The sequence below is a fragment of the Antechinus flavipes genome, chromosome X (genome assembly GCF_016432865.1).
Source record: "Antechinus flavipes isolate AdamAnt ecotype Samford, QLD, Australia chromosome X, AdamAnt_v2, whole genome shotgun sequence".
NCBI classification, from domain to species: Eukaryota; Metazoa; Chordata; class Mammalia; order Dasyuromorphia; family Dasyuridae; genus Antechinus; species Antechinus flavipes.
The window spans coordinates 7,181,729-7,242,676 of record NC_067404.1 but is presented as its reverse complement, the minus strand read 5'-3'; the positions used below and the strand labels follow the sequence as shown (position 1 = coordinate 7,242,676).

The 60,948-nt window shown below is 40.7% G+C and overlaps 2 protein-coding genes and 1 pseudogene across 2 annotated transcripts; 2 read left to right on the top strand and 1 right to left on the bottom strand.

Moving 5' to 3' along the window:
- Positions 1–2,846: 2,846 nt before the first annotated feature.
- Positions 2,847–3,800, bottom strand: LOC127542786 (olfactory receptor 13H1-like). Its single transcript, XM_051968601.1, has one exon. It carries the CDS (start codon positions 3,798–3,800, stop codon positions 2,847–2,849), a length of 954 nt encoding a protein of 317 aa, XP_051824561.1.
- A 2,712-nt stretch (positions 3,801–6,512) lies between these two features.
- On the top strand, positions 6,513–17,617 carry LOC127542785 (eukaryotic peptide chain release factor subunit 1-like; annotated as a pseudogene).
- A 32,656-nt stretch (positions 17,618–50,273) lies between these two features.
- On the top strand, positions 50,274–51,212 carry LOC127542296 (olfactory receptor 13H1-like). The gene has a single exon (XM_051967752.1). It carries the CDS (start codon positions 50,274–50,276, stop codon positions 51,210–51,212), a length of 939 nt encoding a protein of 312 aa, XP_051823712.1.
- Positions 51,213–60,948: the final 9,736 nt, after the last annotated feature.

The window sequence follows — 60,948 nt, the reverse complement described above, 5'->3', positions numbered from 1 at the left end:
AAGACAACTCTGAACTCCAAATCTTTGCAGAAGTCCGAAGCAGGATTATGCTTGCCAAGAAAGCTCTCTTCTTGGCAAATCTGCCTGCTGGGACTCTTGCCCACTGTGAAGATATTCTCTTCTGTGTTAACCCTTATTATTTCCCTGACAAGATCTTACCCACTAAGAAGTCTGTCTTCCTGACAGGCTGGCTTCTTAGTGAACAATAAAATTCCCTTTTGCCATACAGACTTTGAAGGTTTGCGATTTCTTTCGCATTGGACCAACCAGAGGGGATTTCCTACCCCAATTCTCAACCACTAGCCTCATCACTCCCACTCCAAATCCCTCCTTTCACACACAAAGCAGGTAAGACAGCCTATGTGAAGAAGTAGGGAATCCTAAGGGTCAGACGGGAGACTGCATGTGCCAGGCAAAGTCAAATCAATACCCTTGAGCCCTGATAGAAACATCCCAGAGCCCTGAACCCAAGAGCCTTGGAAGTAGCCTTGTTTCCAGACCAGTTCCCTCAGTTATCCTTCTGTGGAAGGAACAGCCCCTGTGGAGAGGCAGAGGCAGCTTGACCACTACCCCTGTGAGTAGTACAGCCACAGCTACTGAAGACCTAGAAAGGAAAATCCTTGTCACCAAAGTCCTTAGCTCTGGCCAGTGGTTCCACATCAGCACATAGCAAGTGCTTAATAAATGCTTCATATATTTATTCATTCCTTCTAAGCCGTTTCAGATACCACCTCATTTAATTAATGAATTAACACTTATTATAAAACTATTCTGTGCCAGGCACTGTGCTGATCATGAAGGATACAAAACCAGATAAAAACAAAGATAGTCCCTGCCCATAAACAGCTTACATCTAAAGGGGGAAGTCATTCAGTCATTTTTCAGTCTTCTCTGACTCTGCGTGACCCCATTTGGGATATTCTTGGCAAAGATACAGAAGTGGTGTGCTGTTGCTTTTTCTGGATCATTTGACAGATGAGGAAACTGAGGCAAATAGTTGTCCTTCGAAAGAGAGGATAACACATAAAAAGACGCTGAAGAAGGGGGTGTGGCAGAGGTGTCTGGCACAAAAGGGGCAGGATGGAAAGGTCCAGGGAAGCCCAAGAGAAGGGTGGCTGCTAGTAAGTGGGAAAAAAAAGCCATCGATGTCCCTCTCTTTAAATAAAGGTCTTGGAGCTTCTGACCACTCCACCACCCAAAGGGTCTATTCAGAAGACTAGGCTGATGAGATGTGAGGGACAGGCAGTTTCAAGCTTCCAGCACAATGAGATTTTCCAATGATGGAAAAGGAAGGCATGATGGAAGGGACAAGAAAAATCCAAAATCAGGGTGCACAGTGGGAAATGGGGCATGAACTTTCTCTCACCTGCTCCACACATAACTCACCCAGCTGAATGTGATTCCTCTCTCCTCCAATTCCCCCTAGTCCTTGTCCTGAGCCACCTTCTCCCACTCACTCAAACATTTTCATGTATCATAGTTATTTATGTACTTTTCTGAGAAGGCCTAGGGAATAGCACAAGAGGGAGAGCCCTTCCCCTGGTCAGAAGCCCTGAGTTCATTCCTGCTTCTGATACTTTCATGGTATTAAACAGATCACTTTGATTCCTGAACCTCAGTTTCCTTCTCTCTTTAAGGAAGGGTTGGACCAGATAATCTAGGAAGTCCCTTCCAATTATCTGTCTAGGTTCCTATAACTATTCCTTCTCTGTACTCAATTAAATTCAAAGTTCTTTGAGAACAATATCAAAGACATATCCTTGCCTCCTTTACAGCCTACAAAGTATTTAATGTTTCTTGATTTTAAAAAAAATCTCACTTATCATTCTAAGAAAGACTCCATTTATGCCAATGCTTTCTACTAAAAACATTAGAGAGCATGGGGATAAATGGGACATTCCTTAAAATAGGAAGAAGTATCTATCAAAAGCCATCAGCAAGCATTATCTGTAATGGAAATAAGCTAGAAGTCTTCTCAATAAAATCAAGGATGAAGCAAGAATGCTATTATCAGTGCCATTGTTCAATACTGTACTAGAAATGATAGTGATCGTAATAAGGCAACAAAAAAATGAAGGAATAAAAATAGGCAACAAGGAAAAAATTTGCAAATGATATGCAGATATATTTAGAAAACCCTAGAGAATCAACTAAAAATTAGTTGAAACAATGTAGTGAAGTTACAGGATATAAAAATGACATACATAAATCATCAGCATTTCTATATATTACCAACAAAATAAGCAGTAAAAGATAGAGACCTCTGATTTAAAATAATTATAGACAATATAATTGCACTTTCAAGTGCAAGTGTATCTGCTAACACACACACAGGGACTATTTGAAAACAATTACAAAATCAATTTTAAAAAGATCTTAAAAATGGGAGAAATAGAAATTGCTCATGGGTAAGCTGAAACAATAGAAAAAATGATCATTCTACCTAAGTTTATTCAGTTCTCCTTCACTTCCCTTAATACATCAGTCTATGCTTCTCTGTGTCCAAGTACATAGAGTCAGAGATTTAGCAATGGGAGGGACCTTAAAGACCACCTAGCTAAAATGTGTCCAAGACATGAATCACACATGGATCTTCCTGATTTCTAGGTTCTGTCCACTCTCCCACCTAGCCCTGATATTGGATTGGAACCACCTGGAAGATATGGGTTATCTTGTGCATCTGTATCTCCTCCTAGTTCTTATTTCACTACTAATGTACTGAAAAGATTTTTTTACAAGATTAGATGAATATCCCATGACCCAGTAACTCACTGAGTTCAATGCTACAATCAAGCCCAACACAGTCAGCTCCAAATTCCTATTAGCCCGTCCAATGGAGAACATCATTATGAGATCTTCCACCAAGATTTTGTCCTTAAGGTGACTTTCCTGAGAGCAGATTTCATGTCTTTGTTTCTTAAAGTATAAATAAGGGGATTTAACATAGGAGTCACTGCTGCATAAAATATAGAGAAGATTTTGTCTTGATCTTGAGCTTCTTTATTCTGAGGCTTCAAATAAATATAGATGAGTGTCCCAAAGTAGATGATGACCGTGGTCAAGTGGGAGCCACAGGTGGAAAAAGCTTTGAGCCTAGCCTTTGTGGGGCGAATTCTGAAGACTGCTACAAGAATGCGCAGGTAGGAAGTCAAGATGAAAGCCAAAGGCACCGGCATGGAGATGGTAGCAGAAGCCATCATCAGACTCTCCAGCAAGGTAGTGTCCGAGCAGAGCAGTTTGAAAATGGCTTGGACTTCACAGGAGAAGTGGTTAATGGCATTTCTCCCGCAGAAACTCACAGGTACTGTCAGAACTGGAATAACAGTTACCAGGAGTGCCACTGTCCAGGAAGCTGAGGCCAGTCCCCGGCACACTCGAACATTCATGATCACAGAATAGCGCAGCGGGGTTGAGATCGCCACAAAGCGGTCATATGCCATGATGGCAAGGAGGAAGCACTCAGTCAGTGCCAAGAATGCTCTGAAAGCAAGCTGGGTAAAGCAGTCATTATAGGAGATAGTAGGGAAATCCCATAAGGCATTCATCATGATGAGGGGAACTGTGCTTGTGGAGAAGAGAAGATCCAGAAAGGATAAATTACTAAGGAAGAAATACATGGGCGTATGGAGCTGAGGCTCACCCCACACAGCAACTATGATGGCGCTGTTCCCAAGCAGTGTCACCAAGTAGACAATTAAGAGTGTCCAGAAGAGGGCAATCTGAGACGCAGGCTGTTGGGACAGACCCACAAGAATGAACTCAGTCACCTTGCTGTGGTTGACAGTCTCTTGATAATTCATTTCATAGCGTCGGTGGGAAGGTGAGTGCACGGGGGAGGCCACAACAGGACATCACAGTGCTTTAGAAATAGCCAAGAAGCTCAGATCCCCAAATGGCAGTTTGCCAAATGGTCTCTTTAGGATATAGATTTCCGTCAGTGTTTCTCAGGGATCTGCAGGGCTGTGAATTGGATCTAATGGAGAGTGATTGATTCATTTTTTTCCTAAATATCAGTTGATGTCAGACTGTTATTTGGACACCTAGGTTTCTAAAACATGCTTTCCTCTTCACTTTGTAGTGGTGTATTGTTCCCAAGGGTGATCCCCGATGTTCTTGAGAACCTGCGATCTGTAGCCACGCACAGGAGAGGAATGTTTTTTCCATTTCTTTTCCCCAAGACCTGGAAAAGGAGCAGCCTAAAAAGAAAGAAGAGGCATTTGTGAAAATCTCCATTGCCAACCTTAATGTTCTCATGATGACTTAATCTTATTTAACACCTGCTTACAGAGACATGAATTGTTTGGATAAAATGAGCTTTGTTACCATTTGCTAGGTAGGCATATACAACATTGAATTTCTCTGCTTGCTTAAAACAATGCAATTGTGCTTCTCATCTTTCATGAACATTTTGTGGGGTCAAAAAGTGTCAAAAACCTCCCGGTTACTCAGATTTGACATCTCACCATCACCTTTGACACTCACTCCCACCATCCAATTCATTTTGGCATCTTGTCCCTTCTCCCGCCACAACCTCTCTGGCATCCAGCCCCTTCTTTCTGCTCACTTTTCTCCCTTGGATTATCGGAATCCCTTCTCCATTAATCTTCTGCCTTCCGGCTCTCCTCTTCTCTAATCCAGCCTTCCCACTGGGAGGGCTGAAATCATCTTCTTCAAGCCCACATCTGATCACGTCACTCACAATTTGATCACGCCACTCACAACTTTCCCATGGCTTCTTGGCACCTGCAGGCTACACTCACTGTCTCCACCAGCTTCCACAGTCTTCCTTCTTGGCAGTCCCATCCATGTGCTAGCTCTGTTTCAAGCAAGTCTGTGACTACTCGATGGCCAAACTCCAAGTGTTTGGTATTGCCTCCTTCTCCTTGTTTCTTAGATTGGTTATATTTTCCCCAAGCTGCAGCCTGGCATTCATCTCCTTCCTCTAGCCTTCCCTCATGCCGTGGCCATTTGTGTCCTCTCCTCTTTCAATGTGCTTGGGGCCCACTGTCTAGTCTCTCCTTTTCCCCTTCCGCTCTCTTTGCCTGAATTCATGTTGTCTCTCCTAATTCGGGGATCCTTGCCCTTTGGTGTGTCCTGACCCCTTGGGAAGTCTGGTGAAAGTCACCTTACCCTTTTGGCCTCAATTTTCCCTTCTGTAAAATGAATTGGAGGAAGAAAAGACAAACCTCTCCAAGTGTCTTTACCAAGAAAACTCCAAATGGGGACGGGAAGAGTTGGACACAAGTGAACAACAGCCCCTCCTGTAATGAGTACAATTGCTGATGTGCAGTTTGTTGATCTTAATGAGATTTTTTTCAACCCTCCTCCAAACAATGTTCTTAAAGGCACAAAGTACAAGATATAGAACTGCAAGGAAATCAATTATATTGAAATACTCTTTATTAGAAAAGAGTAAAAACCAGACCCACTGATTTCTAGGGCACTGGGACAGAAAGAGAAAGGAAGCTTCTCCAGGACCAAGATTGTTCCCTTTTTAGCTTTGCGTCCCCAGGGCAGAGCACAAAAACCCCAAGCTCTTAAATGTTTGCTGAATGAAGGGGGTCTAGATATAATGGACAGGTGGGAGTCTTTTTACCTCTCAGTTTTCTCATCTGTAACATAGGGAGGTTGTACCCAGGTCCATTTAAATCCCTTCCACCCCTTTTGGAGGAGATACCATATCTGAGAATAGACCGTATTTCACTGGACCACGAGTCCTGAGTGGGCTTTGGAATTGGGGGGTTCCTATCCCCACAGAGCTGTCATAGCCTCAACCACAGAAGGGTTTAACCTTGTAGTGTCCTGAGAAGGAACAGGATAGAAGAAAATTCTGTTTTCCATTTCACACTTGGGTGCAAACCTTATTCTTCCCAGATTTTGTCTCTATTGCTGATGGACACATCACATTCTAAAGGGACCTGGAATTGGGCTGAAGCCAAGCCTGTCTGGGGCAAAGGTCATTTTACTTGCCAAAAAAGAATGACTCCAAGTTTGAACATGACCTGTGGTTACTACCAAGGCTCAGAACTCACCGGGGTTCAATGTCCTAAATGTTGCACTGGGCCTCAGGGTGTAAGGGTGTGCTTACTAACGAGCCAGGCTCACCTCCCTGAAGCCTGAATGGCTGCCTCGAGCTCTCTGTGGAAACGCCTTCCTCTTGGATTGCTGTGGGCTCGTGTTCTAGGGTTTCTCACAGCTGAGGGGGCACGATCCCAGAACATTATACGGGTCCCAGGATTGGAACCGAATGGAGGCAGTTTTCCTGCCCCGTTGCCCTGTCATTGGTTCCCGGGATGTGTCACAGGCCAACAATTGATGGGACCCATTCAGACTGCCCCAGGGGCTACACTGTGCTGCCGAAGGCCTGTCTCAGGGGACCCGAGTCAGAATCCTGGCTCTGCCACAGGCTACCAGATGGTCTTGGTCAAGTCGGGTCCCTACCCAGATTGTTCATCTCCAAAATGAAGGAGTGAGGCCTGAAGACCTCTACACTCCCCTCCAGCTCTGACCCCATGACTCTGGATGCTGAGCAGTCAACAGAGTGGAAAGAGTGAGGATTTGGAGTCAGAACTCTCACTCCCTCCTGTCACTCACCACCTAGAGGATGATGAAGGCCTCCTTCAGATAAAAAGGGAGCAGCCTTCCTTCCGAAGGCCGTGGCGGTGGCGGGTCCCAAGTCGCCCCCTGAACTGCCGGGATTGGGCCATCTCCAGTGAGATACGCTCTGTGGCCACCGAATGACTGGGGCTTTCCATCCTGGCAGGCTGTGGGCACTGTCCGGGGCACTGGCAAAGGATGCTGAGTTTAAGAAGATGGTGGAAGCCTTGGCAAGTAAAGCCCAGAGGAAATGATTAGACACTTGGGCTCCACCATAACAGAGGGAGCAGCGTTCAGGGAGCCAGTTTTCCAAACCTCGGGAGGACCAGGCAGCCTGGCTCCCATGGTCTGCTCACATTTTCAAGAAGGAAAGGACAGTGCCAAGCTCCTTGAGCTCTCAAGCCGAATTCTGTCCCCCTCCCCACCAAGGAAACACTGCTAGGCAATCCTCCCCCAAGGCTCAAAGCGTGTCTGTCCGTTCAGCAGCCCCCGGGGACCTTGTGTTCAGTCCTGAAAGTAGAGGATAGGTCAGAACTCACGGGGGAAGGAGCAGGGCCTTCAGGGAGAGCCCCACGAGGGCTGTCTGCTCCCTGACACAACATGGAGCCAAAGAGAATCCCGCAGCTCCCTAAGCACTTACTTGTAGGCAAAGGTCTGGTCCTTAGACTGTCTGGCCTGAGCCCTCTACAGGCCAGCGAAGGAAGCACAAGTTTCTAACCACCATTTAGTTCCATAGAAGCTTTGGAAGCTGAGGGGTCAAGTGACTTGCCCAGAATCCCTTGCCAGCAAGGGTCTGCGGCAGGATTGGAAGCGTGCTCCTGCCTCCCAGTCTAGCACTCCCTATCCCCTGCAGGGGGCTGCCTCTCAAGAAGCTCATCACCTGCTTAGGGAGATGAAGGGAGAGAGGTCAGGGAGAGACAAAGGGAGAGAAACAGAAAAAGGTACAGAGAGGAGAAGGACAGAGAGACAGAGATAGAGACAGAGACACAGAGACAGATTAGGGCTTTGTGAATTTGGGAGTGTGAGCCTTGGGGAGAGTTAGGATTCAAAGATGAAATTGAAGCTTTCCGCCTAAAGAATGCTGGTACCACTGATTCAAACGGAGAAGTCAATGGGAGGAGCAGCTTTTGGAGGACGGGTAATGAGCGCACCTTGGGGTCTGAGTCCCCCAGCAGGCCCCTCCCTTCAAAGCCTGCTCTCCTGCCTTGTGGGAAGGGGATTGATACCATGCCTTCAGCACCAAGTATTGCTTGCCACTCTGGAGCTGTCAAAAGCCTTGAGAGGACTCCACCCAGAGGCCAAACTCCTGTGATCAAGGACCATTTAGCTAAACTCTTCCCTAAATGATTAAGAGACTCCTTGGTCTCACCATCCCCATTTCAGGGATTCTAAACCACTTTCCATCATCATACATACCCCACTGCCTGGCCCCTCTTGCCATATCTCTTATCAGCACATCCTTCAACCCACCTCCACCCTCCACATCCTGCTCTGACATTATCCACTATGCTCTGTCTCTCTGTCTCTCTCTGTCTCTCTCTGTCTCTGTCTCTCTCTCTCTCTCTCTCTCTCTCTCTCTCTCTCTTGCTCGCTAGCTCCTCTTTCTGTAACAAAATTGCTTTCATCTTCAATCTTTTCTTTTCCTCCTGTTTGCATCTGATGGGTCTCCCTGACACCTGGCTTCTTCCTCATAACACTGTTTCCAGCACTGGATCCACTGGACCAGGCAAGGGAAGTGGCTTCTCCTTGCTCCTCACTGACACCTCTCCCCTACGTCCAAGCCTCAATGACCTCTCCTGCTTTGAGCTTCCCTCAATCCACACCCAACACCCAGTCAAAGCTCTGATCGCTGCTGTCCGTGGGCCTCCGGGACCCTCCCCCATCCTTTGGCAGACAGTTCAGGGACCGGCTTCCAGTTCCAAAGGACATGGATCACTTGAGACTTGGTCTTTCAAAGGAGGAAACAGAGACTTGTGATCTCTGGCTTTTTTCTCCTTCCCATCTTTGAGTTTGTTTTCTTTGTTTTTTCCTCCTTTTCTCCTTAGTGTTACTTATTCAAGGAAGACTGCCCCCCAAGATTTTGAGCTCTTCTCCTTCCAAATGGGGCTAGCTTCCGCTCTCCTTTTGGTTTGGTTTGCTTTGTTTGGGTTCGGTTTTTGTTTGTTCCTTTTTTGTCTTTCTCCCTTTTAGTATTGCCTATGCCAAAGTCCTAGAAGCCTTTCAATGATATACATTCCTCCTGTAGCTCCCTAGGACCTTGCCACCAATGGGTGATAGTGTGAAGCCTAGTGTTTGCCTGATACAACTTCTTCAAAGACAAAGTTGTCCCCAGGCCCTGAGTGTCCCTGGTTTCTCTGAAGCAGTTTCTTGAATATCTAGGGCAGTGGTTCTCCAAGTGTGATGCAGTGAATCCTGGAGGGTCTCTGAAATCCTTTCAGAGGGTCTACAAGTTCAAAATTAGGTTTTTTTCTATTTATGATAAATATCCATTATGTACCCCAAACTCTTTGGACATATTCTCAATAGTTGTTACTATGGTAAAGATACTGAGAAAAAGAGTTTGAGAACCACTGATCTAGGGGCATACAAAATCCCAAGCACATGATCTCTCAGATTCGTTGGGTGCCTAAGACCACAGAAGTCACCTTATTCTGATGGCCTGCTGATCTATGAACCAGATGTGCTCTCATATGGAGATATGGCACCAGAGAAGATACACACCCACTGTATCTTCATTATATATCCTAGCCATGTCAGGGTAAATCCAGCCACCTTTTGTAAATTCAGCGGCTTAATTTGGCACTCATTTAGTGCCAAAATTGAGCCTGAACTAAGGGAGTTCTGACCCTACAGCCTGCATGCAATAGGAGACAGATGTCAGAGCTAATGAGGGGAGCGATGGGCAGTTTCCTGGCCATTTTCACTAGGTAAGTGGCTAGGAATTGTGCAAAGACAAAGGTTTGCTTTTTCTCTGTCACTGGACAGGCTCAAAAAGAACAGTTCAAAGATAGTGGTTTGGTTTAGCCTTTCCATTAATCTACCAGAGGCCAACAGAATTTGTGAACCAAGACCAGAGTTTCTTTATACACTCAACCAATGTTTCTGCTTATAATTGTTCCCATTTCTGTCCATCTTGAAGGTTTCCAGAGCACTTTTCCCAACCTCCATACTGCAATCCACTTCTCCAGCCATGTTATTTCCTGAACAATTGAGTCCTAGCATCCATACTCCACCACCCCCATGCAGAGCCTGCTTGCAAATTTGGCTGCTCAAGCAGAACTGGGGCTAGACTGGAGACATTGAGTAGAGTGTTCACCTTAGGTGCCATTCTTATTAGAATGACCCCTTTGTTATTCAGCTCAACTTGGACCATTGACTCAGGTAAGCCTTTAGACAAAGGAGTCTGATTTCCTGAAGGGGGTAGTGTGTGTGTGTGTGTGTGTGTGTGTGTGTGTGTGTGTGTAGATGCAAGTAGAACACTGTTGAAATCTTGAGTGAATAGGAATGGGTGAAAAACTGTCAGAGGGATGAAGGAAGCTGGGACAAAGAGGGAAAAAAAGACATCGGGTGAAGCAATAGGATTTCAGGATTTAGAAATGGGGAGGAAACCAAAAGGGCAAGTTAGGGGACCAATCTTTAGGCCTCTCTGCTGCTTAGAGCTGGACTGAGGAAAACAGCTCCTAATGAATTAGGGCAATACTTCGTTTGAATGCTGCTTAAAGTTTTCCTCACAAGAGCCCTGTGTGAAAAGCATTACCTGCATTTTACCGATGCGGGAAACTGAGGCTCCCAGAGGTAAAAGGTTTTGCCCACAATCTCCGAGCTCATTAGTGTCAGAGGCAGGATTTAAGTCCAGATGGCTCAGCTTCCTGTCCAGCACCTAAGAGTGTGTCATGCTCTTTTCTCTTACTGAAGAGAAGCAAAGCTCTGGACAGTGGCTAGAGCTGACAATGTAGAAACCCATTCCTTAGCCCTATCCAAGAAGCCCCATCTTACCTGTGGGCTCTTACCAGATCGCCAAGGGTCCTTGGACCACTGAGCAAACTCTGTTCTTACGATTCAGAAGGGCTGCTTGTGGCTGCTACCTTCTCACTGTCAACTTTTCCCTTCAGACTCAGGGCCGACTTCTTGGCAGGCTTAAGGCACATGAGAAACAAAAACTGTTGCCTTCTGCTCTGGGTGGGGCTGGAGGAGACACAAAGAGTCTGCTGGGACCAATGCCCTGTGCTCTTCCCAGGGCTTGGAGAGTCCTGGGAACAGATCCCCACACCTGCTCATTAGAGTAGGCTCAATCACCTGGGAGGACTTGCAACTCAGAAGTAAAAAAGTGACCTCTAGTGATGCACTTCAATCTTGTTAAGGGCTAGGAAGGTGGGAGGAAAAAAATTAGATTTTATTAAGGACCTACTGTGTGTTAGGCACAAATTAGGAATGTCACTCTGTAGAAATACTCCCATCTCACTTTCTACAAGCACCTAAAGTGAAATAAAACATCAACAACAGGGTTTTCTTTGAGTCTTTTGCTGGTTTACATCATTACTTCATTTGTTTCTTTTATTTTCAATTTCAAATTTCTTCACTCTATTGTCAGGATAAATGTAGTGCAGTCTCAGTAGGAGAATGAAGTGCTTAAGTAGAAACGTTTTTGTGCTGGCCCCTGAAAACGTGGTATTTAACTGGGGTTTAAGACAAGGAAATCATGTGCACTCACCACTCTTGAGAGTAAGCACTGGAGTCTGGGCACGTCAGCCTGTGGATGGGGTCCTAACATTGGGCTGCATAGTGGTCTGGGGTCTGCTTCAGAGGACAGAGTTTCTTCCCTAGAGTGACAGAACACGAGGCTGGGGTGGTCAGCAAACTGGGGGAGACCTGTCCAAAGCAAGATGATGTAAATGAAGGCTGCTCTGGGAACTCAAGTCACCCAAAGGAAATCCTGAAACCACTTTAGCACTCGCCATTCATCCCGAGCTAAGTGTCTCAAACATGGGTGAAAAGGATAGGATTCTCTTGGAGTCAGTGATATTACAAACAAGCCAGACAAAGGACAGCCAAGACATGGGAGATCTTAGATGCCGCATGGAGGGGCTTTAGTTGAATAACATATAAGACACAAGCACAAGAAAGAAGCAGGAAGGAGGAAGCACCTCTGAATAGAGGCAAACCAAGTCAGGAGTTAGACCTACGAGGTACAAAACCTAGTCTAGCTTTACAGGGGAGGCAGAGGAATTATATGGTGAGATCCATGGTGTAGAAAAATCATTTTAGGGGCATATCGGCAAAGAGAGACACTTATGACAAGGAACCCGATGAGGATCCTCTTGCAATAGTTCTGGTGAGAAAGAAGGTTCTGAACTGGATTGGAAGTTGTACAAATAGAGAAAGGGGGTGGATGCAAGAGATATTGAGGAGGTGGAATCCCAAAGCATCTACAATGGGTTAGAATGAAGGAAGAAGAGGAAGGGAGAAGAACTCTGACATTGGAAACCTGGATGACAAAAAGGATATTGATGATAGCCTGGACAGAAATAAGGGATTGGGAAGAGGGGAAGGGAATAGGATGACTGATTTTTGCTTTGTACATACTTAATTTGAGGTCATCCAGGACATCCAATTAGAGATGTCCCATAGACTGTTGTCAATATTGGACTGGAGCTTAGAAGAGACACTAGGACTGGATAGATAGGTTGGGAACCATCTGCTTGGAGATACTAATTGAATTCATGGGAGTTGATAGCACCAAATGAGATTGTATAAAGCAGTAGGAGAGCAGAGTGCTCAGTGTGGACCTGAATGAAGATCTAGCAAAGGGAATTAAGAAGGAGTGAGCAGACAGGAAGGAAGGGAATAAAGAAATAGCAGTGTCCCCAAAACCCAGAAAGAAGAGAACATGGAGGAGGTATAGCTAACATATATATATATATGTATATATATATATATATATATATAGCTAACATATATATATGTATATATACATATATAGCTAACATATATATATGTATATATACATATATATATATATGCTATATTTGAGACCATTATTAATTCTTTCTTTATGTGAGGGGAGACAAGTTATTCTTTGGGGAATGCTAGAGTGAGTACTCAGTTCCTTTTTTTTTTATTAAGTTTTTATTGATAGAACACATGCCAGGGTAATTTTTTACAGCATTATCCCTTGCATTCACTTCTGTTCTGATGTGAGTACTCAGTTCCTAATGGGAATCATCTCTTGTCTTTCTATAGGGTTTTTTGATTACAAGAGGCTCATCTTATTTTATCATCTCACTAACTCTTCAGAGCAGTCAGAATTCACATTTTTACTCTATTTGATAGACAGGAAAACTGAAGCAAAAAGGGACTTTTTGCTCAAAAATCTCCTCCAATCCTATGCCTGGAATGGACTCAGCTGGATCGAGCAATTGAGAACATGATCTCCAACTCCACGTACTTGACTTTCCTCCTTGGTAAGGAGGATGCTTTGCTGGACAGTTATCCACCTTAATGGTTCCAACCCTGACTCTTTAAAAAACCTCTATCCTGCTCAGACTCTCCCATATTAGGAAATTATGTGTCAAGACCCCTCTGGACTTAAGTTTTCTCATCTGTAAAATGAGTATTGGACTAGATGGTCTCTAAATACCCTTCCAGATTTGCCATGCCACTTCATTTCTCTGGGCTTCCTTTTCCTCCCTTGTAAAATGAGAGGGTTTGATGAGAAGGTCTCAAAGTTCCCTTTCTGTTTGGACAAAAACCGTTCATTTTTGTTGTCTCGCTTTTCGCTCTTGTAAAATGAGAGGACCAGCTGACATGATCTCTCCAGCTTCTTGCAACTCTTGCCATTCAAAGTGAGTTAATAGCCTCTTGTCCTGCAAAACTCATTGGGCTGTGGTTGAGTCTGGAGACAAATGTGATTTCCTGCTCTACAAGAGAGGGGCCTCTGGACCCACAGCTGCTGTTGTCCTCCCTAGAGGGGACTGAATTCTTGGAATGCAGACCTCTTACTTGAGCTCTCGAACACCACAAATGCACAAGGCTGTTTCCATAACATATGTCTCCAGCATTAGTGAAGCTGCCCTGCCCTGGGCCCCTCACATGCCTGCTTCACCTAGACTGTAGCAGTGACTGCATCACTGGCTGTCTCCCCGAGTCCTGGAGCACAAGAGTCCTGCCAGCAATCAGAGAGCCAGAGGCCCCCATCAGGCATTCTGCCAGGACAGTCGGGAACTGCGATGACCTCGGGCAATCCAGCTCTTCGCACCCTCTATCAGCAGCTTTACCATTTTCATTGATGTGGTCCCAAATTGGGACACGAGGAGCAGGGGTTAAAATGCAAGGTCTTACGTTGCTTTTAAAAGTAGCATAATTGGAGACTATCCCAAAACATTATACAAAGGAAAGAAGTACTTAGCTAACTACCTCTTATCAATTAATATATCTCTATATCTATGGAGACATACATTTTGATTGTTATTTTAAGATAAATTTTAATTATGTTTTTTGTTATTTTCACATAACAAAAATGACACTTAATATCCTTCCCCCATCTCTGAGCCATCCCATATAACAAATAATATGTTTAAAGACCAAAAGAAAGAAAAGAAAAGAAAAAGAAAGAAGATTCAAAGAAAAGGGGAAAATCAGCAAAACTGATCAATACTTTAGAAAAGGCCTGAAATTATGTGTGATACACCAAATTCTTGGACCACTCACCTCTGCAGAGGGATGAGGTGGGGGCATTTTCTCCTTGTTGTTCTTTGCAGTCAGGATTTATCATTTTGCAACATTGACTTCCGATTGGTGTGTGGTTGTTCTTTCCATTGGCCATTGGGCAGTTCTTTCTGTTGTAGTCATTGTGTCAGTCGTTTTCTTGGCTCTGCTTACTTTCTTCTGCACCAGTTCACATAAATTTTCCGTGCTTCTCGGAATTCATGACTTTCATCATTTCTTACAGCACAATAATCTTCCATTACATATATATACCACAGTATATTTAGCCATTCCCCAATCGATGAGATGCCCCACTTTTGTTTTTATTCTAAAATTAACAAACACCAAATAAGATGAGTATGTCCATGTATATTTTAGAACAGGACAGGATTGTACAGGGAAAATGTGAATCAATTTTATGTAAAGATCACTTTTCTTTTTAAGTTTAGGATAAATTAAACATGAAAATTCCAAATGTGTCCTCCTTCCTGCTTATGATTTGTTCTGGTCTTCTTTCTGTTCTCTTTTTGTTCGTTTGTTTAGAACCCCATATTTAACTTTCCTCTTCCTCCCATGACCCCTCCCCAGTCCATTAAAAAGAAAAAAGAAAAGCAAAATCACTGGAGCAATTCAAAACAAATTCCTGAATTGACCATGTAAAAAATGTATACCTCATTGGGAGATTGTGTAGCATGTTTCATTATTGGTTCTCTAGAATAGCAGCATCAAATTGAAATAGAAATAAGGGCCACTAAATTATATCTAAAGATTCCAGTGGCCACATATTGACTTAGAAAACATGTTTTATTGTATTTCTATTTATTTGCCAAATACTTATGAATTACATTTTAATTTTATTTGGGAAGCATTTGAGTTTCTGCATACATGTAGCTGAGGACTATATTTTTGATACCTCTGCTATAGAATGATGCTTGGTCATTGCATTTATCAGAGTCCTTAAATCTTTTGAACTTGTTTTTTATTGTTGTTGTCATTTCATATACTGTTCTGATTTTGTTCACTTTCTTTTAAAGCATTAGTTCATAGAAGGTTTCTCTGAAACCAGCCCCTGTATCATTTCTCACAGCACAACAGTATTCCATTACAACCAAATACCATAATTTGTTCAGCCATTCCCCAATTGATGGGCATTCCCTCAGTTTCCAATTCTTTGCCACCATAAAAATGCTCCTATAAATATATTTTTTGTACATAGGAGTTCTTGCTCTCTTCTTTAGTCTCTTTTGGATATAGACCTAGTAATGGTACTACTGGGCTTAAGGATGATGCTTTATTTGGCAACAGGGCTCAGGTTAGAGCAAAGATCTAGGTTTGAGAATTTACAAATTCTACTCTGAAAGCTAGTATGAGCTAGAGCTTTTTTTTTTACCATGTTGTGCAGCAAACAGGTTAAAACAAAAGCACATGCAAACACACATACATATACATACACACATTATATAGCAAAAAAAAATTTTTTTGGATCAGCCACATGAGGTGTATACAATGGCAAAGTCTCAGCACATGATCAAAATGGGATCAGAACAGGAAAGTTTTATACCTTAAAAATGGGTTTGGTTGAGAACAGGAATATCAATGCCAGCTACGGGAAGGGGCATTCCTAATCAGACCCATATAGTAAGATAGATATATGTTGCTTATCATACCAGACTCTAGTGGGGGAAATGTCCTAATTCAGACCAAAAATTGGATGGGAGTCCAAACTTGGAATCAGCAATTCCAGAAATGGGTGTTGGCCTGCACCTGCCATAGTCATTTAGAAGCCTTGTCCAATCAGGAGCCAGTTTGCTTGTTTAACAGAATCAGAATGAGTTAGGACAGTAGAAAAGTATAGGCTATCTATAATACCTTTTTCAATTCAAGTCAATAATACCAACTATGTACCAGATGCTATGCTGAATTCTTGGGTATACAAATCAGTCCTGATCCTCAGGGAGCTTATGATCTAATGGGGAAAGGCAACATACAAAAGGAAGCTGGGCAGAGTGAGGAGGAAGAATTACCAGGGGAAACCATTTTCTATGACAACCAGGAAGTTCAACCAAACAGAGCTGAAGACACAAAGTGGAGTTATCTAAAAAGTTGAGATCCTAGCCCTCTATAAAGGAAAGCTTTGATAAAAGTTTATTTTACTCTACTCTCTAGCCCTCTAATCAGGAGATAGAGGAAGCTAAATTTGAGAAGGTGTTGAGTATGCAAAGCTGAATTAACGCAATGATGAGATTTTAGGTGACATATAATTTTCTATTTCTTGTCATTAGGACCATTTAGTTTAAGTGACTCTGTATTGAAATCCTATCATTTATACTACACCAAACAGTTTTCAAAAATCACAATAATCCGATGTCCTATGGCTCTGCTGCCAAGGAGGAACCACTGTCACCTGAGACTGGACCTTTAGAGGGGAGAAGATGGCACTGTGGATGGAGAGATAGAAGCCTGGAAGATAAAGAAGTTCATCAAGAACCTGGAAGTGGGCCTGCAGCAATGGCACATTGATCATTCTTCCTAAAGATCAGATTTCTCAAGTAGTAAAAATGTTGGCAGATGGGTTTGGAACTTTATCTATATATGTATCTATCTATCTATACATATATATGTATATATGTATCTATATAAATTTTCATATAAACCATTTTCTATCTATACAGCAAAGACTCAAATTTTATAACAAAGTATCTTCAAATGGTCTGGTTGTTTATCATGGAACAATTGAGACAGAAAAAAAGAAAAAGAAAGTTAATGTTGACTTTGAATCTTTTAAGCCAATCAGTGCATCTGTGTGACAACAAATTCTATATAGAGGCTCTTACAGCAGCATTGTGTTGCAGTCTAACGAGAACAAGTTTGCCCTTATCGTAATAGATGGTGGCGGTACAGTCTTTGGCCTTCTGGAACAAAACACAAGAGAAGTCCCGCACAAATTCACTGTGAATCTCCCAAATAAATCCAGTTGGGGAGGTCAGTTCACCGTGCGTTTTGCCAATAAATAGGTAATTTATGAATGGGACAACGACATAACTACGTAAGGAAGGTAGCAGAGACTGTGCAACTGTTTACTACTGGAGACAAAGTAAATGTGGCTGGTCTCGTTTTAACTGTATGAGCTAACTTCAAAACTGAATTTCCAATCTGATATCTTTGATCAGGGATTGCAATTGAAAGTTTTAAAATTAGTTGATATTTTCTATGGTGGTAAAATGGATTCAGTAAAGCGATGGAATGGTGTACTGGTGTCCTCTCCAACATGAAACTTATTCAAGAGAAGAAACTAACAGGACGATGCTCCCATTAATGTTGTTTTCTATTTTGGGGGTCTACTTTGGCAATCTGACGATTTGAGGCGATACCTAGAGTTGCTTTGATGTGCATTTTTCTAATTATTAATGATGTGGAGCATTTTTTCTATGGCTATTGGTAGCTTGGATTTTTTTTTCCTTTTCAAACTATATATTTATATTCTTTGATCATCTATTGGGAAATGACTCAGTCTTACAAATTTGAATCAATTACTTAGATATCTTGATAATGAGATCTTTATTATAGAAAATTGTTTTCCTTTTAATTATAATTGTATTGGTTTTGTTTGTGCAAAGCTGTAAAATTTTATGTAATCAAAATTGTCCATTTTATTTTCTATGAGCTTTTTAATCCCTTGTTTGATCATGAACTATTCTTCTATCCACAAATCAGAAGAAAACTATAAACATAAATCATATTCTCTTCCATCTTATGACTAAATTCCTCTCATTCATAATGAATGTATTTCCCTCCAGCCTATTCTTTTATACTCTAACTCTCCTTTCTCATTGCCCCCACTTTACAAGTGGTATGAGAGAAGGAATATGCTTAGTATTAGTGCTCTATGTTTGATGTGATCTGATTCTGTTCCCCTGCTCCTCTTGTATTTTCCCCAGACTCCAGTCATAAGTTCTCACCCTTTCTTTCATTCCTTTTCAACTCCTTTTTGCAATATAGTGTCCGGGATTAGAATGGATTTTGCTACTGGTTCATAACTGCTCTTATTCTATCCTTCCTCTTATATTCTCCTTCATCCTCCCCCTCTTCCCTCCAGTTTCCCTCCTAAGTCAAATTTATGGCTACACCCAACTTTCCTGTGCATGTGCCATCACACTAGCTCGGAGGAAAGACTGGTTCTAATGTCATCAGCATTTCCCACATCTTCCTCTTGGTTTGTCTAATTTTCCGTTTGCACCAGTTATGTTAGCCAATTGCCCCTCTTCATCCCCCTTCCTTCCTTAGAGTACTTCTTTTCTCCTCCTTTTCCTTTCTTTAAGATCATCAGAACAGGGGGAAGCTAGGTGGTGCAGTGGATAGAGCATTACCCCTGAAGCCAGGAGGACCTGAGTTCAAATCTTATCTCAGACACTTAACACTTCCTAGCTGTGTGACCTGGGCAAGTCACTTAACCTCAATTGCCTCAAGGGGCAAAAGAGATCATCAGAACATAGCAAAATGACTTCTAGACCCTTGCTTTTAGTAATTTTTCAAATTCCAAGTTGTAGCATACTTATATAGGTACATGTCACCTACCCTTCCCCCATTAGATTTTACAATGTTGAGAACAATACTTAGGTTGTTTGTCATCTTTGCATTAGCACATAGCCTTAATCAAACATGCTGAATCAAATCAATATCTCTAAATGAGATACAATCATAATTTCAAACATTTAAGAACCAGATTAAAAACACAATTTAAATGTGTTAGCTTCTAGGTAAAAGAAAAGCCATTAGTTAATCAACAGCCTGTTCATCTGAAGATGTCACCTGAAGCAGAATCTTCTAATCTGTTGAGTACTGATGGAACTTTTTTTTTTGGGGGGGGGGGGTTATGTGTTCTTTTTTAATTAAAGCTTATTATTTACAAAACATATGCATAGGTAGTTTTTCAACATTGACCCTTGCAAAACCTTCTGTTCCAACTTTTCTCCTCCTTCCCCCACCCCCTCACCTAGATGTCAGGCAGTCTCATACATGTTAAACATGTTAAAGTATATGTTAAACCCAATATATGTATACATAGTTATACAGTTAACTTGCTGCACCAAAAAAAAAAAATCAGGTCAAGAAGGGAAAAAAACCGAGAAAGAAAACAAAATGCAAGCAAACAACAACAGAAAGAGTGAAAATGCTATGTTGTGGTTCACAGTCCTCTCTCTGGGTGTAAATGCCTCTCTTCATCACTGAACAATTAGAACTGATTTGGTTCATCTCATTGTTGAAGAGAGCCACGGCCATCAGAATCGATGGTCTTATAGTCTTCTTGTTGCCATGTACAATGATTTCCTGGTTCTGTTCGTTTCACTCAGCATCAGTTCATGTAAGTCTCTCCAGGCCTCTCTGAAATCGCCCTGCTGATCGTTTCTTACAGAACAGCAGTATGGAACTTAGTTGTGACTGATACCTAATGCTACTTGTAATGAATCATAGTGAGGTTGAGAATGTTTTTTGAGTCTGGATAGATCTCCAGGGGTTATGATAAAGTAGTGTGTGTAGAAAAATGGTGGCTTCAAGCAGCTTTCCATACAGCTTTCATATGGGGCCTGCAGTCACAAGACCTGGGTTTGAGTACAAACTCAATTACTTGCCAGAAAGTGACATTGAACAAGCCCTTAACTGCTTGTAGACTTAGGAGATAATAATGCTTGATTAAAAAACAAGATTACAAACAAAAATTCTTTGTAACTCTCAAGGACTACATAGCTATGGGTTATTTTTTTTCTAGTGCCTTGTATGTAGTAGGTATTTAATGCCATTCAAAAGAATGAATCTCTTCCTAATGAATTTCCTAAGATCTTCATTGTACTTCTCTTATAAAGTTTTAAAATTATTTGTTATGATGGTCATTAACAGACATGAACATCTCAATATACAAAGAACCAAAAAGGAGATTGTATATGTTCTGTATCATATAGACATATTAAATTTAATAGTTGCTAACAAAATGACTATGTGTATTTGGATCTTCTTTCAGTTTTTCTTTATGTACTTTTAGATGAGTGATTAATTCATTATTTTTTTCTTTCTTTCTTATTCAAATCTATACTCAACCACTAACTCCTTCTTTCTTGGGAAGCCATCCTTTCTTGGGAAAGAAATAGTAGAGTCAAACCATAACTTGCCTTGGCCATATCTGATAAATGCATATTTTATTTTGCATCTCTGGTCCATCACTTCTCTGCCAAACAGTGGGAGACACGCTTTATCGCCAGTCTTCAGAAATTGGGACTGGTCATTGCAATGATAAGACATCCTGAGCCTTTCAGTGTTTCTTTCCCCCCGTATTATGGTGGCTAGAATACAAATGTGGAGGGTTGGTGACATCACAGAAGAAATGTTGATCCTGGAGTTAAGACTTGAGTTCAAATTTGATTACAAAAATTTTCTAGTTGTATGACCTTTAGAAAGTCATTTAACTTCTGCCTCAGTTTCTTTTTCTGTATAATAATAGCATTTACCCCTCAAGATGGTTGTGAGGATCAAATAAGTTAATATTTGTAAAGTACTTGGCAAACATTAAAGCACTATATAAATGTGAGCTGTTATTATTAAATTATTCTCTTAGTTATGCACATTTTCCTCTGTATCAGTTTATACTGGTCTTACCAAGCTTTTCTGAATCTCTTACATGCATCGCTTTTTACTATACAATAATATTCCATTAAATTCATATATCCCAATTTGTTTAGCCATTTTCCAATTTATGGATACTCATTTTGTTTTCAGTTCTTTACTATAACAAGCAATACTGTTATAATTCTTTTCTACATATAGGACCTTTCCCCAGTACCTTTGACTTTTTTGGAATATACACCTAATACTGATGTTGCTAACTGAATTTGAGACTATAATTCCAAATTGCTTTGCAGAATGCTTGGATCAATTTACAGTGCCACAAATAGTGCGTGAAAGTACCTGTCTTCCCACAGCCCCTCCAACAAATGTCATTTTTCTCTTGTCATTTTCCCAATCTGATGTGTAAGAGGTGGAGTTTCAGAGTTATATTAATTTGTATTTCTCCTGTTATTACTGTGTAACTTGGGTTACAAGCTCGAAGCACTTTGCAAAAGGCTCTGGGGCAGAAAGGACCAGGAGATCATTATACACTTCAACAACAGTCCTATATGATGATCAATTCTGATGGACGTGGCCATCTTCATTCAGCAATGAGATGAACCAAATCAGTTCCAATGGAGCAGTAATGAACGCCCAGTGAAAGAACTCTGAGAGATGACTATGAACCACTACATAGAATTCCCAATCCCTCTATTTTTGTCCGCCTGCATTTTTGATTTCCTTCACAAGCTAATTGTACACTATTTTAAAGTCCGATTCTTTTTGTGCTGCAAAATAACTGTTTGGACATGTATACTTATTTTGTATTTAATTTATACTTTAACATGTTTAACGTGTATTGGTCCAGCCTGCCATGTAGGGGAGGGGGTGGGAGGAAGGAGGAGAAAAGTTGGAACAAAAGGTTTTGCAATTGTCAATGCTGAAAATGCAGATAAAAACTATAATTAAAATTTAAAAAAATCTCTGCTGATTAATTGAGAGAATGATGATTCAGTGTTTCTGTCTGTGTGAGAGAATTGGTACCTGAGTTTTGCAGAATTTTTTCTATCTTTATTCTTCATTCTTTCTTCAAGAGGGACACTTGCGAATGCAGACAATATTGGGGAGAGAAAAAAGGCTTGGAAGCTGGCAGACATGTTAGTAAGGATAGTACTCCAGTATGTCTCATACTTTCAGCTTGTTTCTCTAGAGACTTTGAGGAATTTTCCCCTTGGATGAGATCAGGGACTCACTCTCTCTCTGTCTCTCTGTCTTGGTCTCTATCCCTCTCTGTTTTTCTCTCTTTCTCTCTGTCTCTTTTTCCCTCCCTTTCTCTCTCTCTTTTTCTCCTTCTCCTTCCCCCTTTCTGTCTCCCTCTTCTCCCTTTCCTTTTTCTCCCCATTTTCTTTTTCTTTTTTCTCTTTCTGTGTTGAAATTTGTTGAGCCCTAACCTTTCTGCTGACCTCCAGTTTCAATCTCTAACTGTCCTTCAGACATCTTGAACTAAATGTTAAACTCATCTAAAATTGAACTTGTTCTCTTTCCCCCCCCAATCCTCCCCTCTTCCTAATTCTCTATTACTATGGAAAGTACTACCATCCTTCCAGTCATCCAGACTAGAAACTTAGGTGTCATCTTTGACTTTTCACTCTCTTTCACCTCCTATACTCAGTCTTTTGCCAAGACCTATTTCTACCTTCATAGCATCTTTCCTCTGAGACCTTATTCCTCTTTTTTTCAACTCTGAGACTGCCATAACCCTGGTACAAATCATTTTCACCTCACAACCAAACCATTGCAATAGCTTGCCGGTTGGTCTCCCTGTCATAAATCTCTCCTCTCCACTCAAAGTGATCTTCTAAAAGTACAGGTTAGCCATGTTACTTCCCCTATTCAATAAAATCCAATGGTTTCCTCTCATCTGCAAGATGAAATATTCTTTCTTCTGACATTCAAAGCCCTCCACAACTTGCTTCTTCCCACCTTTCCCACCAGTTTACATCTTACTCAACTCCAATTTACTCAGTGATTGAGTGCTACTGGCCTCCTTGCAATTTCTTTGTACATAAAAATCATGCCAGTAGACTAGAACTATTTAGGGATAGCAGATATATAGAATTTTAGTCCAATATCCCCTCCCAGAGGATAACAGAGTGAACAGCCTCAAAGTCTCGCTATAGGAAGAAATCAAAATCTTCCAAGGAAAGAGGTGGGGCAAAATTCCATATATATCTATCTGTGCCTTTCCATGGGCTAAATTTAGATATCCATGTAAAAATATCAATTTTACACGGCCAGCACACACCTTACATGTGGAAATCAATCCATTGGAATATTATAATAATTACTATGCATGGGGAAACCCAAGACACAAACAGAGAAGGGGAAAATGACTTGAAAACATTCATAAGCAAAGCCTCAAAAAGATGCATTTTCAATATAAGCCCAACAAAGTTTCCTAGAAGAGTTAAACCAAGAATTTAAGAAAAGAACTAAAATGATTTAAAAACCAAATGAAAGCAGTAGAAGAAAAACGGCACAAGAGGCAAACTCCAGAGAAAAAAGATCTTAAAAGAAAATTAACAGCTTGAAAAATGAAATACAAATTTTATTAAAGCTTTTTATTTTTCAAAACGTATACAGGGACAATTCTTCAACATTAGCCTTTGGAAAACTCTGTGTTCACACACTCTCCCTTAGATGGCAAGTAGTCCAATATATGTTAAATATGGTAGAAATATATGTTAAATCCAATATATGTATACATGTTTATACAATTATCAGGCTGCACAAGAAAAAAAGAGAAGCAAAATAAAATGCAAGCAAACAACAACAAGAAGAGTGAAAATGCTACCTGGTGAATGTCAGTTCCCACAGTCCTCCCTCTGGGTGCAGATGGCTCTCTTCATCACTGAACAATTGGAACTGGTTTGAACCATCTCCTTGTTGAAGACAGCCACATCCATCAGAATTGATCGTTGTATAATCTTGCTGTTGTATAATGATCTCCTGGTTCTGCCCACCTCACTTAGCATCAGGGACCTCGAGGCCTTTCTGAAATCATCCTGGTGGGCATTTTTTACAGAACAATATATTCCATAACTTATTCAGCCATTCTCCAACTGATGGGCATCCATTCAGTTTCCAATTTCTTGCCACTACAAAAAGGGCTGCCACAAACATTTTTGCAAAGTACAAAATCTTAATGAAGAAAATAATGCCTTGAAAATTACCATTGGCCAAATGAAAGCTAATGACTCCACGAAATACCAAGAAATAATAAAGACAAAATCAAAAATTTGAAAAATAGAAGAAAATGTAAAATATAGGAAAAAAACTGACCTAGAAAACAGATCAAAGAAAGATGATTTAAGAATCACAAAAACTTCTAGAAAATTATGAGAAAAAAAGATTTTAGACCTCATTATTTCAAGAAATTGTAAAAGAAATCTGCCTTGGCATCTTAGAACTACAGGAAAAACTAGAAAGTGAAAGAATCTGTCAGTCAGTCACTTTCTGAAAGTGGTGACCACTGAAAGTGGTAATGAAAACTACCAAGAATATTATAGCTAAAATTCAGAGCTTTCAGGCCAAGGAAAAAATAGTACAAACAACCAAAAATAAAATAATGTTTTATGATTTAAAATAAAAACTTTACCAAATACAGATATAGAGGGACTTTAAAATATTATTTTAAAAATCTACCTATAACCAAAAGCAAGCATCATCCGCAATGGGAGATATGCCAGAACCTTTTCCAGTAAATATAGGAATGAAACAAGGATGCCTCCTCTCTCCACTGTTATTTGATATAATTCTAGAAATGGTAACAATAGCGATAAGACAAAGGAAAGGAATTAAAGTAATAAAGATGGAAAAAGCAGATATCTTTTTGCTGATGACATGATGGTTTACTTGGAAAACCTCAGGGAATCATTAAAGAAATTAACTGAAACAATTAATGGCTTCAGTAAAGTTGCAGGCTACAAAATAAACCCTCAAAAATCAACAGCATTTCTATATAATAATAATAAAACCTAAACATTTAACTACAATATACACTATTACATGGTATTTTATATTTTTATCCTCAGAGCCTGGCACAGGGATTGACTGGTTAATAAGTACATTAAAAAGGTACAAAATATTATGTGATAGCTGAGATGAGAAGATTATCTGAGGATCAAATAAGATATCATAGAGTATGTAGCATTTGAATTGAACTTTAAAAGACAGAAATGGTGAAGATAGAGAAGGAAGGACTACTGAGAGTAGGGATCCCAACTCACATCCATCAGATTGGCTAAGATGACAGAAAAGAAAAATGACAAATTCTGGAGGGGATGTGGGAAAGTAGGCAAACTAAAGCACTGTTGGCAGAGCTGGGAATTAGTCCGACCATTCTGAGGTGCTATATTTGGAGCTATATCCAAAGTATAAAACTTTGCATACCCTTTGACCCAGCAATACTGTTTCTAGGTCTGTACCCCAAAGAGATCAAAGAAAAAAAGAAAAGTAGCCACGTCTTCAGAAATATTTATAATAGCTTTTTTTTGTGGTGGCAAAGAATTGGAAACTGAGGGGATTCATATCAATTGAGAAATGCCTGAATGAGTTATGGTTTATAAATGGGATAGATTATGGTGTTATAAGAAATGATGAAGTTGATGGTTTCATAAAAACCTGGGAGGAACTATAGGAACTGATGCAGAGTGAAGTGAGCAGAACTAGGAGAACAATGTATAGAGTGACAGATATTGTAATGATAATCAATTGTGGAAAACTTAGTAACTCTAATCAATACAATAATCCATCACAATTCCAAAATATTCACAAAGAAACATTTTATCCACCCACTTCCAAAGGGAAGAAATAATGTATATTTTTTCCTCTTGCTTTTTTGTTTTTGAAACATAGCTAGTAAGTGCCTGAGGCCAAATATGAACTCAGGTGTTCTTGACTCCAGGCCCAGAATTCTATCCATTGTGCCACTTGGCTGCCTCTAATCTGAGGAATAGAGATTCTCCAGGTTTGATATCCAAGACATATAAAAAATTAACAAAAGTATATGAGAGAGGACCATTCCCCAATAGAGAAGTAGTCAAAGGCATGAGCTAACATTTCTCAATAGAATGAAAAGTTATTAGTGATCACATGAAAACATGTTCTAAGTCCAACTCACTAATAATAAGAAAAATACAAAACAACTCTGAGGTTTCAACACACACCAGCAAGATGACAAAAGATGGGACAAGACAATACCGGCAGTGCCTCAGAACACAAGCACAGGAACCCATCGTTGACAGAGCTGTGGCTCGCCAATGTATTGTTGGTGCAATGAATATGAATTGATCCAACCAATCTGGAAACAATTTGAAATTATGCTTAAAATGCAGGTTTATGCAGAGCATATACTTCTAGGAGGTCAAAGATGGAAAGGAAAGGACTCTATATGTTAAGATCCTCATAGCGGCATAAATGGGGAACAAAGTAAGTTCCCATCATTTAGGAAATGTTGAAGCAAGTTGCGATGTTGAAACATCATTGCAATGAACTATTGTCGCACTGTAAGAAATAATAAGTATCAGTAATGCACAGAAGCATGGGAAGACGTATAAACTTGGAGAGAAGAACCAAGAAACTAATATACTCAATGACCACCCTACCATTGAGATTTATATTCACTCTTTTAGAACTTATACCCTCTCTTGCAAAAACTAGAAAGAAAAGACTCAAGGAGAAGAAAGTGATCAATTGTGCCAAAGGCTGCAGCAAAGTTAAGAACAAGGATTGAGAAAAGGCCAGTGATGAATACAGAGAGGACTGGTGAGACTTACATGAACTGATGCTAAGTGAAATGAGCAGAACCAGGAGATCATTATACACTTCGACAACGATGTTGTATGAGGACATATTTTGATGGAAGTGGATCTCTTCGATAAAGAGAGCTAATTCAGTTTCAATTGATCAAAGATGGGCAGAAGCAGCTACACCCAAAGAAAGAACACTGGGAGATGAATATAAACTGCTTGCATTTTTGTTTTTCTTCCCGGATTATTTATACCTTCTGAATTCAATTCTCCCTGTGCAACAAGAAATCTGTTTGGTTCTGCACACGTATATTGTATCCAGGATATACTATAACCTATTCAACATGTAAAGGATTGCTTGCCATCTGGGGGAGGGGGTGGAGGGAGGGAGGGGAAAAATCGGAACAGAAGTGAATGCAAGGGATAATGTAAAAAATTACCCTGGCATGAGTTCTATCAATAAAAAGTTATTAAAAAAAAAAAGAGAGAGAGAGAGAGAGAGAAAAGGCCAGTGAATGTGAGAGCCAAGAGATAATTGGGAGATTTGGAGAGCAATTTCATTGGAATGATGGCATGGTCTAAAGCTGAATTGTAAGGGGCTAAGAAGAGAGTGAGAGGAAAGAAATAGAGGTATAACATATAGTTTTATATATATATATATGTGTGTGTGTGTGTGTGTGTGTATAACTATAACATAATTAATATGTACTAAGAGCTATATAAATGTTATCTGTTATTATTGTCTAATTTTTTTGAATTTTATTTGTATTTGTATTATTTGATTTTTTGTCTAATAAATTATCTATTTTTATAATAAATCAATTAACCCACTGGGCCATGAAGATCCAAACTTTTTGGCATAAATTTGCTCAGACTGTCTAGGTAGCTAGGTGGCACAGTATATGGAGTGACAGGCCTGAAATCAGGAAGACTCATTTTTATGAGTTCAAATCTGCCTTTATGCACTAGCTATGTGACCCTAGGCAAGTCTTGTAGCCCTATTTGCCTCAGTTTTTGCATCTGTAAGATGAACTGAAGAAATGGAAAACCACTTTAGTATCTTTGCCAAGAAAACCCCAAATGAGGTCACAAAGCATCAGACATGACTTGAAACCAACTGTACAGTGAACTACTAGAAAAGGAAATGCCAACCCACTTCAAGAAAACCCCATGAACAGTTCTAAAATCATTTAAAAAAAAAAAAAAGAGAGAGATGAGATCAGAAGATGAGCCCCTCAGGTCATCAGAAGATACACAATATGCTGCTGGGGAAGAGCAAAAGACAATTAGACATAACTGAAGAGACTGGGCCAAAGCCAAAAGGAAGCTCAGCTGCAGATGTGTCTGGCAAAAGTCTAATGCTGTAAAGATTAATATTGCATAGGAAACTGGCATGTAAGATCTACGAAGCAAGGTAAGCTGGATGTGGTCAAACAGGAAATGGAAAGATTAAATAGCAACATCTTGGGTGTCAGTGAACTGAAATGGATAGGGATGGGTGGATTTAATTGAGATGATCACTACATGTGTGAGCAAGAATGCCTTAGAAGAACTGGAGTAGCCCTTACAGTCAATAAAGGGTTAGAAAAGCAGTACTCAGGTATAATCTCAAAAAGGATCAAATGATATCTGTTCAAATCCAAGGCAAACCATTCAATATTCCATTAATATCAGTCTAAGATCCAATCAATGAGGCCAGAGGTCAAAGAGTTGTTCCCACAGTCCTCTCTGACTGTAGGTGACTCTTTTCATCATAAGATCATTGGAACTAGCCTGAATCATCTCATTGTTAAAAAGAGCCATGTCCATCAGAATCGATCATCATATAATCTTGTTGCTGTGGTATACAATGTTCTCTTGGCTCTACTTATTTCTCTTAGCATCAGTTCCTGTAAGTCTCTCCAAGCCTCTCTAAAATCATCATTTCTTAGAGAACAATATTTCATTAAATTCATATACCACAACTTATTCAGCCATACCCCAGCTGATGGGCATCCACTCGGTTTCCAGTTCCTTGCCACTACAAAAAGGGCTGCTACAAACATTTTGAACATATGGATCCTTTTCTTTTTTTGGTGATTTCTTTGGGATACAGATCCAATAGAGACACTGGGATCGATGGGTATGTACAGTTTTATAGCCCTTTGGGTACAGTTCCAAATTGCTATTGCTTTCCAGAATGTGTAAAGTCCGGGCTACCTCCCTGGAGGCCTCAGGATCAGCCAGAGTCAGGATAAGAAAAAGTCCTTGGTCTTTAGGGGAAGAAATGAAGGAGGCAGGCAAGCTGCCAGGAGTTTAGCCAAAGATCTCTTTTCAATTCTGGAGTCCAGAATCTCCACCTTTCTCCTCCTCATCCTGCTGCCAAGTGAGTCTCTGGCCTCTGTCTCCCCACCCTCTAATCCTTGCCTACGATTATCTTAACATCAAACATTGAATCAGGATCAATGGTGAGAAGGGCCATGTATCCAACATATGTTAATAGAGTCATTGTCTCATATCTAATAGGCAATTAGCCTTAAGTGGTCTGTTGTCTGATTCAAGTGCAAGTTTCAGCACTCTACAAGAATGGTTGGATCAGTTCACAATTCCATCAACAAAGCATTAGTGTCCCACTTTTCCCACATCCCTTTCAACATTCATCATTATCTTTTCCTGTCATCTTAGCCAATCTAAGAGGTATTTGTGGTACCTCAGAGTTGTCTTAATTTGCATTTTTCTAATCAATAGTGATTTAGAGCATTTTTTTCATGACTATAAATGGCTTTAATTTCTTCATCTGAAAATTGTCTGTTCATATCCTTTGACTATCAATTGAGGAATGGCTTGTATTCTTATAAATTTGATTCAATTCTTTATATTTTAGAGATGATCAGAAACACTGAATGTAAATTCCTCTGCCCCCCCACACACACACTTTGTGCTTTCTTTCTAATCTTGGTTGCATTGGTTTTGTTTATGCAAAATCTTTTTAATTTAATATAATCAAAATTATTTCTAGCTCTTCTTTGATCATAAATTCCTCTCTTATCCACAGATCTGTGAGGTAAAGACTATCCCTTGTTCTCCTAACTTGCTTATAGTGTCACCCTTTTTGTTTAAATCATGAGCTCATTTAGACCTCATCTTGGTGTTAGATCTTGGTTAGTGCCTAGTTTCTGCCATATTGTTTTCCAGTTTTTCCAACAATTTTTGTTAAATAATGAGTTCTTATCCCAGAAGCTGGGGTCTTTGGGTTTGTCAAACACTAGATTACTCTAGTTATTGACTATTTAGTGTTAAACCGCAGGTCAGTTCTCTGAGAGCCTCCACAGCTGTGGATCATAGCATCTGAAGGAGCTCCAAGGCAGCCTTTGCTGACACAGGTGTTACAGACTGGGAATGAAATAAATTGGAGGTAGAGGGAAGAGGAGAGAAGTCAGACAGCACAACGGCCTCTCGGTCTCCTTATATCATCCTCTCACAAGAGGAGATCCATTCTGCAGGTCTGGGTTGGATCTCCAGCAGCCACTGTCAGGTGGCTCCCACGTATTCCAACAATTTTGTCCTGTGGTCTTAACCTATTTCACTGATCCATTATTCTATTTTCTTGCCAGTACCAAATGGTTTTGCTGACTGCTGCTTTATAATATAGTTTTAGATTTGGTACAGCTAGGCCACTTTCCTTTGCATTTTGTTTTTCATTAATTCCTTTGAAATTCCTGGCAAGTAGACTCCCAAACATTTTGCATTATCTACAGTTATTTTAAATGGGATTTCTCTTTCTACTCTTGCTGCTTGACATTGTTAGTAACATATAGAAATGCTGATGATTTATGTGGGCTTTATTTTACATCCTGCAACTTTGCTAAAGTTATTGTTTTTGGTAGTTTTTTGTTGATTCTCTAGGATTTTTCTATGTATACCATCATATCATCTGCAAAGAATGATAGTTTTGTTTTCTCATATCCTACTCTAATTAATTCAACTTCTTTTTTTTCTCTTATTGCTAAAGCTAACATTTCTAGTACTATATTGAAATAGTAATAGTGATAGTGAGCAAGCTTGTTTTACCCCTAATCTTGTTGGGAATGGCTTTTAGCTTATCCCCATTACATATAATGCTTGCTGATGGTTTTAGATAGGTGCTACTTATCATTTTAAGCAAAACTCCATTTATCCCTATGCTCTCTAGTGTTTTGTTTTGTTTTGTTTTTTTTAATTGGAATGGGTGTTGTATTTTGTTGAATGCTTTTCTGCATCTATTGAGATGATTATATGGTTTTTGCTAATTTGGTTATTAATATGGTCAATTATGCTGCTAGTTTTCCTTTTTTTAAATAACTTTTTATTGACAGAACCCATGCCAGGGTAATTTTTTACAGCATTATCCCTTGCACTCACTTTTGTTCCGATTTTTCCCCTCCCTCCCTCCATCCCCTCCCCCAGATGGCAGCTGCTAGTTTTCCTGATATTGAACCAGCCCTGCATTCCTGGGATAAATCCAACTTGATCATAGTGCAGATCCTGGAGATAAGTTGCTGTAATCTCTTTGTTAATATTTTATTTAAGATTTTTGCATGAATAAGCATTTTAAAATGCACAAATTAGCATGTTTCAGAGATATAAGCACAATTTTCTAAGTGCCAGCGTCAATAGGTGACATATATTAAAGGATAATCTAATATCTTAGGTGATTTTGCTATGAAGTCCTATGCAGGATTTTGAGTCTTTCTTAACTTAAGATCTAGGGGGAAATTAGCTTTCTATGTAGACAGTCATCCCTTTTGAGAAAAATCATAGTTTATTAATTATGTTTTTTAAAAAACTAAGATATTATAATCTTTGTGTCTACTAGTCTCCTATTTTGTTGAGTTGTTAGGCTTCAGTTACAATCCTATAATATTCAACATACCATAATCACACCCTAACTAAATTTTAATGACTTGAATGAAATATGGATTATGAAATAGCTTTTTAAAAGCAGTCTGAGAATGTTTTTGGTTTTAAATATTGTATAGGACATATTTATAAACTGATTGTGAGCAATGTATAGTAAAATTAGTAATTGGGATACATATCTAGGCAATTTTTAATTATTGTAAAATAATTCAACTCTTTCTTAACCCTATAACCTCTAAATAAGAAAGCAATTTTTAAATATTCATACTTTTTTTTCTTATATCTGACAAAAGAAACCATACCAACTACTTGCTGGAAATTTGTCATACTCTGTTCTACCTCTTAAACTTTTCAATTGTTTTGCAGTGAAAAGAGTGTACATTTGTTTGTAATCAATGTTATGTATTTAATGTATGTTACTGAAATATTAAAATAGTTTTTGGTCAGTGGAAAAAAGATTTTTGCATAAATATTCATTAGGGAAATTGGTCTATAATTTTCTTTCTCTGTTTTGGCTCTTCCTGGTTTAGATATCATCACCATATCTGTGTCATAAAAGGAATTTGGTAGGACTCTTTCTTTCCCTATTTTTCCTTTCTTTTCTTTTCTTTTTTAGGTGAGGCAATTGGGGTTAAGTGAATTGCCCAGGGTCACACAGTTAGGAAGTGTTAAGTGTCTGAAGCCAGATTTGAACTCAAGTTCTCCTGGATTCAGCGCTGGTACTCTATCCACTGTGCCATCTAGCTGCCCCCTTCCCCTATTTTAAGAAATTGTTTATATAATATTGGTATTAATTGTTCTTTAAATGTTTGGTAGAATTCACTTGTAAATCCATATGGCCCCAGAGATTTTTTTCTTAGGGAGTTCATTATTGGCTTGTTCGATTTCTTTTTCTGAAATGGGATTATTTAAGTAATTTACTTCCTAATCTGTTAGTCTGGGCAATCTATATTTTTTTAATTATTCATCCATTCACTTAGATTCTCAGGTTTATTGGCAGGAAGTTGGACAAAATAGTTCCTAATTATTGCTTTAATTTCCTCTTTATTTGTGGAAAGTTCACCCTTTTTATTTTTGATACTGGTAAGTTATTTTCCTTTTTTTTCTTTTTCTAATCAAATTAATAAAAAGCTTATCTCTTTCTTTTTTTAAAAAATAAATCCAACTTTGATTTTGTTTATTAGTTCAATACTTTTCTTACTTTCATGTTAATTAATGTCTCCTTTGATTTTCAGAATTTCTACTTTGGCATTTAATTGAAAGTTTTTATTGTTCTTTTTCTAGCTTTTTTCAGTTGCATGCCCAATTCATTTATCTGCTCTTTATTTTATTCACGAAAGCATCTAGAGATACAAAATTTCCCCCAAGAACTGTTTTGGATGCATCCCATAAGTTTTAGAATGTTGTCTCATTATTGTCATTGTCTTGGATGAAATTATAGATTGTTTCTATGCTTTATTGTTTGACTCACTTATTCTTTAGGATTAAATTGTTTAGTTTCCAATTCATTTTTGGTCTATTTTTCCATGTCCCTTTATTACACATAATTTTTATTGCATCATGATCTGAAAAGGACATATTTACTATTTCTGCCTTTCTGCATCTGACTAAGATTTTTATACTCTAATACATGGTCAGTTTTTGTGTAGGTGCCATGTACCCTGAGAAATATTATATTCCTTTATATCCCCATTCAATTTTCTCCAAAGGTCTATCATACCTAACTTTTCTAAAATTCTATTCTCCTTTTTAACTTCTTTCTTGTTTACTTTGTGGTTAGATATTTCTAGTTCTGACAGAGGGAAGTTGAGATCCCTCACTAGTATAGTTATGTTGTCTATTTCTTCTTGCAACTCACTTAACTTTTTCTCCAAGAATTTGGATGCTATCCCACTTGGTGCATCTATGTTTAGTATTGATATTACTTCATTATCTCTGTAGTTTCTCCTTCCTTATCTCTTAATTAGATCTATTTTTTGCTTTTGCTTGATCTGAAATCAGAATTGCTACTCCAATCAGATTGATTTTCAAAGAGACAGAAGAACTAGAAACAAAATTACCAAAATTCACTAGATCATAGACAAAGAAAAGGAGTTCCAGAAAAAAATCTACTTCTGCTTCATCTACTATACTAAAACCTTTGACTGTGTGGATAATTACAAAATGTGGCAAGTCCTCAGAAATGGGATTACCAAATCATCTTACTTGTCTCTTGAAGAATCTGGAAAATAAAAGGAGAAAAAATGGAAGCAGTGTCAAATTTTATATTCTTGTGCTCAAAGATCACTACAGATGGTGGTAGCAAGCCATGAAATTAAAAGATGCTTGCTTCTTGGAAGGAAAGATATGGCAAATCTGGATAGCATACTAAAAACAGAGACATTACCTTGCCTAAAAAGATCCGTAAAGTCAATGTTAGTGCTAGTAACAATGTCTGACTGTGAGAGATGAATTATGAGAATAGTTGAGTGCCACGAAATGAACACTTTTGAATTCTATGGAACTAGAGAAGACTGTTGATATTCCTTTGGATAGCAAGGAAGTCAAATCAATTAATACTTAAAGAAATTAATTCAGGCTATTCATTGGAAGGTCAAATATTGAAGGTGAAGCTTAAATATTTTGACTACTTAAATGGGAAGACAGGGCTCATTAGAAAGGCCCTAATGTTGGGAGAGATTGAAGGCAAAAGGAAAAGGAGGTGGCAGAGGATAAGATGGATAGTGTCATGGAAACAAATATTAACTTGGACAGACTTCAAGAAATAGTGTAGGATAAAAGGACTTAGCATAGTCACAAACTGTCAGACACGACTGAACAACAACAAACTCATGTTGTTATAACAGCATGATAACACTCTGTACCACATGGCTAGAGAACTGAAAGAGAGAAGGGAATAAGCAGAGTTATAAAATCTACTATGTGCCGGGCTCTGTGCTAAGCACTTTACAAATATTATCTCATTTGATCTTCATAATAACCCTGGGGAGGTAGATGCTATTATCATTTCCATTTTATAATTGAGGAAACTGAGGCAAATAGAGATTAAACATCTTGCCAGGATCATACACTATCCAAGCAAAAGATCTCAAAGATGATACATGTGAGACAACTTAAAGATTATAAGATTCCCAAAAGAATGGAGAAGTCAAAAAATGTAACATCATAGTGCCAGAAATAAACTGCTCAGAACTTCTGAACACAGAAAGCAAGTATAACAAAAAGAATTTATAAATCATCTCTAGGAAGAAAAAAAACTCCAAGACTCCAAACTCAAAGGGGTTAAATTTAATGATTTCATTAAGTTTGTGCATATTTCTTTGTTATCTCCCTTATTAAACTATGAAACACTTGATAATAAGGACTCTGTTTTATTTTTCATTGTAGCCCCAGAGCTTAGGACAGTGTCTGACACACAGTGGGCACTTAATCCTTATTCATTGACTGATTCTTATATTCTACAGTCCTTCCTGGCTCAAAATTAACTGCACTTTTATTTATACTTCCCCAACTCTTGTTGAGTTTTGTGTAGATGTGGGAACTAAAAGAGAAAACCCAATTTTCCTATGTCCCTGATTGTGCTGTTCATTATTGATCTTTGCCTTCTAATTGATCATTTCCCACCCATTCCCCATTTTTCTTGAAGTCTCCTCCCTGAATCCATGCTCTCTCACTCTTTGAGGTGTCCGTTTCCTTCAGGATCTCTGATTCCTCTTTTCCTAAAGCAGGAAGACTAGTCTCTCTAAGCACCAAATCCTTGCTAGGAGGTCCCCATATCCTTTTACAGAATAACTCTCTTCCTCCATAAGAGTATTCATTGTGATGTCCCCTCTCATTAGTGAAACAAAGTTTTTTCTGTTCTTCCTGCTTTTTTCAGTCCTTTCCATTTCCTTCTCTTTCCTTCTCCCCCATTCTCCTGTAGTCTCTCTTCTTCATTGTAGCCCTTGATATTATTAGGATACAACACATATTCCCCTCTATCTTCTTTTATGCACCCTCTCATTCCTAGGTAACAGAGGCTTCTTTCAATTATCCAAGAGACATTGGTCTGGTTGAAATCAACACTGTAACACTCTACTTGGAAAGAGCTCAGTAACAATCTTTTATACTCCACCTTATTCTATTTTCTCCCCCCTCATTTCTTTATAGATTTGGAGAGGGAGATTTTGGAGATAGGTATATATATACACACACCCCTTCTTGGTATATATATATGTGCATATATATATATATATATATATATATATATATATACCTTCCTCCCCCACCTAATCCCTGTGTTGCTTCTTGCTATTGCACCTCATTTGTATAACATTATTACTATTTTAAACTTTTCCTAGATAGTTTTTCTCTTTAGAGTCACATCATACTCAGCTCTACCACAATCTTTCTTTTGGACTACCCAGTTATTAATGTCAATCTTAGACGAATGGTTTACATTTCCATGTGTAAAACATAAGCAATTTGTTCTTATTGAGACCCTTGAAATTAATCTTTGATTGATTGAAGTTGGCTTTTGTGTGTTAAATTTTCTATTGAATTTAGGTTTGTGACAAAATTCTGAAAATCTGACAGTTTATTAAATATCCTTTTTTATTCAATATTATACTTAATTTTTCTTGATATATTACTTTCAGCTACAACCCTAGTTGTTTTGATTTTAGATGAATAGTGTTCCAGAACTCGTGGTCTTTTATTGCAGCCACCGATGAATCTTGTTCAATTCTTATTGTAGCTCCAGTATATTTAAATTGGATTTTTGTTGTTGTTGCTTATAAAACTTTTTCTTTGATCTGGGAGGTTTCAAAATTTAGCAATGATATTTCTATTTTTTTCCTTGTAGGATCTCTTTGAGGTGGCAATTAGTTGAGTTTTTTCCATTTCTACTTTCCCCTCTTGTTTTATCACATCAGGACAAGTTGCTTTAATTATTTCTTGCATTATCATGTCAAGGTTCTTTTTTTTTGTCATAGTTTTCAGGTAGTCCAAACAAAAGGTTCTTTTGTTTTTTCTTCTTCTGTTCTCCAGATCTGTTGTTTTGTTGCTGCTGCTTTTGTTGTTGTTTGTTTCACATTTCTTCTATTTTTTCATTCCTTATATTTTGTTTTATTATTAAGCTTCCTCTTACCTAATTCCATATATATGTTTATTATATTAAGCTTCCTCTTACCTAATTCTAATTTTCAAAGAGTCATTTTCTTCTTTACAACTCTGGATCTTCTTTTCCAGTTGGTAATTGATTGATTTTTTTTCATAGTCTTGTTTTTCTTGGATTTTGTTTTTTGTTTCTTTGTTTTCCCTCAATTGATTTTTTTTTATCCAATCGACAGTTATTTTATTTTATTTTTTATTATATCTTTTTATTTACAAGACAGATGCATGGGTAATTTTTCAGCATTGACAGTTGCAGATCCTTTTGTTCCAACTTTTTTCTCTTTCCCCTCACCCCTTCCCCCAGATGGCAGGTTGATCAATACATGTTAAATATGTTAAAGTATAAGTGAAATACAATATACGTATACACGTCCAAACAGTTATTTTGCTGTACAAAAGAGTCAGACTTTGAAATAGTATATAATTAACCTGTGAAGGAAATCAAAAATGCTGGTATGTTGGAATCTTTACAAACTGCAAACTCATTAGACTTGATAGATTATTGATTTGATTTTACAAGAAGATGTTTTGGGTCAGAAACTGAAACAAGGTACTAAGTAGAACTAATTGATACAATGCTTGTGTTTACACCTTTACTCATAGGAGTTCACAAGTATGGGAGATTCACAAAGTTAACTGTGTAACTTTGTGAATTCACACCTCCCTTGAAGCTCTTAAGGCCAGAGAGCACTATGGGAGAAAACCCATAATCCCTCTCTCTGGTATATAAGAAGAAAGCAGAGGCCCAGTGGGGAGAATTCAGCCAAATTACATGGAGAGAGGAGCGTCAAGTCAGAAGAAGCCACGAGTCGGAGTTGAGCTACAGCCAGGAGAGAATTACTTCGGAAGGCAAGAGAGACAGATTCATCTTTGTGCTGGCTGGAGGCTGAAGGGAGCAGAGGCAAAGGACAAAGCTGCAGGAGCTTTCAGAACCGAGCAGAGAGAGAGGCCTCTAAGCTAACCGGGCTATATTGGAGACAATAAAAGATCTGAACTTTTATCACCTGGCTGCGTTTTGGATGATTATTTACTCTTAACTGAAACTAAGGCTGCCTCCAGAAAACCTCCCTGAGAAACCTCCTTTCTCCCCCAGAGAGAACCATTTATATATTATATTTAAAAGAAGAAAATCACCACACAGGCAGACAAAAATAGAGGGATTGGGAATTCTATGTAGTGGTTCATACTCATTTCCCAGAGTTCTTTTGCTTGGGTGTAGCTGGTTCAGTTCATCCCTGCTCTATTGGAACTGATTTGGTTCATCTTCATTGTTGAAAAGGGCCACGTCCATCAGAATTGATCATCATACAGTATTGTTGTTGAAGTGTAGAATGATCTCCTGGCCCTGCTCATTTCACTCAGCGTCAGTTCATGTAGGTCTCTCCAAGCCTCTCTGTATTCATCCTGCTGGTCATTCCTTACAGAACAATAATATTCCATAACATTCATATACCACAGTTTATTCAACAATGGATGGGCATCCATTCAGTTTCCAGGTTCTGGCCACTAGAAAGAGGGCTGCCCCAAACATTCTTGCACATACAGGTCCCTTTCCCTCCTTTAAGATCTCTTTGGGATATAAGCCCAGTAGAAACACTGCTGGATCAAAGGATATGCACAGTTTGATAACTTTTTGAACATAGTTCCAAATTACTCTCCAGAATGGTTGGATGTATTCACAATTCCACCAAAGATGTATCAGTGTCCCAGTTTTCCCTATCATTTGATTTTTAAAGTCTTTTTTGAGTTCGTTAAATTCTTTTGGGGCAGGTAGTCATTTAACATTATTCTTTGGGCTAGGGGATAATTTTTTTTTTACTTCAGTATCCTTTTCTGAGGATAAATCCCGATTCTCCCTCTTCCCATAGTAACTTTCTATGATTGGGTTCTTTCTCCTTTGCCTACTCTCTTTCTCTTTTTTTTAAAAATAAGGACTTAATAGTGTAATCACCTCTAGTCTGAGGTGTGGAAGATAGTGCCTCTGGCTTCAGGTTTTCCTTCAGTTCTCCCTGCCTGACCAGGAGCCCAAAACCAAGAGTTTCACCCTCTTGCAAATGCTCACAGCCAAGCAATATCCCTGCCCACTGCTTCTGCTGATTCCTTCTGGCCCAGGGCCTCTTTCAGCAGCACAGCTGGGCCTGGCATTCCTAGTCAGCAGAGGTTCCCTCAATCTTCCTGGATTCAGACCCCCAATTTACTGCACCATTCAAGAGGGAAAATTCATGTGGGGACTACTTCAAGACCCAGCTAGCCTCCGAGCTGTTTCTGTGCAGCTAATCTGGAGGGGTGTGTGTGTACAATTCACACTGGTTAAAACTCAGTCCTGTGTTCATTTTCTGGGATAATACCTGTGTCCTGCCCCAAATCTTGGGCATCTCCTTTTTTCCCTGAGGCACAATTTTGTTTCGTTTGTGGGGGAAATCTGGAGCGCTTGAGATTTTCTGACCTACTCTGCCATCTTCTCACAGTCCTCCCCATTAAAATGTATTTTAAAAGACTTTGTTGTGGGGATTAGATGGCAGGGATATAGAGCACTGGAGCTAGAGTCGAGAGGACCTGAGTTCAAATGTGGCCTCAGACACTTATTAGTTGTGTGATTTTGGGCAAATCACTTAACCCTATTTGCCTCCGTTTCCTAAATGTGTAAAATGAGCTGGAGCAGAAAATGTCTGGAGTTTTCTTTGCCAAGAAAACTCCAAAAGGGGGCACAAAGAGTCAGAAACAACTGAAAAATTGTTGTACACCAACAAAGAGTTCAGGATAAAGGGATAAAGAGATAAAGAGATAAAGTTCACAGCACTCAGCACTAGTCAGACCCCAGCTAGACAACTAGAGCAAATCCAAAAGAGGATAGTGACGTGCCTCATGTTCCTGTTATGTGAAGAGAGGATGATCTTGGGTGTGATGACAAGTTTTATAAATGTCATTTTTAGTTAGAAAGAAAAACCTTGCTATCAATCCAAGCTATTTCAAAGTGACAAGAGTTTCTCTAGGCAGTGATAGACAGATCCCCTCACAAGAGGCTGAATCTCTACTCCTAAGGGACAGTGGAACAATCGGGCTTGTGAAGTCCTTCACAAATTCTGTGAGTTGGAGTTAGTTCTATTGTGCTCTGCCTTGTTCGTTTTTAAAATGAGTATGCAATTAACATTTCTATGGCACTTTAAGGTGTGCAAAGTGTTTTACAAATAAGATCTCATTTTATCCTCACAAGGAGGAAGGAAGGAAAGAAGCAAGCCATTTGTATAGAGTTTACCAGGTACCAGGAACTGTGCAAACACTTTTACAAATCTGATCTCATTTGATCCTCTCATCAACCCTGGGACTTTGGTGCTATTATTATTCCCATTTTACAGATGAGGAAACTGAAGCTGAGAGAGGTTGTGTGACTTGTCCAGAGTCACACATCTAGTAATTATCTGAAGTCAGATTTGAACTCAGATGATCCTTCCTGACTCCAGGTCCAGAGCTCTCATTGCTCTAGTAAGATGGTGTGTTTGACCATGAGGACCACAGTTTAGTAAAGCACACTCATGGAAGGGCAGCCTGGATGATGGAAGCTTGTCAATCATCAGATAGTCTGTTGAAGGAACTAAGGATGCATAGACTTGAAAAAAGAAGATGTTAGGGGGCACGGATTTTGTTCTGTTTAACATAAGAAGTCCTGGGCCGCTAAGTTCATCTGGACTGATGGTTGGCTGGAAGCTGCAGAGAGTCGGATATATGTAGGCTTACTGTTAGAACTTCTTTCAATTCTAGCTGTCCAGAGGTGGTATGGGCTGATTCTTATAGGCCTTCTCCCTAAAGGGCTTCCAATAGGGACAGAACACGTAGAGAGGGTGCTTTATCACTGAAGGGTTGCATTATATTACTCATGCATCATTGAGATTTCTCTCAGTTCTTAAGTTCTGTGATTCTGCGGGAGCGTAGCAGGTGTAAAGATCCAGAGGCAGATGAGTGCCAGTGGAAATTGTTTGGGGAAAGCACCGGGAGCCGTCCAATTGGGCCAAATTCAATTCACTTCAACAATTTTTTATTAAGAGCCAGGCCCTGAGCCAGGTGCTAAGGAAACCAGGGCAAAGTGAAAAACTCCTCTGGTGTCCAAGGATCCCTGCTAGTCCGTTATCCCAACCTAAGATAAGGCTGAGAAGGTGACTTTGGTGGAGTCCAGAAAGGGCCCCGGTGCCAAGGTTAGGACTTGGAACTTCTCCATACAGGCAATGGGGAATCATCAAAGATTTGGGGAAAGAGAAGCGAGACTCGCTTCCAGAATTAAGCTTTAGGAAGCTCTCCCTAAAACCAATAGAAAGAATATAATACAAGAGAAGGAGAGAGGTCTTTCCTCTCTTCTTTTTTTTTCAATTTGAAACCCCAAATCACAAGCACCTTTTTGCAAATGACAGCTCCTCTATTTTCAGGCCGTGTCGCCTGTGTCTGGTCCCACACGGCCCATAAACCCTATGGTCAGCCAGCAGATGGCTCTGAAGTGTCAGCGTAAAGCTAACAGAAAGCATGTTGGACAGAGGCCAAGTCCACAGCCCAATCATGGGGGAAAAAACTCCCTAGTAAGAGAGACTTGGCATCTTTCCTCACCTTTGGAGGTCATTAAAGGAAGAACTTTCAGAAAAGTAGCAACGCACTCATATACTCACTTGCTCATTAAAACATTCAGGAGCAGAATGGGTGATCCCCTGGGCTCCACTAACAGTTTACTTACTGCAACGGGAACTTTTTCCAAGAGTTTCACCCTTAGAACAACCTGGAGACATACTCCAAGTTTGGGGGAGGGGTGGGAGGGGGAGCAAGCTTCATTTTAATCATCTCTAACAAACAAATGATCATTATTAAAATAGGAGCCCATCCTCTGGGGACTGCTCTGTACCTTCTCCATGTACTCCCTCACTCCACTTGAGATGGATTTAATCACCCATCAGAATCGAGGTCCCTGAAGTCACCGCCATCCCCTTTCCCCCAAACTTCATCTCTTCAAAATAAAACCAAAATTGTCAAGCTGACACATGGGAAGGCATAGAGCTCTTCTTGTTCCAGTCCGTCTGTGGCCTCTGTCAGTGTGAAAGTGGAGGACAGGTGGGTCAGTGGGAGAACTTCAAGTCATTTAAGAGGGTGGTTTGAGGAAGAGGGTGTGGGATAGAAGGAGTCATCCTCCCAGACCAGAAGCTGACCTCAGAAGGACTGTTCTTCTGACCGTGGTAGTCCCTCAGAGGATGATAGTTATACAGCTCAACCTGGGTTGGGGGTTGGGGGAATAGAGTTGGGGTAGAGTTCCCTTGCAACATGGGCTCTGGCATCAATGGTTACTGCCCAGTGGTTTTTGTAAAAAATTGCTGCACGGGGCACATCAGAACTGATATGAAATGTATACAGCTAGGAAATGCCCCTTGGAACTATTACCTGTAAAGAACTATTAGCAGTTAATCTCTTCTCAACCAAAAAGCTCTTTTTTTTCTGATCCAAGCCATTATAAGCAGCCCAGCAGGCAATGCAAAGTTTTTCCTCGTGAATGTCTCCTTGCTCTGGGACTTGAAAAGTTAACCTATATATTGGTGGGCGCCAAGCGATCTGTGTCTTTCTAGAAGTGGGAGCGCACTCTGCTGCTTTAGCAATCCAACTTCAGCATCTTTCTGTAAACAGCTAATTGTTTCAGCATCAAAAGCTGACTCAGAAAGTCAGCTCCTTTGATGCATAGTTTGTCTTTGTGTTTGAGGGGGCTTCAAGTTGGAGAAATTCAAGGAATGAAATTTTGCTCGTATTATTTCCCTCATCACTTCCCTCGCTCTCTTCCTGATATTGATTGCCCTCTTTGTTCATATATGATTCTTCCAAGGGACTTCGGCAACTTTGGCTCACAGGCTAAGTCTTAGGAGGGAGACAAAAGAAATCAAAAAGGAGAACACTGGGAGCCAAAATTAATAAATTCTGGGGTATTTCTAAGTAACCGATATTCCCCTCATATCTTCCCCGCCTCAATATATTCGAGCACAAAGTTTTGTCTGACAAGCTTTGTTTGTAATATAAAATGGTCTACGTTGGCCCCTGGCAAACGGTTTGCCATTACTGGACCTGTGAAATTGGTACGGGAGGCTAGATGAATTCAAATAGCCCTCCCAATTCTAAAATCCTGTTACTCTAAACCTGAGTATCTGTAGCTATTTTTTATAACCGAGGACCTGACTGGAGCTGAGTTTTGAAAGAGGTATTAAAGTGTCTTGGGAACAGAATTTTTCTGTACCTGGGAAATGTCTGTCACAATTACTTACCACTTGCCAAAGTACTCCCATTTCTTTTCTTTTCTTTTTTTGGGAGCAATTGGAGGTTAAGTGGCTTGCCCAGGGTCACACAGCTAGGAAGTGTTAAATGTCTGAGGTTGGATTTGAACTCAGGTCCTTCAGAGTCCAGGGCCAGTGATCTATCCACTACAGCACGTAGCTGCCCCATGTAGTCCCATTTCTTGGCAGAGCTATTTCGGCGCCATTCTAGCCTGTCTTTTCCTGTCCACTCTGTCAGCCGCCACCAGCGGTTTTCTGCTTCCTAACAATTCATCCTAACCAGACCCACTCCCAGAGAGTCCTGAGTCAGGTCCCATTTCACTGTGTGCCTACTGCCTCCCCCCAAGCTATCTATGTGACATTGTACACTTGTTTCAATCGTGTCTGACTCCGTGATCTCCTTTGGGGTTTTCTTGACATAGATACTAGACTGGTTGGCCATTTCCTTCTTCAGTTCATTTTACAGATGAGGAAACTGAGGCAAATAGGTTAAGTGACTTATCCAGGGTCACATAGCTAGTGTTTGAGTCCAGGTTTGAATTCACAAAGAATGAGGCTCCCCGATTCCAGGCCTACCACTCTATCCATTGCAGCGCCATCTAGCTGTCCCACCTAGATGACATACTGACCATCTTGGAAAGAGATATGTTCCATATGGGCAACTGAGATGGAGGGTGAGGGGTAAGAGACAGGCCCACTCAGTTTGCTTCAAAAGGAGTTGGGATGGGATTACCTGGATTAATAATTTCTCAGGACTATTTAAGTCTGGACAGGAAGAGTCATCTCCTTTGGCAGCTGTAGAGTCTGACCAGGCTGTGTTCACCCCAAATGTTGCTCCGATTGACCATGTCCTAGGGACAGCTCTGTCCTCAATTACCCCTTTCTATTCAGTGAGAGTGAGCCACGGGGCCGTGACAAAGGGAACTCAGACTCGGTAGCGACAAGGTAAGTCAGCACGGCCTCACTGTCCGTGATCATGCTGAGTAGGGACTGCCGTCGCTCCCCACATTCTTAGCCATTGGAAAGCCTGCGTTGTGGGCAGAGGAGCGGCCCAGGACAGCCGGGAGGATTGTTCAGTTATTGGCCGGCAGTGCGGTGTTGGGAGTTCGATGCGGGCCCCCTGACAGAATCTCCCAGAGCCTCGGAGAGCCGAGACCCACATCATAGATGGGCTTTGTATGTGATCCGCCTTGGAGGAACTTCTGACAGAGAGGGAATCTTAGGTCCTTGATGCATTCGTTATTTTTACCTCTCACGTTCTCAAGCATTATAGGAAATAGAGCATAAGCAGTCACATGATCGCTCAGATTTAAATCCCTTGTTCTAAAATTCAAACCTGCCTCTTTAAACTGCGTGTGTCAGATAGGAGAAGATTAGGAAAATTTACAGTCACTATATTTGAATAGAAAGTTTGGGAGAGATCTTTCCTAGATTTCTTTCTGATGCGACCCAGCCTCCATCCAGCGGCCAAAGTCTTTCAAAGAAAAGACCTTATTTGTCTCCTCCACAATATCCTCCCGTATCCAAAAGGGAGCCCTCGATTTAGTGGTGGGAGCCCTTCTTAGCCTGCTCCCAGAATGCCCCCCTTCTCAGGTGAATTTGCCATTGCTCCAGCACACGCTGTGCACTTATGCCGAGTTAGTGTTCCCAAATTTAGCATTCCGCCTCCTGTCTAAATGCCTTCATCTGGACGGGTTGCCCCCTGACCCCGAGTCCCCGATGATCAGTTCTCTTTCCCTCTTCGAATTACTCTGAGCTCTTGGCTCAGAGTTTTTGTTTGGGCTTTGGAATTCCCAGTACCCAGCATTTTGTCTCGTACCTATCAACTGCTGGTCACTGTCCCCGTACCCAAAGGGAGCCTTGGCGGGCGGCCCCCGGCCTCACCTACGCACGTGCGGGACACAGCTGAACTGGATCCCGCATCGCCGGCTCTGTGACAGGAAATTGCACAGAATAGCATCTCCCGCTGATCAAGAACAGCGCGAGGAGCCGGTTCCTTTGTTTATTTGGTTGGTTGGGTTTTTTGTCTTTGGCAGAGAGGAGGAGAGTTTAGACTTGAACTTGCCCAAAGAAAATGATGCTCCCCGGCCAGAAAGAAGCGGATCTGCTGCCTCAGCTTAGAGCAACCTGAAAGCAGAGTAGGGAAATCCAGATGAGGAAGGCCCTAAGCCAGGAGGGACATGCTCCATGAGGAACAGTTTGAAGGAACTGAGGAAATGAAACCCGTTGAGGAAAAGAAGGCTAAGGGATGAGACATAATTGTTTTCAAGTATTGGAAAAGCTGCCTCCCCTACCCAAGCTTTGATCTATTGGGACCCAGAGGACAAATAGAATCCATGGAGAGAAGTCACCAAAAAGCAGATGAGGCTCAATGTTAGGGGAAGCTGTTTGAAAGTATGGGTGATCTTAGGAGGTAGTGAGCTTCCCGTCACTGGAAGGCTTCGAGCACAGGCTGGCTGGTCACTGGCTAGTGGTACCGGGGAGGTCTGGGTCAGGTTTGCTACCCTGTGTTATCCCTCCAGTTCAGGGCCTCTGTGATCTCGCTATCTGGGAGTCGGCTGGCGAGAGGTTCGCCTTTTCCCACACACATACGAGCACACGTGTGGAGCCAGCTGGCCGGTGACCACACATGCTCAAGTAGGGTGTCCTAGGGACCGGGCATGCCTCCAAATTCGCCTGAGTCTTTCTCATTCTAGGCAAAGCACTCTCAGTATTAGCCTATGCTGCCACCAGGTGGCAAAATGGTTAGAGCACTAGGACTGGCATCAGGAAGACCCAAGTTCAAATCCTACCTCAGACCTGGCCTCAGATGCTTAGTAGCTTTGTGACCCTGCACAAGTCACTTCACCCTGTTTGCTTCCATTTCCTGATTTGTAAAATGACAAATCGGTGCAGGATCTTTGCCAAGAGAATCTCAAAAAAGGGGATCAGAAAGAGTCAGACGGGACCGGAAATGACTAAACAACAAAATGCTTCTGCTAGATGGCCCAGTGGCTAGAGTGCTGGACCTGGAGTCAGGAAGACCTGAATTCAAATCCAACCTTAGCTTCAAACCCTGTGTAAGTCTGGTTGAGTCACTTAAACTTTGTCTGCCTCAGTTTCTTAATCTGTAAAATGGAGATCATACTAGCCCCTGCTTCCCAGGGTTATTGTGAAAATCCAATCAGATAATGTAGTAAAGTGCTTAGCATAGTGCCTGGCCCATTTTAACCAATGCTTGTTCCCTCTCTCCCCTCTTACCCGGGTCACCATCGCACTAACTGGGGTATAGAGATAAGAGAGAAGCAAATCCATCTCCACCTAAGGCTAGAGTCTGAGAGCGTGGTCCATCGGCTGGCTTTTGGCCTCTGTATCTTGATGCTGACCTTGGCACGCTGGAAGCATTTGATAAATTCTTATTGATTGGCTGACTGACCCTCGCCTTCATCTTAGAGGGCCCCTAGAGAGCATCTAGTCCCACCTGCTCTCACAGATGAAGAAACTGAGGCCTGAATAAAGGGAGGGCCTTACCAAAGGTCACAAAAGCAGTAAGCGGCCAAGCCAGGTCAAGGAGCCGGCTTCCTGGCTCCCAGGCCACTATTTCTAAGGAACCAGCACAAACTCCCCAAAACCCCATGGGACTGGGAAGGGGAACATGGTTCACACCCAATTCTTCCTTCTCCTGCCCTCCAATGGAGAGCCCTACGGAAGAAGGAAGGAAGCTTGGTGGTGGGATGACTTACATCCCAGTGCCTGATCTTGATCGCTCCCACATCCCACCCTACCCTTTGCCCTGAACGCTCCCATCTCGGAAGGAGCAATGGGAGGGGATGGAAGAGGAAGCAACAGCGCTTCAGCGTAATTCTTAGAATAAATACACAGAAGAGGAAGATCATCAAGATCCTCGACCCTGTCCGAGTCAGGACCATGCAAGGAAGCTCCTTGCTTAGGCCCAGGGTCAAGCCCGTTCTGCAGAGAAAATGGAACTGGTGAGAACGCAAACAGCCAGTGCTCCTCAGCTTTACCTCCTGGTCTCTGGCCCCAGTCGGCTGCCCCACCATCTCTGGGCCCCACCTTCCTTCTCCATACTTTCTCCTTTCCTTACTTAACCCTTTGACTTCCTAGACTTTCAGTGTCCTCAAAGGCCCCCTTAACTGCAGTCTTGCACTTGGTCTCTCCTGGACGACCCTGACCGTTGCCGTACACATCTGACAAATGTAGAACCCAGGAAGGAATCAGAAAAAAGGCAGCCCTTCCCAGTCTCTAAAGTGAATGCAGGTAAATGAAACCTTTGGCTTTCCCTCTTGCTATCTTCTCAGTTCTGAAAGCGACCCCAGTGGCCCTCTGCTCTATCCAGCCTTGAATTGCCCTTACAATGTGCCCAACATCCAGCCTCTGCTTGAAGACTTCCCGTTATTGGGAGGATTTCCCTGACATCCAACGTACACTGGTTTCTTTTTGATCTTCTCCCTCTTTTTTCCCTTTTTTCCCCAATTATAACTAGTTTTTACTAAAGGGAAGAAACTCATCCCAAGCTACAATGACAGCCTCTAAGATGCCATTTATACATAGAGCCTGTGTTATTGAGAATGTTCAGGAACAGATTCGAGATTGAGAAAATGCCAGGGCGGGTGTGTGTGCTTGATTTTCGTTGCTCCCCAATGGTTCATCACCTTTCCTCCATTTCCAGATAAGCTCTTTTTTGTTATTGATGTTTTTTGTTGTTGATGTTTTTGTCGAGGCAATTGGGTTAGGTGACTTGCCCGGGATCACACATTTGATCTCATTTGAACTCAGTTTCTCCTGACTCCATGGCTAGTGCTCTCTCCACTGCACCACCTAGTTGTCTCTCCAGATGAGATCTGGTGCTTCTAATGGTTCAAACACAGCATTGGGATCCACAACGTCGATACCTGTCAGCATCATTATTATTAGCTAGAAAGAGAGAGATTCTGTTTGGCTGCAACAGGTAGGAAGAGAGCTGGCTTTGCTATGTGGGCACCATTATGATTTCCTCACTGAGCTCTGGACTTACACCGTCTTAGATAAAAACCATTTGTGTTGCAGAAAGTCTCCAATCCCTTGGGTAAGTTAAGTTTTTGTCAATCAAATTCTATTTTAACTGTGCTTCGGGGCGTTTGCTCGTTAAAGAAGGCTTGGGAGGAATGGTTTTATGGGAATATTTTTGGCATGTGATTAAATGAATCTAGGTCTCTTTGCAAGGAGAAATTTGACCAGATTGCTTTTTTAATGGAGTATTGGAGAAAGGGGAAAGAAAAGACAAGGAAAAGAGTGAAAATAAAGTGAGGTGATAAGGGAATGGTCGGGCCTTCTGGGGCCATTGAGTTTGGAGGTAAACAGTGTGGTGATTCTTGAAAGCATCTCTGGGTATGACCCAAGAAACATTGAGGCCCTTGAGGCTTCAAGAAAAGTCTAAAGCAGATCTGCAAGGAGCTGGTCACAGAACAAGGGAAAGGAAGAAGCATTTCTAGGGCTTCAGTCTCTCATTTGCTTTTCACAAAGATCCTGGGAGCCAAGAGCGATTGTTATTTTCACTTTAGGGTCATTGATTTAAGAAGGATTGCTACAAAGCTGGGGAAATTGTAATTACATGGCCTCAAAAATCATTTTTTGGGCATTCTAGTTTTTCAGATCTCTTCATCCTGTAACCATAAGTGAAATGACTATGACAATGAGGAGGGTCACAATGATAGGAGTGGTGTACTTGGACTTGAGTACTTTTATGGTTCCAGGAGGGGAGGCTTCCCCTTCTTCCTCTCTGTCCCTCTCCTCCCTCTCTCCTTCTCCTTCTCTACCTCTTCTCCCTCCTTCTTCCTTCTTTCTCCTTCCTCTCTCTCCTCCTTTCTCCTTCTTCTTTTTCCCTCCCCTCCCTCTCTTTTCTCCTTCCTTCTCCCCTCTCTCTCTGTCCTCTCTCCCTCCTCCCTCCTTTCCTCTTTCTCCTTCCCCTACCTCTTTCTTCTCCCTCTTCTCCTTCTTCTGCCTCTGCCCTCCTCTTCCCTTCCTCTCTCCTTCTTCTTCCTTCTTTTTCCTTTCTCTCCTTCCCTCCCCTCCCTCTTCTTTTTCCTTCCCTCTCTCTCCTCTCATCCCTCCCTCCCTCTTCTCCCTCCTCCTCTCTCTCTCTCCCTGCTCTCCCTCCTCTTCCTCCCTCTTCTTCCTCCTTCTTCCCTCTCTCCCTCCCTCCCTCTCTCTCTTCTCCCTCTTCTCTCTCTTCTTCTCTCTTCTCCCTCCTTCCATCTCTCTCTCCCTCTCTTCTCCCTCCTTCCCCCTCTCTCCTTCACCCCTCTCCCTCTCCTTTTTCCTTCCCTCTCTCACTCTCTCACCCTTCCCTCCCTCTTCTCCCTTCTCCTTCCTTCTCTCTCCTTCCCTCCCCTCCCTCTTCTTTTCCCTTCCTCTTTTTTTCTCTCACTCCCCTCTCCTTTTTCTTTCCCTCTTCCTCCCTCTCATCCCTCCCTCTTCTCCCTCCTTTTTCCCTCTTGCTCTCCTTCTCTCCCTTCCTCTTTTCCCTCTTCTCTCTCTTTCTTCCCTCCCCTCCCTTCCTCCCTCTCTTTCTCTCCCTCTCACTCACCCTCCCTCCCTCTTTTCCCTCTTTCTTCCCTCTCTCCCCCTCCCCTCCCTCCTTCCTTTTCCCTCGTCCCCTCTTTCTGTTCCTTCCTTCTCCTCCTTTCCTATGATTCTCCTAGCATTTCAAGGACACTAATCTAGCACTCATATTGTCCAGCTCTCATCCCTCACCCTTACTAGTCCCCTTATTCCCCTTCCCTTCCAATTATATGCATCCTGCACGAGGTTTCTTATTGCACATCTGATGCAAGTCATGAGAATATTAATTTGTTATTGGGCATATGCTTCTGTTGGTGTTGAGAACTCATGGTGAGGACCTCAGTCTCTTAATGCAGATCAGCCCAGGGATGAGAAGCCAATTTCCCAGAATCCTGGAGCCATGATGGGACTTGAATCCAAATCTCACTGATTCCACACAAAACTGCCTCTTTTGATGTTATTCCTGACAAGGAAAATAGCACTAATTAATAGCAGAGGAAGGAGTTTTTTGTGTTTTTTTTTGGGGGGGGGTTCCCTCCCTTTGGTTCCAGGACCTTCCTTCCCTGCTCCGAGAGCTCAGCTGAACCCCGATGTCGGGTCCAACACGAAGCTAAAGACTGGGCAGAGGGCAGTGATGGTGAGAGGCTTTGGCTAGCTTCCATTTCTTCTCTTTTTGCTATTTCATCCTTTCTTTACAGAGACTAAGATGAATTATTTGGAAAGCGAAAATAATACCAAGCTCACCCACTTTGTCCTGGTGGGGGTGTCGGGGCAGCCCCATCTCCAGATCATCCTCTTCATGTTGGGTCTGATCATGTACCTCGTCACTGTCATCGGGAACACCCTCATCATCGTCGTCATCATACTGGACTCTCGCCTTCACACGCCCATGTACTTCTTCCTCAGCAATCTGTCTCTACTTGACATCTGTGGTTCGACAACCACAGCGCCCCAGTCCCTCATCAACTGCTTGCAAGACTACCCCATCATCTCTTACGACGCCTGCTATGCCGAAATGGGGATCTCCCTGTGTTTAGGTGTGACAGAGTGCTTTCTCCTTTCTGTCATGGCTTATGATCGGTTCATAGCCATCTCCAGCCCCCTGCGCTATACGGTGATAATGAACAAAGCAGTCTGTCTAAGCCTGACTGGGATTTCTTGGATCATCGCCTTCTTAACCTCTATCATCCCAATGCTGGTGACCCCTGTGAACTTTTGCGGCAACAATGTGGTCAACCACTTTGCGTGCGAGATGCAGGCCGTGCTGAAACTGGTCTGCTCCGACACGTCGACCAGCCTCGTCCTGGTGTTCGTTGGTTCTATCTTCACACTCGTCATTCCCTTTAGCTTCATCATCATCTCCTATCTCCGGATTGTGGTGGCAGTCCTAAACATCCGCTCAACAGAGGGGCGACTCAAAGCTTTCTCCACCTGTGGCTCCCACCTAACGGTGGTAACTATATACTATGGGACCCTCATTTACATGTACGCAAAACCCCAGACCAAAGAATCGGAAGACAAGGACAAGATCATCTCCATATTTTATGGATCTGTGACGCCTATGCTAAATCCTCTCATTTATACTTTGAGAAACAAGGATGTGAAAGGGGCCCTAAAGAAAATAGCTGGAAAATCAAAAGCCTGAAAGCTGTCTCTGGAATTTCCCAAACAGGATTCCAAAGGGCAGGAGATAACTAGATGAATGCAACTAAGAGAAGCAAGCAAGGCTTTACTATTGACCAGGAGCTCTGTCACCAAAGGGATGCTTGAGAGAAGCAAATCAAGCATTGTTTATCTTCAGCTGTGCTGAAAAGCTCTCCCAAATCTTTGAGGCGGCTCTATCTTCCAACAAAAAGGCCAGGGACACAACTGAGCCTGGAGAAAAGGCGACGACCTCGCCCTTTGTCTTTGTGTCTCGATACTGATCGATCACATAGAAGGGAAAATGGAAGAGGTCAGAAAACTCAGGAATCCAAAGCCCTGAGGGCTGTTTCATAGTTATGGAAATGATTAGCTGGTTTCTACTCTGTCCATTGGGAATTAAAAACTGAGAGACAGATGAAATGCTCACTCTTCTGAGTAGTAGTAGACCATTGGAGATCCCCAAAGTGTAGCTAGATCTTGGAGACCCCGAGCCCAGAGGGCAGGAAGTTGATTCCAAGGGAAAAATTTGGCCTCAGAACATTAGCTGGTAGGAAAGGCTTGGCTCCTTATTCTAGAGAATTCGGTGCCTTAAGACAGAGAATCTCCTCCTGGGCAAGGAAGAGGTTTCCTAACCAAATTCCGAGGAACCAAGACTACAGAATATGAGGGGACAGTTTGTTTTCTGGTCCTAGGCGAGGGCTCATGCCTTTTTCTAAGAACTCGTGAAGCCAAGCCTATGGGCTTTAAGAAAAATAAAATCCGAGCATGGCAATGGCCGACCTTCCCTTGAGGAAGAGTCCGAGATTTGAGATGGACCAAGAACCAGAGATGATAATCAGTGTCCAGCAGAGACTAGCCCGTGCCCAGTGTTCAACAGTGTCCAATAGGCAGCATCCGGAGAACAGCACCAGGGGAGTGAGAATATCCTGATCACGCATCATCCCTCTAGCTATTCCCTCTATGTGTCTGCTCTAGACACATGCATTTCCCATGAGTGCACCTCTCCACATATGCACTCCACACATCCCTTGCAAATGCTCCACACAGATATTCCTTTGGCGGTCTACTCTTTCCACTGATGAGGGTATTTGTGGGAAAATATGTTCCGAATTTATGAGGGAGCCATTTTGTTGCCATTTTTCATATAATGCCATTTCATGAAATGACTTGGTGTCCTCTGATTGACTGTTAAAGGTAAGTTAGTGGGGCCCTCAGATCAGTGGGTTTTAAGGAAATTTAGATCCACTGAGTACCTTGATCCCGGGGAAGTCATTGTCTGGGGAATATGATCCACAAGTTGGTGAGAAGATGTCACCGGGTGCCACAATGTGGGAGTTTGTCCAGGAGCTCCATCTTGGATACCTTGGTATTAAGTCATATACAGGAGAAAAGTTAGTATTTTCCCATTTGTTTATTCTCAGACCAGTTTTCCGCTGTGTTTCCTTTTCAGGCTTTAAGGCGAGGTGGGGAACCTTTTTTCTATGGAGAGCCACTTGGAAATTTATAGCGGCATTTGTGAGCCATACAAATTTATCTGCTTATAGAACTCGAGCAGTGGGAGGTTGCTGCATCTAGCTTAGAGTTCCCCATCACCTGTGGTTGCTTTACCAATGATTTCGTGGGCCTTATATGACCCACGGACTGGACGTTCTCCACCCCTGCCTTAAAACAACTTACCTGATTGAATGTGAAAGTACCGATGTATGTCGTATTACTTTATATGTATGTGTATTACTAGCTAAGTGTGGAAGTTTATATGAGCAATATAGATGAGAGAAGACTGCTAAGTGACTCAATGAAGAGCATCCTGGGCTTGAAAGCAAAAAGACTCATCTCCCTGAGTTCAATTCTGGCCTCAAATACTTCCTTGCTGTGTGACTCTGGGCAAGTCACCTAACTATGTTTACCTCAGTTTCTTCATCTGTAAAATGGGCTGGAGAGGAAATGGCAAACCGCTCCAGAATCTTTGCCAAGAAAAGCCCAAATGGGGTCATGGAGAGTCAGCCATGAAGTGACTCAATATATGAGAATAAACAAGTGAGCCCCACTCCCCTGGCTCGCTGCCAGTTGTGTCATATGTGTTAGGGTCAGTGCTGAAGGACCAAGCTGAACGCATTATCTCTTCTCCTAAGTTTTCTCCTTTTCCCAATTTCCTTATTTCTATTGAAAACACTGCCATCCTTCCTCTGCCAGATTCCAACTAGAGCAATATCCCATGGAGCTATCCATCTGTCATTCCTCCCTTTGCAATAGCTCTTCACTCCAATGCCTTCTCTCTACTCGGTAGCTATCAGCTTAGTTCAGGCCCTTACCACCTTTCACCTAGATGACAGCATCAGGTCCTTTATTTGTCTTCCTGTCTCTAGTTTCTCACCACTCCAGTTCATTTTTTTCCTTAGCGACCCAGGTAATTCTTCTTAACATACCTGAGCATGGGATTTCTCAATCACCTCCAGTGGCTCTCTGTTGCCTCCAGCATAAAATAGAAACACTTCTCTTTGGTATTAAAGCAATCTGGTTCTAATCTATCTTTCCAGCCTCAGTGGGGCTTCCTTTCTTGCCCTCTGTGATGTAGCCAAACCAGTCTTCTCTCTGTTCCTTACACAGATCCAGGCCCCCCAACATCCTTGTTTTGGCATTGGCCAGCTCCCTTGCCTAGAATGGACACCCTTCTTACTTCTTTCTGCTCCACTGAGTCCTGCCCTTCCTTCACGATGCAATTCAAGCACTATCACTTGCATGGTGCCTTCTCTGAGCTCCATCCAAGCCCACAACTCTGCCAAACTACCCTGTATTTGACTACCTTATGTACTTTTGCATTTGTTCACTTTACATTTATGCATATTTTTATATGTACTTTTTCTCTTCTCCATCATCCATTATGTTCCCCAGAATGTAAGCTACTTAAAGAGTAAAAATTGTTTAGGCAGAGTCAAGATAGCAGTGAGCTCTCTACCAAAAAACTTATCCAAATATAGCAAGAAAATGTACCTCTCCTAGTCCTGATGTAGAAATACAAGGGGGAAATCAGTCATTTTTCAGCCTACGTGGGCACAAGAAGAGAGACCGCCAGGTCCACAAACTGCTAAGAGGGTCTGACCAGGTCTAGGACATACAGAGCATTCCAGTTCATGGAGAAGCTGTGAACTAGGGCAAGAAAATATCCCAGAGGCAGCAAAGAAGACCCGAAAACTGTGCAAGATACAACAAGGGGTCCAGCTGGCAGTTCCATCATTCACCAGTCAGTTCCAGGTCACAAATCCAGGGCAGACTGAAAAGGGGAAAAGCAGCACCTCAGGATAGTGTTCCCAGATGAGGAGCTGTCATGGGCTGTAGGTTGGATAAGTAGAGCAAAGAGCAAAATCAGACACAAAGAACAGCTGTGAAGCTCAGACCCTAAGAGAAGAGTGGACGCTTAGTTCAGACCACTAAACCACTCTTAGTGGTCTTAATCAGACCACTCTTAAACCTATAGCATAATAAATGAAAGGAGGAATCTCAGACCAAAGGGAAGCCTACAGGTCTGGGCTCTGAACCATAAAAGCTTTCCAGTTGACTGATAGTGGCTGAGTCTACTGAAACTTCAAACAGGAAAGGCTCCAGGCCCATTGCTCAGACCCAAATCTGTGTCAGGAACCTGGTAGCAATCAGACTTTGCCCTGGATTAGATCATTAGGGGATCACTGAGCAGGTATTCAGTCTAAGCTATCCCTAAAATCCCAGAATAACACAATACTCAGTGCCCCAAGAAAGCAACATAAAGAACAGCCCAGACATTCTCTCCAGAAATAAGTAGAGCCTGGTCCTAACATAAAATCCGAAGTCAGGAGGCTGGATCAAAGGATGGGCAAACAAACAAAAATCCCACCAGAAAATGTTATTATGGCTATAGGGGCGTGAGGCATAGACTCAAATGGAGAAAATGACTCCAAAATAGATTTCAATCCTCAAAGTAAAACAAAGGTTGGGCACAAGTTCAACTAGGATTCCTGAGATGAAGCTGAAGTTTTAAAAGGAATTGTTTTTAAAAGTTTTTTATATATACAAACGAAACGAGAGTGCTTACAAAGGAAATAATTAGTAAAGAAATGAGAGGAAAAAAAGAATTAGAAAGGAAATTAACAACATGGCACAAGAAATATAAAAGCTTGCCCAAGCAACAAAATCCCTAAAAATTAGAATGGGACAAATAGAAGTTAATGACTGCAAGAGACAACAAAAAATATTCAAGTCAAAAGGCTGAAAAAAAGAAGAAAAAGTTAGTTATCTCATAGCAAAAACAAATGCCCTGAAAAATAAATTTAGCAGAAAAAAATAAGAATTTTTAGACTGCCTGAAAGCCATGACTCAAAGAAGAGCAGAGATATCATATTTCAAGAAATCGTAAAACTACCTAGAGCTCTTAGAACCAGAGGGAAAAGAGAACATAAAAAGAATCCACTAGTCACCTCCTGAAAGAAACTTCAAAATGAAAACTCCTACACAAAATATTGAACTTTCAGTTAAAAGAAAATAAAACTACAAGCAATCAGAAAAAAATAATTCAAGTACCAAGAAGTCATAGATAATATAATACAAAACTTTGCAGTCATCACTATAAAATAGCAGAGATGTTGGAATACCATATTCCAGAAGACAAAGGATATTTCTGAAAAAAAAAAAAAACAGAACAGTGCAGAAACTTTGAAGTATAAATATAGGAGCGGAAAGAAACATAATAAGGTAAATAGGAATGAACTCTCATGTGGTACTCAACTTAAATAAATGGACTACATTCTAATACGGTGAGATGACACTTTCCCCCTCTGATCTCTATCATCATCAGTGGTCACTGAGGGAGTCTGATTAGACAGAAAGCCTGAGAGTGATTCTGTAATGTATAATTTTAAAAGAAGAATGCAAAGGGATAGAGAGAAGAGCACACTAGGGGAAGAAAGGGGGAGTAGTAAGGAGAAATTATCTCACATAATCAGGAAACACAAGTAGAAGTCTGTACAAAGAGTCAGGGTGGCAGGAAGAAACAGATGACATTTGAACCTCATCCTTATCTAAACTGGCCAAAGGAGAAAAGAATGAACCTACAGAGTTGGATCCAGAAATACATTTCACTCAACAAAAAAAATTGAAGGGAAGGAGAAAAATGGACAATTAGAAAAAGGATAAATTAAGGGAGGAATTAGGCCTGAGTAGAATAAACTGTAGCTAAGGAGGTACAACAATATTTATAACTGTTTTCAGTGGCAAAAAAATTGGAAAGTGAGAGGATGTTCCTCAACTGAAGAATGACTGAACAAACTATAGTATATAAGTATAATAGAATACTATTATGCTATAAGAAATAAGAAAGGTGATAGTTTCAGGAGAATCTAATAAGATTAATATGAACTGATGCAGAATAAAGTAAACAGACCCAGAAGAACAACTTGTACAATGACAACTATATTTTAAAGACAAACAATTTTGAAATATTCCACAGAAGTCATAGTAAAATGCTGCTTACCTGCTGATATAGTGATGAAGAACTAAGAATACAGAGTGGGGTATTTTTCCTGGATATTATCATTAAGGAAATTCATTTTACTTTACTATTCATATTTATAACATCGATTTTGTTTTTATTTTCAAATTGAAATGGAGGGAAGAGAAGGCAGATTTTTTTCTGATTAAAAAATGACCCAGATATTCTCTTTCATGAGTGTTGTTTCATTACTCTGTAATAAAGTTTTTTTGAAATTTTTAAATTGAAAAAATGAATAGAGATTGTTTCATTTTCTTGTATTAAATCCCCCAGAACTAGCACAGTGATCATTAGCAGACACTTAATAAATCTTTGTTAAACATAGCTCGTATAGAAATATATGTTTTGTGTGACTTCACATGTATAATTGATCTAAAATTACTTGCCTTCTCAATGGGAAGAGAAGGACCTCAAGGGAGAGAGAGGATTTGGAACTCAAAATTTTAAAATGTTAAAATAAAGTATAATTATACATATACATATACATATATATCTTTAAATTCTGTTGATTGGATAAAATGACAGGAAAAGATAATGATAAATGTTGGAGTAGATGTAGAAAAACTAGGACATTAACAGATTATTAGTGGGGTTGTGAACTGATCCAACCATTCTGGAAAGCAATTTGGAAGTATGCCCAAAGGGCTGTAAAACTGCATGCCCTTTGATCCAGCTGTCTCTACTGTCTATATCCCAAAGAAGTCATAAAAAGCGGAAAAAAACCATGTGTTCAAAAATGTTTGTAGCAGCCCTTTTTATAGTGGCAAGGAACTAGAAAACGAGTAAATGCTCATCAGTTGGAGAATGGCTGGAAAGCTGTGGTATATGAATGTAATGGATTATTATTGTTTTATACAAAATGATATGCAGGCTGATTTCAGAAAAGCCTGGAAAGACTTATATGAACTGATGCTAAGTAAGGTGAGTAAAACCAAGGAACGTTGTACATAGCCACAAGATTATGTGATGATCAACTCTGATGGACTTGGCTCTTTTCAACAATGAGATGATTCAAGGCAATTCCAATAGACTTGTGATAGAGCCATCCACATCCAGAGAGAAGACTATGGAGACTAAATGTGGATCCCAGTATTTTCACCTTTTTTGTTGCTTGTTTGCTTGTTTTCCTTTCTCATTTTTTCCCTTTTGAGCTTATTTTTCTTGTGTAGCACGATAAAGGTGGAAATATGTTTAGCAGAACTGTACATATTTAACCTATATTGGATTACTTGCTGTCCAGGGAAGGAGGGAGGAAGGAAGGGAGGGAAAAAATTGGAATAAAAGGTTTTGCAAGGATGAATGTTAAAAATTATTTTTGTGTGCATTTTGAAAAATAAAAAGCTATTATTATTTTTAAAAGAAAAGAAAAAATAAAATCTGTTGATTAATTGGCATTTGGGGATGGTCAAGCAATCCTCTTATTGGTCACTGAGACAGAAAGAGAAAAAAGTTATATTTTTCCTATTTTTCTTCTCTCTAGAATGTGTGATATAGACCTCTCTCCCGATGTCTCTGTCTTTTTCTGTCTCTGTCTGTCTGTCTCTCTCTCCCACTCCCCCTCAGACTTTCTGTGGTAGAGAGGTTTGAAAAAGTAAAAGAAAAGTGTGACATAACTTATAAAAATGACTTTGAAAACGGATCAAGAAGAGATCGTTTAAGAATCATTGGACTCAAAGAAAATTATTTAGAGAAGGACTGCACATTATTTCAAGAAATAATAAGTGAAACCTGCCCAAATCTGTTAGTAAAAGGCAAAGTAAACCTAGAAAAAAATATGATTATCACCTCCTGAAATCATCTCTGGATTTTCCCAGAAGAAACTATCTCAGGAACATCATAGTCAAAATCCAGAGTCTCCACATATGAGAAAAAAAAATGCAATTCCCAGAAAGGAGTTCAACTATTTAGGAACAATAATCAGGATCACACAATATCTAAAATCTTCTACTAAAAATGAGACAAGACTTGCAATATAGCATTCCAAAAAAAGCAAAGAAAACACTTATAAGCCAAAACAATTCATCTTGCAAAACTTAATATAATTCTGGGAGAGGGGAGCAGTAAGAGGTTCTTGAATGCAATAGGGGACTTAAAAGCATTTCTGATGAAAAAAACAAAGCTGAGTAGGAACTTTGAAATGCAGATGCAAGAGTAGAGAGAAATCTAGAAAGGTGAATTATTTAAGCAATTAAAAGAAACTGTATGATTTTGTACTGCTAACATTCTAACTGGGAAAAGAAATAAACTTCTCTTCAGAACCGTAATGTCTTCAGAGAGTATATAAAGGAGTTCTAGAAGGAAAAACAAAGGACTTAGAGGATTGATTCAGTTCTAGTGATTTTAAGAGGGGACTGAGGAAGATAAAGGAGCACACTAATGTAGAAAGTAGGAAGAAAAAGGCAGAATTTGCTATTTCTCATCATTAGGATGGGTGAAAAGAGTATGTAAACATAGGAAAGGGTAAAGGGAATCAGGTGAAGCTTACTCTCCAGGGGTCCTCAAACAACGGCCCGCGGGCCAGATGCGGCAGCTGAGGATGTTCATCCCCCTCACCCAGGGCTATGAAGTTTCTTTATTTAAAGGCTCACAAAAGAAAGTTTTGGTTTTTACTATAGTCTGGCCCTCCAACAGTCTGAGGGACAGTGAACTGGCCCCCTATTTAAAAAGTTTGAGGACCCCAGCGTCTTGTCTGATCTGAACAAAGGTAGGTTGAACACACATACATATAGTTTGGTATATGGAAATACGAAATTCAGTAAGGAAACAATTGAGGATAGAGGGAAGTTTTAGAAAGGGGAAAATACTGGAGAGAGGATCACAAGCAAACTTTTTTGTCTTGAAAGGGGGAGGGGGAAATAGAATGGGGTTTAAAATTAAAAAAAAAAAACTTGAATCTATGCTCATCAACTGTGGAATGGACAAATTGTGATATATCACATAAAATTGTGATAAGGAAATATGAGAGATGGTAAGAAATGAACAAAAAGAAGACAATTTCAGGGAATCCTGGTACAAGCTGATGCGAGTGAATTGAGCAGAACTAGGAGAGCAATTTATACCAGGTCAACAACCTTGTAAAGGAAAATAACTTGGAAATATTTAGGAACCGATCGAAATGGTGACCAACCATGTCTCTAGGGCACCTGTAATAAAACCTGTGACCCATCTCACAACAGAGAAATAATAGATTCAAAATACAGTTGGGAGGAAAAGTTGAGGAAGCACTTAACACTACTGATGCCAAAAAGGGATCACAGAAATATGGGAGAATAGAAGGAATATTGGAAAGAAACACAGACAAGCAATGTGCCAATCAGTCAAATAGCACTGATTTAGTGCCCACTATGTACTGGGCACTGTGCTAAGCTGAAGAATTTATATACACAAATGTAAATAGATTTAAAAGCAAGTCATATGACTCTTTAGCTCTTTTCACCTCAGCTGAACCCTAGTGGTTTGATTCCTTCACTCATGGCACCTGGTGAAAGGCAATGCTACAAGGGAAAAGATTTAGGCATTTTCTCTCCTATGAGGCCATGTGGCTTTATGAACTATGGCTTAGTCCTTGGCCTCCACATTCATTCTTTTCCATTTGGGGTAGATTGGAGATCTTTTGAGTATTTAAAGGTCAAGAAGGTGTCCTGGTGTTCCAGTGTTTTAGAATCTAGGGTTTATAGCAAGCTCAGCATTGATAGCCAAGGGAGCAAGGAGTAACCTTATGGAGTCATCTTGGGGACCCTAAGAGCATTAGCTAAGATAAGCATTCACCTGGCTGTTATTCTACATCTGGATGTGAACTTGGTGGCACTAATGACATGTAGTAATTGAGCTAAAAAGTGTGTTCCTGAAGAATTGGGAAGAGACAGTGATATGATACTTTTGTTCTTGTTATATCTTCAATATCCTTTTGTAAAAGCTCTTTTTAAAAAAAACAGCAGTTTATACCAAAATTTGTGGGATGTAGCCAAAGTAGTTATTAGGGGAAATTTTATATCTCTAGATGCTTACTTTCATAAAATAGAGAAAGAGATCAATGAATTGAACTTGCAATTTAAAAAGCTAGAAAAGAACAAATTAAAAACCCCTAATTAAATACCAAATTTGAAATTCTGAAAAGAAAAGGGGAGATTAATAAAACTGAAATTAGGAAATCTATTGAATTAACAAATAAAACCAAGAGTTAGCTTTATGAAAAATACAACAAAATAGATAAACCTTT

Coding starts and splice junctions, on each gene's coding strand:
- LOC127542786 (XM_051968601.1), bottom strand. CDS start 3,800: ATGAATTATCAAGAGACTGTCAACCACAGCAAGGTGACTGAGTTCATT.
- LOC127542296 (XM_051967752.1), top strand. CDS start 50,274: ATGAATTATTTGGAAAGCGAAAATAATACCAAGCTCACCCACTTTGTC.